The sequence below is a fragment of the Sceloporus occidentalis genome, unplaced genomic scaffold (genome assembly GCF_023333645.1).
Source record: "Sceloporus occidentalis isolate IW3139 unplaced genomic scaffold, rSceOcc1.0.p SCAF_274, whole genome shotgun sequence".
NCBI classification, from domain to species: domain Eukaryota; kingdom Metazoa; phylum Chordata; class Lepidosauria; order Squamata; family Phrynosomatidae; genus Sceloporus; species Sceloporus occidentalis.
The window spans coordinates 415,772-487,860 of record NW_028317254.1 but is presented as its reverse complement, the minus strand read 5'-3'; the positions used below and the strand labels follow the sequence as shown (position 1 = coordinate 487,860).

Below are 72,089 nucleotides of genomic sequence, written 5' to 3'. Positions count from 1 at the left end.
TCTCTCTCTCCTCTCTCTCCTCTCTCTCCTCTCTCTCTCTGCCTCTCTCTCTTTCTCCTCTCTCTTTCTCCCCTCTGGTGACTCCCAAATACATTTGTAGATCTTCTACGCAGAGGATCCCAAATACAGAAGGACCCCGTGGCTAATCCCAAGCGCTACACGGACACAAACAGCCCGACCAACGAAAAATAACAAGAAATATATTTAATCTTCTAGAAAAAAGAAGAAGGAAATAAACTTGTATCTAAAATACCCAAAGTCACTGTAATTACCAACTTAAATATTCTTATCAGCGAAGCACTCAGGAAACAGCTTTGGTGGCAACGCAACGAGACCACGATGTGACAGTGACGGCGACCACTAGGAAACCTGGGGAGAAATGATATTTTATCTCTTAGAAAATGCACCACAGGATATAGGGGACCTCAGGCCCTTCAGTTACCCAAAATGATACGTCCCATGCAGGGATAGTCTGATACGCTTGGATCTGGATATCAGGACTGGGTCATAATCCACAGGGATACATATCTTGGTGGCGGTTTAACGTGTACAATGACCAAACCTCCCAAAATAAAAGGCCTTATAAAAAAATGTCACAGCAGATCGGCCCCATTCGGCCCCGGGTAGTCTGCCTGTTTCTCCTTACGTTGGTCTCGAGTCTCGACTTGGTATGTCTAATCCCATGCATGTTTAATCCCCTCGCTGTATTACCTCTAAATCACAAACTATCAGCACATTTCCCCATGAGAAGGTATTATGACCTTTAGCCCATCTCTAGTATCTACTCCCAACCATCTTAAAATAAAGGTCCAGCTAATCTAGCAGGTGGTGTATACTTTCTCCTCAGGACATATGGAGCCCACTTCAGGTGAAGGTCCACAAGGCCATTGCTACATACAGAAAAAAAGGATAAATGGCAAGCAAAGTCAGTGGGTTACCCATAAAACGTGCGACTCGTCCATGAAGCCACACTCTTTACATCATGCTAACAGGGCTCCGACATTTCGCCCATTAAGACCACCCATGGTTGGATGGTAAAGAAGACCAGCCTGTGGGAAGCAGTTATATTAACATTAGCTTCTGTTGGCCGAGATGTCATCAAAGTCAACTAGGCTCTCATATAAAGACCAAGGTCATGGCTGTTATAAGTGGAAAATAAAAGTTGACATTTCATACAATACCTGGACCTTCTGCAGAAGAACATCTGAGTCTCACATTCTATACGATACCTGGACCTTCTGCAGAAGAACATCTGAGTCTCACATTCTATACGATACCTGGACCTTCTGCAGAAGAACATCTGAGTCTCACATTCTATACGATACCCTGATCTTCTGCAGAAGAACATCTGAGTCTCACATTCTATACGATACCTGGACCTTCTGCAGAAGAACATCTGAGTCTCACATTCTATACGATACCTGGACCTTCTGCAGAAGAACATCTGAGTCTGACATTCTATACGATACCCGGACCTTCTGCAGAAGAACATCTGAGTCTCACATTCTATACGATACCTGGACCTTCTGCAGAAGAACATCTGAGTCTCACATTCTATATGATACCCGGACCTTCTGCAGAAGAACATCTGAGTCTCACATTCTATACGATACCTGGACCTTCTGCAGAAGAACATCTTAGTCTGACATTCTATACGATACCCGGACCTTCTGCAGAAGAACATCTGAGTCTCACATTCTATACGACCTTATGCAGAAGACTCTGGCATTCTATGGAAACGCCGGGGTAGGATTGAGAGTCCGGCATTTCAGGGGTTTTCCATGGTGATTTCCATGGTGTCAATAATTTGTAAAATTCTATCTTCTAAAATGACCAGAAACATGATGTCAGGTGGAAGGCCAGAATTCCACACTTTTCCGGAGCTCTTGCGCGAGGGGTTAATAACTCAATCATACAGTTAGTCGGCGGAGCCCGTACCCAGGATGCCAATTACAGTATCAGGTAAATAAGTAATCGAGAAGTTTTAGGTAACAGGTAAACAGGTTATTGTGGGTTTACATCAGAGGTTAATTGCCCCTTCCAGACGTGATGTTTGAGGTGCAGGAGATTAGTCTCTTGTCTGGAGGAAATTATACATTATTCTGCTTTGTGCCTCTTTCCAGTGATTCACCCCCATGAGACATAACATGGGACATGTGACCTGATCCAGGGGTAGGATTTGGTGTCGGAGACTGTGAGAACATCACATCCCAGCTGGGAGAAGGAAGTGGCGCAAAACATAGAAACATAGAAACTGCTGGCAGATCGGCCCCATTCGGCCCCCGTGTAGTCTGCCTGTTTCTTCTGCTGTAAAGACTCAAACCTTAATCAGTAGCTGGTCTCGTTTTAAATTCAGTAGACATATCCCCATCCCATGCATGTTTAAATCCCCTCACTGTATTACCCTCTACCACTTCTGCTGGGAGTCTGTTCCACTTTTCTACCGCCCTCTCAGTAATTTATCTCTACACATAAATAAGCTTCCTTTTCATACCCTTTCTATAGGGGTTTGATCTGGCACTTTAAATGTGATTTTCCCAGGCATGACTACATTTCCTTAAACATAATGTGATTTTATTGGCACGCCCAACCCAGTTCTGCCTTCACCTCGACTTTTTTACTCCTTCCTCCAGAAGCTGACATTCCAATGAATAGTGCCTCAATTCCTGACAACAACAAGAAATAGCTGACCACTCAGAACATATTTCCTCTAGAAAAATCACTAACTGCTCAAGCAAATCGTAATAATCGCGATTTTTTATTTATATAAAGAAGCAGGCAGGTCGGCCCCCATTCGGCCCCCATCTAGTCACGCATTTTTCCTGCTGTAAAGACTCAAACCTTAATCAGTCGTTGGTCTTGTCTTAGATTCAGGAGCCATATGCCTATCCCACGCATGTTTAAATTCCCTCATTGTATTAGCCTCTACCACTCCTGCTGGGAGGCTGTTCCACTTATCTACCATGCTCTTAGTAAAGTAAAGCTCCCTAATATTATTTTCATGTTACGTTTACTGCTATTGTCTTTGTCGCCCCCCTCCCCATATTGTAATAGCGCTCTGCGGAATCTGCTGCTAGTTTAGAGATAAAATGTAACATTATAAACATAAATAGCAACAATAAATGACTCTCGCTGCAAAGCACGTGTGCCACCTAGTGGACATTCGAAGGTAGTGCTTAAAATCCTTAATTTCATGCAAAAACATCAAAAAGTGATGTATCTATATCAAACCTTGCTATAGATAAAAAATTATATTAATACACTCCCTGACTGCAGTAAAAATTCTGATTGCTAGGCACTGGAAAGATAATAAATTATTCCAATGGAATCAACTACTTTTTCAGTTAAAAATGGAAAAGGGACTAGGATGGGTAAGCCAGACACATAACAGGAGAATAGTAATTTATGAGGATCGATCTTAAAACTGACTAATTTTCAAGCATCCTAAAAGTTGTGAGGAAACACCCGGCCTTTTTTTATTATTATTATTATTTTTTTTACATTTTTTTTTCTCTCTTTCCTTTTTCTTCTATCTCTTTGCATTGATTGTATATTGGGATCATCATTGTATTGTAATATGTATGATGATATGGTGTTATGTACAATTATTGTTAATCTAACACATATTTTTTTCTTTATAAGAATTCAATAAAATAAATATGTAAACAAAAAAAAAGTGATTGTATGGAGTTTTACAAAAAAATTCCCTTAGATTGCATTAAAAATATTATTCTTTCTATTGGTAAATTTTTTACATTTGGTGCAAAACAAAGATATCAAAACCTCTTTGTTTAATTCAATTCATGTTATACCCCCTTCTGTCCGCCTTTCCTTCTGATCATCTAACCTACGGTTCCTTTTCTCCCTAAAGACCTCACTTTATGGCTTTGCTTTATCTGATGACACACGAAGACACATAGACACACGCATCTTACTTAATTGTGAGATATCGTTATCTTGCTTAATTAGAGAGTTAGCAAATGCCAGGTCTGGGTCGCCAAATGTCGGATTATTGATTTAAAAAGGTAAAAAAAAAATCTGAAATCTGCAGCCTTCTACGAGACGCCGTCAATTAGTTAAGGTTTTTTTTTCACTGATCAATTATAAAATCCTGATAAATAAAATTTATTTTTATATAATTGCAACCAAAAAGGTACTTTATTTTCTATGAGCCGCAGTCTACTTATAAGATAAGTTACATAAGATAAAGATCTGTTTATGTGTAATTATACGTGTGCATTTATAGCTCAGAACCTCCGCAATAGACACACAGTTCATCACACTAACCATGGTTATTCCTAATTTCAAATCACCGGTTTTTGTGCTTAGTTAGGAGCGCAAGCAGCTGGCAGAACCGTAAAGGGTTAAGAATACCAGTGAATAACCCCGTTATCTGATACTGGGAGATTCAGGACTTCCAGCTTGCTGGACTGTGAAGTGTGAAGAAATGGATTTTAAAAGGTGCCAGCTACACCCCCATGCCTGCCAGGCTAATGGTTTATCCCAGCTTCTTATAAGACCAGTCAACCGCACATCTTCACCGCAAGTCAGCAACTGATGGTCGTGGAGGAGGTATAGATAAGTAGCAGAAGACCAGTGGCATGAGGGTGTCCAAGAGTTAAGTAGGCATCAGAGATGATCCCATTCCTGCTCTAAAGTCAAGAAAAGCCTCTGCACCCCGTGTTCCTCATTACTTTATAGCTGCTAGGCATGGTATGTCTACCTAGGACATTGTCCTAACAAGGTCTTTAAACCCGTGCCTCTACTAGACCACCTGAGGCTCCGTCTTCTCCAGCCATGAATGGGACTCTCTTTAACCAGACCGTCGTAGACCAAGAAGCCTACGGCAATAGCTCTCAAGACTTCGGCTCCCTCTTGGGATGTTGCAACAGTACCAGGGCCGTCATAACCACCGATGGTAGCTCTCTGATCCTCAACTCTGATGAGAGGAGCATGTTCATCACCAGGGTGGTGCAGATAGCCGTACTGTGCGTCCTCTCTCTCACTGTCATCTTTGGGGTCTTCTTCCTGGGATGCAATTTGCTCATCAAATCTGAAAGCATGATCAACTTCTTGGTGAAGGACCGGAGACCTTCGAAAGACGTTGGGGCGGTGATCTTGGGTCTCTACTGAAGAAGCCGGCGCTCCGAATTCTAAAATGATCTACAATATGACATCTCTCTAGGGTTGTCCCTCTGAGACTTGGCCATGGAGAAGACCACGAACGTCCTACAAAGACAAAATTGTCACGGAGTTATGTTTTTTAAGGGTTTGCATGTAGGGTGCCAGATCTGAACTCCAGTATGAAGGAATTTAAATTTTTTTGCTGTCTTTTTAAAGACAAACTCGAGTAACCCATAAAATGCCAGAGCCTGCTGCTACAGAGGCTTTTGTTTTTACATGGGACTTCAATTTGGGGTAACTTGTCATAAAACAAGGGGTTTGCATGCTTTGAATCCAGAATGTCCTATTATATTCCAAATTTAAATTTTGTATATGGACTAAAGCATGTTTTCTAAGGAGGGGGTTCGGGTACGTTTTCAGAAAACGGATGTTTTTGCACTATATTTAATATCCCGAGCATGATTTGTACAAGATTTCGGAATGCAGTTTTTATTTTGTACGTAAAGTCTTGGTTTTATCACAAAATGTCTATGTTCTATTTCTTGCACCTTGATACGTTATGAATTTCAAATAAAACCACCTTTCCAACCCTCTTTCTTTTTTTTGTATGAATATTTTGATTATAAATGATTATGATTTTTAATGTTTTCTATAGAATGCTCATTTACAGTCCATATGCACGGCTGCAACAATTGCTTTAGGAGGCTCCGGTGAGTAAGTGGTTAAACCCCAAAATTCCTTTGCGAAAGTTGCGTTGGAAACAGGCGTTCTATTTTTCCACTTTTTAACACATGCAAATATAATAATTAATAAAGTGTTATTACGTTCTAAACAGTGACATAATTTATAGATGTCATCAACCCCCCCCCAAAAATGACACTGATTATTATTAATCATTAAGCGCCGACAGACTGATGATATCTCATCTGGCCGGCTACGTGTCCGCCTGTTTGTTTATTCGCATCTCGACACCAAAATTAATTTGAATTATTGCTATTTTGAAAGAAAATCCCCCCCAAAAAATCATGTCCAGTAAAGTGTGCTTTTTTGTTATTTTTTTTTTTAAAAGGAAAAACTCAACAGATGTTTTGGGGATTTAGGGCTGAAAAAAGCCTAACTAAGACCCCCTCCACACACACACACACGTCTTATTACAATCTGAATACTGAAATCTCAACCGAACAGACGTCGGGGGATCGAAAGGATTTGGCTGGAAGATAAAACCGTTTTGGGCGTCTGACATGCTAAGAATAAATCCCTTTAGAAAGAATTTTCTTGTCACTTGGTTGTTCTAAGAATCGTTCTACCTAATCCCGCCCGGTCACATCCGTAGCTCCTCGTTTGCTGGGTCCAAGAAAATCGAGCTGAATTCTATCCATCAAAATCAATGAAGTTAAAGTCCCGGCCCGTTCTGTTTTACGGAATGTTTTATTGTCACGGACAGGGTTCTAGATATTACGCTTGACTTCTCCTCGTTGTGTCTTCGTCGACGTTTGTGGAGAGGTGCAAGAACTTTGGTGTCCGCGCTGTTCGCTGTACATTTGTACAAGTGTAGCGGTTCTGGACTAGATGATACCCCAGCCAAAGGGAGGTTCTGGAGCAGATGACAGCCCGGGTAAAGGAGGTTCTAGATCAGGCGGCAGCCCAGGTGAGGGAGGTTCTAGACAAGATGAGATCCCAGGTAAGGGAGGTTCTAGACAAGATAAGATAACAGGTAAGGGAGGTTCTAAACCACATCACATCACAGGTAAGGGGGTTCTAGATCAGACGACATCCCAGGCAAGGTAAATTCTAGACAAGGTGAGATCCCAGATAAGGGAGGTTCTAGACAAGATGAGATCCCAGGTAAGGGAGGTTCTAGACCAGATCACATCCCAGGTCAGGAGACACAAGTTTAGTCTCAATCTCCACGTTATGCCACCCCACAGACACCTCGTCACACCTAGAAGAGACCACAGGCCATGGTAGGAGCTTCCTCAATACTCACGACGTCAAAGAATTTGAGATTATTTGGACCTGGGGTTTGAGAATCCGACACGATTCCTCAACTACCCCCAAAGACATTGTGAATGTGATCAAGTAAACCTTCCTATATTGGTTGCTTTTTTAGACATTTTAAGATGGGCTTCATATGGAGTTTTTTTAGCCTCTTTATTAGACAGGAGCCATTTAACCACCTGTTTGCCAGAAGAGTGTAGATCAACAATGACGATAGTTAATCTATACAATCCAGTCGCATTCCGTGGCGGAACATTTGCATGTCTAGTCCCATTTATTATGGGTTCCAGACTCACGGTTGCATCTAAAACCCATCTGAGGAATTAGCGACATAACATCCTAAAAAACACACACATGGATTCCAAGACATTTCTTACGGAGGTCCATTTTTTTAGTGTGAAAACAATATAAATCTATAAAGGATATAATAGTTATTTGTAATCCTTACGGTCTCTTTAATGTTATGGAGGTATAACTCCCAAGTGTCCTTCTTTAGGATGGAGAGTCCTAACCTTTTGAGGTTCAAATCCTTCTGCTTCTCTTTCCTCCCCTGATGCCCCTCTTTTCTAGGAGGTCAGAATGTTTGCTGGGTATGAGGGTATCGCAGGGCTCTACAGCCCTAAAAGCCCCGATAATGTGTATAGAAACAGCAGGGAATGGGTTAATAAATTAAACTGTGCAAATAAAAATTATATGATCTGAAGAGCTAGCACTCTAAATGGATATAGATTCTTTATTAACCCTTGGATCCCTGCAGTGGCAAAAGTAAATCTCTGATTGAAAAAGGTATCAACAGACATTGATCGGTTGTTGGAGGAGGGGATGGAACCAGATCTTGTTTATTGCGACCTGAAGTTTGGTGTCTTTTACAAATTGAACTTTTATGTGAAGTTTTGCAGTCCGGCCTCCGGCTGACGACGGGTTTTACGAGTTTGCCGATAAATCCCGCAGTTTGTGTTTCTCTGCGAAGAGCGGGTCCCACGGAGCAGAGGCTTGTTAGCGCTTCGTGAGAGTCCCTAATTAAGGAGTCCAGCTCAGTGAGGGCCCGGGCCGCCGGCGACCCGCTGAAATATATCGGGCCGCGGAGATCACAGGTTTCTGCTTCCAGGAGGACGCAGGCAACAAACCTTTCTGCTGTGAAAACAAAATAAATGAACGGCTTCAGGACACCTAAAGCGTTTTGCTTCATACATTCCTCCTGTTACTGCATCGTGCTTATTAGCTATACACGTGTAGGGGCTCCCAATCCACGCAAGGTTTCCGTACAACAATCCCCATGAAATGATATTTCTTAGGGAATAAATTATTATGTCTAAACTCTTCACCATATAACTCCTCCTATAACCCCTCCTATTACTCCATATAACTCCTCCTATTTCTCATATAACCCCTCTATAACTCCTCCTAGCACACCATTTAACTCCTCCTATTACTCCGTATAATACCTCCTATAACTCCTCCTATTACTCCATAAAATCCCTCCCTGTAACCCCCTCTTATTGCTCCATATAACCCCTCGTATAACTCAGCCTTTTACCTCATATAACCCCTCCTTTAACTCCTCCTATTGTGCATATAACACCTCCCATAACCCTTCCTATTACTCAGTATAACTCCCCTTACAACACCTATATGCAATATAATCCCTCCTATAACTCCTCCTATTACTTGTATAACCCCTCCTATTACTCCATATAACATTCCCTATAGCTCCTCCCATAACTCTATATAACTCTCTTGGTTACCCCTCCTATTCCTCCATATAACCCCTCGTATAATCTCCATTAACACGGAGCCTTAATCCAGTAAGTGTTCGGATTCCGGTAACTAACGCTCAATTATCATTAGCGACGGCTCTGGAGAATCGGATTTTACCTGCCCTATTAACCCTTACTAACTCAATGAATTCCTTCTTTAAACTATCAGAGTCTTCCCAGGGACTTTGTTCTCTCCATCTAACGGCCCCTCACTCCCACCAGTTGCCCCAGTACGCCCCCCACCAGACTGCACTCTCCTCCGACATCTCATTAATCCGTAGCCCGCTTTCTGATAATTGCTGCCTATTTCTATGACAATAACATGCTGGATATGTGGTTTCCGTGGGTTTCCGTGGCAACCAAGTTTTCTGTCGGAATGAGGTGCTGGGAAGAGGTGGATCACCTCGTCTACACTGAGCTTCGGCCTTTCAGAAGATCTGAGATTCCTGCTTCAGATAAGAAATAAAAACTTGTCATCAACCAAAGAGACAGCGGGTGTCGGAAATCCAAAGTTATTTTATTAGCAGAATATATAAAAATAACGGGGTGAAAAAACTGAGTTTGGTACAAATCAGTGGGACCCGCTTCATATTTTTGGATCAAACAATATATTAGCCATTAAAATTATTATAATAATTAAAAGTTAATCAGGGTTCCTGGAGTTGTGGACGGCATTGCGATTCTTTAAGGTGTCGTCCCACCGCTTCTTCCCAATTTCCAAGAGCAGTCAAAAAATTTATGTTTTCATTGATTTTGTTACTTTTCTTACAATCTTGTAGATATCAACTTATATTTTTATAGGACGGTTAATGGGACGGTTGGACTATTTATTTTGTAATTGTTGGTGTTAAATGTTTTCTTAATCGTCAAGCTGACGCACAAATATAGAAAACATGGAACCTTTGAGAATATGGAAACAAATATTTATTCACAGAACGGGGAACCAAATATGTACAGTTTAGGTGATTTTAAGGCTTGATCAAAGCCCTCCCTGCGTGGCCATTCTTACTCCTCATCATTGTCCTCAACCTCCTCCTCGCCTTGCTTGCCGTAAGCTTCCAGGATCTGGATCTATGTCTGGACAACGGGGAACAAACTATATACAGTTCAGGGGATTCGATCAAGTGCCATCTTGGGTGGCCATTCTTCATCCTCATCGTCGTCCCCTCTTCTTCCTCCTGGCCTTGCTTGCCATGAGCTTTCAGAACTTGGTTATGTACACAAGGGTCAAGTCCCATCTTTGGTGGTCATTCTTCATCCTCACAGTCTTCCTCTCTTCTTCCTCCTCACCTTGCTTGCCATGAGTTTTCACGACTTGGCTATTTATACAACAAGGATCAAGTCCCATCTTGGGTGGACATTCTTAGATCGTCTTCCTCCTCCTCTTCCTCCTCGTCATTGCTTGCTGTAAACTTTCAGGATCTTACCAAATGGGATTTTATCCGCCTGTTTCTTTAAAGCTCTCACGCAGCAACAGCTGGCAATGCATGCGACCACAACCAGTCCAATCGTGGCCAGTTTCTCGGCCAGTGACCTCGTCTCACGGACCAGTGGAGTGGTGATGGTTCCTCATCTATCTTCCCGATCTTTTTGGGAAGTGGCGCACCATTAAGCTCACCCACCAATAAGAAAATGGCAACAGTCTCCTAATCGTGCATGCTCAATTCCCAAACAGACACCGTGCATGTGCAAAGGGGGTTGTAGATGTCGCATTCTGTAGACCAGGGGTGTCCAACCTGCGGCCCTCCAGCTGCGGCAGGACTGCATCTCCCATAATGCTCTTTCAGCTAAGGGTCTGGCTGAGGAGTATGGGAGATGCAGTCCTGCAGCAGCTGGAGGGCCACAGGTTGGACGCCCCTGCTGTAGACAATGGACATGTACCTGGAATGGATTGAATATAAACGCAGGCTACGCCATATTGCTTCAATTTAAATACTTTATACCAACGCTCCAGAGAGAAAATCTGATTAACCCTTTCACATCTTGCTTGATAAGCAATGATTTGATCACCCCTTTGAAACTAAACAGGTTAAAATGTGTTTAAAAAAAAAAATAAAAAAAAATTATTATTGTTATTAAATAATAATTATTAGTATTATTATTATGTTAGAAGTATTAGAATATTAGAAAATATATCAGAATATTATTTCCCCAAAGCTACAAAAGAAATCTTCACTCTTGGTACCCAGTATCCCCCCAGTATAACCCGGGGGTTAACTAGCTCTCTGAACGCAGGCAGAAGGTGGGAGGAATTGCTGAAGCATAAAAATCCCATAGAGAAGCCGAGGCAGATGCTGCGATCTTTTATTACACGTGTCCTGCCCGTCCCACGCCATGGGTGTCGGGTGCCGGCAGCATATGCCAACGAGAACGTGGCTGTGAACTGATTGGCGACACCGTGCGCCATCCGGCGCCAGATATACAGCATGCATTATTCACAGACCTCGGGACTTGGTCGGCGGGCTACTGTAAAAAAAAAAAAAAAAAACCCAAAAAACCCAGAAATCCGGTTCCTTGGAAAAAATAATTGCCAATTACGAGGTCTGTTAGGACGCCATGCGTTCGGCAGATCAATTACGCCTTTCATTTAGGGAATAAAAAAAGAAACGTCAGCTTTGTGCCCGAGAAATTGTAATTGGAGCTTTATGAAAGTCTGTCGCTTAATAATTCTCCTTCCAGAGTTTAAAAAGTTTGCAATAAAAGTATATGTGCCCAGAAAATATCAGTAAGAAAAAATGTACAGAAAGGGGAGCGCACAGCCTAAAAAACCACAGCAAAAAATATACAGAAAGGGGAGCGCACAGCCTAAAAAACATAACAAAAAAATTACAGAAAGGGGAGCGCCCAACTTAAAAAACATAACAAAAAAAATACAGAAAGGGGAGCGCCCAACTTAAAAAACATAACAAAAAAAATACAGAAAGGGGAGCGCCCAACTTAAAAAACATAACAAAAAAAATACAGAAAGGGGAGCGCCCAACTTAAAAAACATAACAAAAAAAATACAGAAAGGGGAGCGCCCAACTTAAAAAACCATAGCAAAAAATATACAGAAAGGGGAGCGCACAGCCTAAAAAACATAACAAAAAATATACAGAAAGGGGAGCGCACAAACTAAAAAACATAACAAAAAAAATACAGAAAGGGGAGCGCACAGCCTAAAAAACATAACAAAAAAAATACAGAAAGGGGAGCGCACAGCCTAAAAAACATAACAAAAAAAATACAGAAAGGGGAGCGCACAGCCTAAAAAACATAACAAAAAAAATACAGAAAAGGGAGCGCCCAACTTAAAAAACATAACAAAAAATATACAGAAAGAGGAGCGCACATCCTAAAAAACATAACAAAAAATATACAGAAAGAGGAGCGCACAGCCTAAAAAACATAACCAAAAATATACAGAAAGGGGGGGCAGAGCCTAAAAAAGCATAAAAGACATAAGATTCAGATTCCGGGGTTGCTGCTAGAATAATAATAATGACCATGAGCACACAAAACGAAGCAATAATTCAGCGCATTCCCAGAAAAGAAACTGATCTGCGTTATAAATATTGGGGATTCCGTCACATATATCGCTTCCCCCGCCGATGCGTCAAAGAGAAGGGTTTAAATTGCTTGAGGGTTGATTCCGCTCCTTGGCAAGCAATATAAGGCTCGCTGAAATTGGGGTAGTTTGCCGTAGCTGCGGGCCGACCAATCTATGGCTGTATAGAGTGACGGAATCCCCAATATTTATGCCGCAGATGGGTGTTTTTCTGAACGGCATTTTCTGGGAATGCGCTGAGTTCTTGTTCTGTTTTATTAATGAGAATCAATCAGAACCTTTTATCCCAGAACATCTTTTACCCCAACTAAGTGTTGGGACATCCTAGAAACAACCGATTGTCCCAGAGCCGTCATTCCTCCGACCGGAAGGACTTAACGTTTGATGGGGTCAGTGCCAAGGACCTGATAATCGGAAGAAGGTTTTGACTTTGTTCCTTTCAGGAGTCATGTTCTGGTCATCGCAGGCCAGTAATCCCAGTCTGGACAGGCGAAAGCAAACCCCCATCTGCTACAAAAGGGCTTTAATTTGAGAAGCTTTGGGTTAACACTTTCCCAACCCAACTCTATTTCCATTCTTCTTTTCCTTTGGTTCTTCTTCTCTTTTAGACAACCAACATTATATGTTCTTTTGTTGTGTTTTAGAAGATATCACTAGGACAATGTGTTGATCATTTGCCCTCAAACTCTAAGCGGTCTCCCCATTTTGCCTTAAAGTCAATACTTTGGCTGAGAAAAATATAACTTTCGACCTCCATGTATTTTTGTATCAATCTCATTTCAGTCGCTTTTTTCTTGTGCTTTCCACCCAAAACCCATCATGACCATCTTTGCACCATAAGGACGTTAAAGTCTGATGGAACCTTCGGTTATTTTGGGCTTGAAGCGCGGATGAAGTCATGGCTGACACCATTACTAATTGGGCACAAAGCAGGCAGATGGCCACGGATTATACGAGGTCTCGAAGCCAGCAGCCGGCGTGTGAGCACAGACTTCTTCTATCCCCGACCAGACTGACGCCTGGAACAGGGAACGATCGTTCTGTGTTGGAAGGTAATAATATGGTGGTGGGGCCATTGGCAGGAGCCCATGGGAGGTTTCTACCCCGCATTACCCAGCTCAGATTTCCACTTACACCTACAGAAAGGTATAGGGTGTATACCGAGCCCGATAGTCCAGCTCTTTGGGTCAGAGGACATACGTGTACGTCGTGACCCAAATAACCCCTAATCATAGCTGGGTTTCAACCAACCTGGCCATTTTTTATGAGCGCAGCAGGTCTACCTCTAGTCTTGCCTGTTTTTTTCAAACGTCTCATCCATTTGGATCCATCTTTTGTCCGACCTGAGACCACAATGGCATCTATGTCATCTTTAAGCCAAAAAGATTCCAAAATCTAACTGAATAAATCAGCGTGGGAGATAAATGGAGCAGCCTCCCAGTAGAAGTGGTAGAGGTTAATACAGTGAGGGGATTTAAACATGCATGGGATAGGCGACTAGACGGGCCGAATGGGGCCGGTCAAGAAGAACAAAAGCTTTATTTAAGCCGTAAGCATATATTTCCTTATGAGCAATCGATACACCTGATAGATACCTCTTATTTTATAATTATGTCTATATTTACTTAACAATCACCTACGTATTTTACTTTTTTATTTATATGGCGCCATCATATTCTGCAGCACTGTACAAGGCGCTGGGTGCCCATTCTGCCCCCTCTGTATATACAAAGGACCCCTTTGCCTCTCTCAACCCCCCCCCCCCCACAGATAAGCCTCCCCGCTCTCAGCCCCCAGCACAGACCCCGTGTTCACCCTGGTGGGTTTTTTATAGTAAGATCCAGCAATTGGAGTTTGTGTTACTTCTCACCCGTTACCATGGCAACTCCTTGCACGGCCGCTTACTTCTAGGGTGCCTTTTGGGATATGCCTCCCCCTTCTTCTTCTTCTTTCCTTAGTTACCCTTAATTAGTCCAAATTAGCAGCGATGGAGGAAGCTCGGTAAAACTGATTAGGATCCTCTCACCCGCCACAAAGCAAGACCTGCTTTATCCGTTAGCTGGGGGTCCCTCTGAAAGCAGTTATGATAAATACAGTCATCAGCGGTTAATTAATGGTTACAATCATCCAATTAATAGCTTTAATACTAATATTATATACACTCATGTATAGCTTGTGTGATGGAATGTATGCGGACCCCCCTCCCAATGGAATTTTAATGACCTCTTTATGGAAATCAGGGGGCATTTTTTTTATTTAAAAAATTCTGGCTTTTTGGTAATTTTATACTAAACTTTACGATACGCTTACCAATTGTGCTCATGGTCTCAGCTTTATGGCTTTGCTTTACAAAGCTTTTACACAATGGTCATTCCTTTTTATTTATTATTAAATAATAATAAATCTATAATAATACAGATAATAATAATAAATTAATACATATTATTTAATATATTTATTATTTTATTCCAAATTGTATGCAGTACAACTGTATGCTAGAACATGAAATAATTAATAGCAGAAATAAATTAAATTAAAATAGTAATTCCCAAAATAAAAAATTATTTTACATAATTATCTAAAATTGAGACCGAACCACAGTAACAGCACTCAATTCTCCGTGCCCTTTCTGCTTAATTAACGACACTTACCGATTACAATCTATGAAGGTCCTCCTCGTTGGGCTAATTGCTTTCACCATGTAACGAATTAATGTATCTTTGCTCACCGATCCACCCACAGGCTGCCAACTTCTGGAAATCATTTTTATTTATTTGATACAAATTTAGTAACCACGAGTTCTTTTTTTCCTTTTACTGACGTTCAATGTTATACTTAGTATCAAGCTGGCTCAGACGGACAGAAGTCTAATGTAGAAGAAAGACCGGTCACGTTATTGAAGTTATGGTAGTATATGTTTCCACAACCCTAAAACTTATCGAAGCCAAAACATACTCTATTGTCTCGTGTCTTCCAACTTCCTTTTTCTCTTTATCTCTCTTTTTTCTTCCCGCTGAGACCTAAATTTTAACAACGCCAAAGAAACTCAAATTTGTCTAATTTGAAGGCTGCAGAATGACCTCAACGAAGACACGTCCTCATTACCGAAACCTACGTGGCTGTGGTCTCGTCACCCGGGTCCTGACCTTGGTTTGGAATCAGAGCGCTGAGAACTTATTATATTACCAAAGAAATGAGCCGGAATGGAATTTAAATGGTAGCTGTTCATATTTATACACTTACCATCCTAACCCTCGATCTGGATGCATAAATAAGCCAATTTCTCCTCCACCTTTTATAAATCACACATTACAGAACAAAAATAATAAGTTTGGTTCCTCCCTTAACCCGAATCCAAAGTTTTTAGGTTAAATATTGCGCAAATTTAGAATTTGTGCCGAACGAGCGGTGTCTGTGGGTGTACTTTTGCATTGAATTCGGTGTCGGCTAATTATAGGGACATTATGATATCACGGGCCTGGTACATGGCTGTCTGTAGGAGGCAGGGGATACAGTACGCACGAGAAAAAAGATGCGTTAATGAAAGCTTCAGAGAGATGGCTCATTCTGAACTTCACAGGCCCACTCAGCATGAGTGATTTACTTTACTTCTCTACAATCACAAGTTGTTCCTGATACCTTTAAATCACCAAATGTTTGTAGAGTAGGCTGAAGGGTCACAAAAGTTTCCGAGACCTCCGAGGTATTGTCTTGAGACAAGTTTATGTTCCTTTATGTCACGTCCTTCCCAGGCTGTGGAGCTGCATATCTCGCTCTTGCTTCAGTTTCCTTGTTTTGCTTCAATCCATTCCTGGATTTCCTTTTGCTCTGTTCTGATTTCCCATTCCTTGCTTCTGCTTCAGCTCTTTGCTTCAGCTCTGTTTCCTTTATAAGGTGCGCCCCTCCTGTGTGTTCTGTTTGTCTCAGTCTGCAGTCTAAGGTATGCCTCAGTGCTATGTGTTTGGTTTACATGTTTAGTTTGTTTCGTACCTCTGTCAGCAGGGATTAGCGTTAGGACCCCCCGTCATTGGAGTACTTTGGCGTAGTGGTGGGCTAAGCATACTATGGCCATAAGATGTGACGGAATCTCCAATAGTTATCATACAGTCCTAGGCTAGTTTCTGTATTTATGTGTGTCAGTCTGTCCTGTATGCCCGGCAGCGGGGTGTCCTGTCCTGTATCCACGGCAGTGGGGTGTCCTGTCTTGTTCCCTGTTGTGCCCTGTGTTATGTATATCTTGTCTGGTTATGTTTATTCCTTGTCTTGTTCACTGTTGTGCTCAGTAACATGTATATCTTGTCTGGTTATGTTTCGTGCTTGGTCTCCCTGTCCCTTGCTTGTTATGTGTCTGCTATATTTCTCTTCTTAGCTTCCATACTCCCAGCCGGCGGCATCCTGCATATGAGTCTTGTGTGATGTCTCATGCCTGTTCTAGGGTGCCTGCAGGATTTGACTTCGTTCTGGACTACATCCGCTGCTATATCAGGGCGCTGGTGTTTGGCTGCACATCCCTAGATACTCATCACCTGGGTGAGTGAGGTCGCCCTGCAACCAGGCCCTGTTCAGCTCCACTACTGCACCGTAACTCCTGCACACAATCTTTGGGCGCGCTGGGTCTTTTAGTCATCTGTTTGGACCTAGTCCGTTACACTTTATAGTTTTCCCGATGAATAAAAGTTATCGTAGGGTCCTGAGACTTTCTTCTGTGTGACCAATATGACAATATCCATTTTTGTGCATTCTTATATGTAGTACTTGTTGTATGTTCCCCGTTTTGTCACTCTTTTAGCATGATTGGGACAGGGACCTTCTTCTCCTGTACAAATGTTCTATAAATCTGCTTGGTGTTTTCCATGAGTGTTTTCCTTAAGAAAAGGTGGAGGCGCTAGAAGATCTTGAATATGAACTTTATTGCACAATTTAATTTGTACCCCAATCCCAGAAGGGCCAGACTGGGGCTATAAAGAAAACCCAGCATAGCTTCCATGGACAATAAATGAAATATCCACCACTTGGGCCGACCTCACAGACCGAAATGGCTCGCTTTTCGCTTACAGGTGTAGGGCACTTCATTACATGCACTACATTCAAGAACCTCTTATAGTTATTTGCTTATTTTTGAAGAAAAACAGTTGCCTGTATCCATTTGGTAGCCTCCATTTTTAATTTATACATGGACACATGTCACGCCCCCAACTGAGAGTACAACGGTAAAGTCATGCTTTATGGCAGAGATTAGAAAGGCCTTCTTCGTGGTGATCGTATTGTTTTCCTGAAAGGGTAAGCTTTTTAATAAATTAAAATGCATCGTCTCTCTATATTTTTCTCTGATTTAGTTTATCTGTTGATTAGAAGAAGTGGTGTTAATTCTAGGTCCATGGACAGCCCCGGCGCACACCACATTAGCTCCGAGGGGGTTAAAAGCTGGAGTATAAATTAGATGCAGCCTACCCAGAACATTGTAAATGATGTCCTTGGAAGAAGGTACTCTATATTCAAGGATGAAGCTTCCAGATTTAGAGAAATGACAATGAATGCATGGCAGGAGAACGCCTAATTCAAGCTGGCAAAACACTTTGTTAGCTGCCAGGAACCGTTCCAAACAAATAAATTGATTTAGTAACAGGGTCTTAAGGTGTTTTAAGATGTATGAGGTTCCTGCAAGACTCAGCGATGGTTACAGCTGGTGGCATTTAACCTGTCTTGGTGTGGAAAGAAGAGATAATGCTTTAGGAGCTGGCACTTACTATACGTCAATGGGGTAACCTACAAAGATCTAAAAAAAGGTTGATCTATTCATGTGCTCGTGGCTGGTCATGTTTTGGTCCAAGATGCCAATAGGTTGAGTATCAGGTAACAGCTGGACAGTTGCCATTCCTTTTGTTTAAATCTGTTTATTAGCATTGGTCACAATGCAGAAATAAATAACAGGAAACTCAGTAGTCGAACGATCCATAAACATAAACATCTTGCACCCGAGGTCAGAAATCATACATGTAATGCACTAGGAAAAGACAACGTGCCAATACAGAGAATGCACATAGCAGACAGCATTGATCATGGCATAACATGTCGGATACACAGAAATAGACCCAAAAGGACCAACCATAACAGTACACGAACGACCAGGTATACAATGTTGTGACACCAAAGCAATTTTCTATGTTTATACAGAAGTGTCGAGAGACCACCTCTGATTGAGGGAGAAGAGACCCAGAGGGGAGAGAGTAAGAAGGAAGGGAGTGAGAGAGAGAGGATAAGAGAGGATAAGAGAGAGAAAAAAAAAATAAAAAATAAATAAATAAATAAAAAAAATAAAAATAAAATAAACACACCTAGAGGCGTAGAACAGAATGGACTCCTACAGGGTCCATAAAGGTAGATATCCAAGGATCCCAAACCGCTTCGAATTTTGGCACTTCGTCTCGCAGGGTAGCCGTCATTTTTTCCATGGTAAAAATATGCCAGATGTTAGCGTTAATTTCACCCTGAGAGGGGGGAGAGCCCTTCCAGTGTCGGGCTATGGCTTGTTTCACCACCGCACATATACGGTGGATAAGGCGAGAAGCGGAGGGGGACAAAGAGTCCGTTGTGTCCATGAATAACAAGGCAAGCTCCGGGGACGGCGCGATGGTAACGCCAAGCGCTCTTGACAACATGTCGAAACAGGAGGACCAAATCGGGCGAAGGTAGTCACACGTCCACCAGGCATGGAGGTAAGTACCAGGTTCTCCACAATTCCGGAAACAGCTGCGGGTGCTCCCCTGGGCCATGCGCGAGAGTCGCACAGGCGACAGATACCAGTGGGCCACAACTTTATAAGACCTCTCACGGATGACCGTGTTAGCGGTGAGCTTGTGGACCTGTACCGCGGCCGCATCCCACGATTCATCGGGGAATTCCTCCTGGAGTTCCCTGTGCCACAGAGACCTGTAAGCCGGCGACCGGGGATAGAGCACGGACACAAAGTGAGCATAATGTAACGATATAGAACCTCGGAGGCGTTTGCGGAGCAGGAAGCGCTGTTCAAAGGTCGTGAGAGCCGAGAGATCCCCGGCACGAAGCAGTGACTGAGCAAAATGGCGCAACTGCAGGTAACGAAACAGTTCCGAGTTGGGGACACCCTTAGCCTCCTGGAGTTCCTGAAAGGAGAGCACCTGATTGCCTTTAGCCAACGCTCCGAGTCTGGTCAGATCCGCATCCCGCCACCACCTGAATTTGGCCGCCTGTACTCCGTCCTGGAAGAGGGGGTTGTGCAACAGGGGCGACAGCTGGGATACAGCACCCATGAGGGAAAGCTTACGTCTCCACTTGCGCCAGATGGTGAGAGTAGTGGTTATAGCCGGTAAAGTGGGAGCCGCCGGGGGTCCCAGAGGATCCAGCCAGGGGACCACATGAATGTCAGAGCAAGTTAGAAATCCCCTTTCTATGTCGATCCAGGGAAGAGTACCTGGAGGAAGGGACCACGCTTCTAGTTGGGATATCCTGGCTGCCAGGTAATACAGGTAGAGATTGGGAACCGCCAGACCTCCAGAGTGTTTCGGTTTATACATAGTGGATCTGTTGATCCTTGCTCGCCTGGAGCCCCATATATAGCGGAAAACAGAGGCTTGAAAAGAGTCAATCTCGTCCCGTTTGACCGGTGATGGTAGAGCCCGAAAAAGGTAGAGGAGTCGGGGCAAGAGAGTCATTTTCACAGCATAAATACGTCCCATCCACGAGATAGGGTATTGGGACCATCGTCTAAGCTCTTTCCGAAGGGCTGTGAGAAGCGGAGGAAAATTAGTCCTGTACAAGGAGTGAAAGTCATTGGTGAGGTAGATACCCAGATATTTCAACCTGGAGGATTGCCATGTAAAGTTAAAGGAAGACGCAATAGATGATCGGACCGGGTCCGTCCAGTTGACATTCAGCGCCTCACACTTGGTCTCGTTAATTTTATAGCCGGAGATCCGCGAAAACTCTCGAAGGGTGCTATAGAGATTAGGAAGGGACACCACAGGGTTGGTAAGTGTAAGCAGAACGTCATCCGCAAAGAGGCTTAACTTGTACTGAGTGTCCTGAACCACAATCCCCGTAATATCCGGGTGTTGTCGAATGGCCGCCGCCAGGGGTTCAATACAGAGTGCGAACAGGAGCGGGGATAAAGGGCACCCCTGACGGGTTCCATTCCTGATGTTGATAGTAGAAGATTCACAGCCCATCAGGGCAATCGTGGCGGACGGTTGGTCATAGAGCGCACGGATACTCCTCAGGAGGCGCTCATGAAAGCCGAACCTCCGCAAGACCTCCCACATATACCTCCAGTCGACCCTGTCGAAGGCTTTCTCGGCGTCCAAAGCCAACAACAGAGATTCTTGGTTGGTGAGTGTGGCGACTTCAATCAGGTCTACTGTCCGGCGAATGTTATCCGGGGCCTCTCTATTGGGGACAAATCCCACTTGATCCGGATGCACCAGGGAGGGCAGGACAGCTCCCAGGCGGGTCGCTAGCAGCTTTGCATACAGCTTGATATCCGCGTTGATGAGGGATATGGGGCGGTAGCTGCTACAGCTAGCGGGGTCCCTCCCTTCCTTGTGTATGACGATCATTTTGGCCATCTGCATTTCCCGAGTCGGAGGCACCCCTGTGAGGAATACATTGAACATGGAAAGGAGACGAGGCAGTAACTGACGTTGGAATTTCTTATAATAAGAGCCGGGGAGGCCATCAGGTCCAGGAGCTTTAGAAGCCTTGAGGGAGGCAATGGCGTCACGAAGTTCCTCCTCACTGAAGGGCTCGCCGAGACGCTCCATCTGGGGCAACGAGAGCCGGGGCAAGGAAACCGAGCCCAAAAAAGCATGGAGGCGGGTCGGGTCCTGAGCTGTCAGGGGGGCCTTCTGGCCATCGTAGAGACTTTGGTAAAAAGACGCAAATTGATCCGCTATATCGCGGGGGTGGAACCAGCTTTTATTGTTCGAGTCAATAATCTTCGAGATATTTTGAGCCTTTCTCTGGGAGCGCAATCTCCTAGCCAGCATCGTGTCGGGTTTATTGGCCTTGTCAAAGAATCTCTGTTTAGTGGCATTCAGCGAGTACACCACCTCCTTACCAAGGAGAAGGTTCAATTCCCCTTTCAGCTGGATCAGTTCGCGTAGTGCAGCTGCATCCAAGGAATGCTTGTGCGCCGCTTCCAAAGCGCTCACTTTGTTGGTGAGGGATGTGATGGCTTCTTGGCGCAACTTTTTGCGACGTGCCTTGATACGGATGAAGGAGCCTCTAATATAAGCCTTATGTGTCTGCCAAATCAAAAGTGGGTCCATGTCAGGGGCTTCATTAAACGAAAAAAAGTCATCTAGGTCACCCGAGACTTCCTCCAGTACCGATGGATCTGTAAGGAGAAACTCGTCCAGTCTCCATTGCTTGGGGCCCGGATGCCAGTCTGACATGCGATAGACGCACTCAACAGCTCCATGGTCAGACCAGATAATAGGGTGGATCTTCGAGGAACGGACAACATTAGCCTGATGCTGGGCCACGAACAGATAGTCAATTCTCGAGTAGGATTGGTGTGGATGGGAAAAAAAAGTAAAATCCAACGACCGCGGGTGAAGGAGACGCCACACGTCAACTAGAGCCGATGTTGTTGCGAAATCTTTGAGATGTTTAGAATTGAGTGGAGGATGGACCAGCAACGCAGGGCCACTTCTGTCCAAGTGTAGATCCCAAAGCGTGTTAAAGTCACCTCCAACAAATAATTGATGACCTCGCAGAGGCAACAGGGAGTCAGCGAGGGTGGAGTAAAAAGAGGCCGCCGAGGTGGAGGGGGCGTAGACGTTAAGAATCGCTGTTGGTTTATTGTGCAGGAGACCCGTGATAAGGAGAAAGCGGCCCCATTTATCTTTCGTGGTCGATTGGTGCTGAAAGCCAAGTGACGTTTTGATAAAAATGCTGACTCCGTTCTTCTTCTGTGAGGGGTGTGTGGCATGAAAGTGGGCACCAAAACACTTACCCCAATACTGTGGGAGGTAAGAGGAGCGTAGGTGAGTTTCCTGTAGGAGAACAATGTCAGCATGAAGTTTATGATAATAGGTCATCGCCAATCGCCTCTTCTGAGGAGTGTTGAGCCCCTTGACGTTATGGGATATAAGCTTCACATCACCAGACATTCAACCCGGTGGGAGAAAGCTGAAGAAGGCTGCCTGGAGACAAAAACAAAAAAAAAACAAAAAAAAAACAAAAAAAAACAAAAAAAAAAAGGAGAGGGGGGGGAAGAGGAAAGCAGAAGAAACAGAAAAAGAAAGAGACGGAAGAACAAAGGTCATACAGCACACAACATGATGCGTAACAACATATAATGGGCTAGGCTGTATGCGACGGATCAACCTGGCCATCAACCCCCCGCGCCGAAGTATCGGCGGTAGTAGAGGCATAGCGCCAGACTGAGTGAAGACCAGCATCGGTCTTAAAGGGGAATTAGCGGCACGCACTACCACAATGGCCTCCGCGGCCCTGTGTAACTTGACTCTACCTCTGGGCAATGATGCGTAAACGTGTGCCATAGGAAGACAAACGCGTGCACGGAAACGAATTCGGACGCCGAAAATAAATGCGGATAAATTAAAGTTATAATAATCGCAAAGAATAAAAACGTGATATCCCGATAAAGAAACAATAAACCATACGAAACAGTAGCAGACCCCAATATCGAAGCCACCCCGATAGGAACTGTGAAGCATAGCAACACTGTAGGGTCTGCCCGCTACATCGCAGTCCACAGCAGTCTATGACCCCCTCATACCGCAAAGGATACCGTAAGTGCGGAGAGTCCCAAAACGCGGCGGGGCTCCTCGGGGCGGATGAAGTGCTGGAGCGACGAGCTGGCAGGAGAGTGCGTCCATATCGAGGGCTGTCGAAGGGCTATGTGATGTCCTGAGTGTAGTGTACTGCAGCTAGACGATCAGGGTGGCCGAACCCGGGGTGAGCAGGTCTGCAAGAACGATCCGTAGCTGCCAAGTCGGAGATCCTAGCCTACGGGGCTGCGCGTGAGGAACTCGGGACATCCATCCACTCGGCAGTCGCGATGGGTCCACGGTCTTGACGGCTCCTTTTTCGGCCTGACGTTAAGGGGGGAAGACCCAAAGAGTGAAGGAACTCTACGGCCTCCGAGGGGGCCTTGAGGATGTAGCTAGTACCCTCCTTGATGACCTGGAGCGCGAAAGGGAACCTCCATCTATAGGGCACATTGTGAGAGCGCAGGTGAGCCGTTACAGGATGGAGGGCCTTGCGCCGTTGAAGTGTTCTGGGCGATAGGTCCGCATAAAGTTGAAGCTCACAATTACCTATGCGCAATTGCACAGACCTAGCCGCCTTCATGATGTCCTCCTTGAGTGCGTAGTCGCGTAGTTTGACAATAATGTCCCTAGGGTTGTCAGCCAGCTTGGGTTTAGGCCTCAAAGCCCTGTGGATTCTATCCACGGCAACGTCCGACAGCGGGACATCAGGTAGGAGCTGTTGCAGAATCTGGTGCAGTACCTCATCGGCGTCTTGGTACGTCTCAGGGACACCCCGAATACGAAAATTGGCCCTACGGGACCTATTCTCCAGGTCTTCCTGGGCATCCTGTAGCGTGTCGAGCTCGTGGCGTAGAGCAGCCACCTCAGTTTCCAGCAAGTGTTGGCCGCGCCGGAGGTCAGTATGGGTGCGCTCGAGTACGTCCGTGCGGGATCCAATGTCCGTGATATCGCGCGTCAGTTGGCGTAATTCCGTGTGGATGTGATCCATCAGGTCTTTCTTGACCGATAAGACCAAGTCCTTAAGTTCCTCCACGTCCCTCTTAGTGCAGGAAACCGAGGCTTCATCGTTGGTGGGGCCCGACGCCGCCATCATGGGAAGCGCGGGAACTTCGGCCGCAAGTATCTTCTTCTGGAAGATGGCTGGCACGGTCTTCCTCTTCGGCAGCTTGCGAGAGCCCCCAGTCATGCCGGGTGCCTCTGCGAACGGGTGCGGTATAAAAAAATCGAGGTAGGTAGCCGTTATTAGTGCTAATTATAGGGCGTCCTGGAGGAGCAGGTTCACTGCACGTCCATCTTGGAGCTCGGCCGGCCACGCCCCCCAGTTGCCATTCCTTTTGTTGGATTTATCATTAGTTTCTTGGAGTATAGACTGTAAGTGGGGTGATCTCGTTGAAATGGACAATTTACCTTCAAGAGCCTAAAGGTAATATTGGTTAGAGAGTTTGGAAACATTGGTATTATAATTAGAATCTTCCAAAAGGAGAAAATCAGGGCTGGTATTCCATCTCCCATTGGCTGCACACAGTTTGACCCAACGTCTGTCACTCGGTAACCCGAACCCTTTCATTGTTACACATTGATTATACAATTGGGCAAATGTAGTCATGAATTCTTTAATTTATATATTATTTTTTAAATTCACTTTTAAGGGCCCTAGCAGTAGATGTAAAGTGTTGAACCCTGCTGAATAACCCCTGAAATTACTTTGCTGCCTACATTGCGACAAATGTTACCGGATCCGAAAAAAATAATCCAGAAAATACGTTAAAGATGATATACCTTAAAATACATCCATTATAATACACAGCAGGGAGCCCAGGGTGATTGGGTACTCGGTGTCGTACAGTAGGGATCCCACCCCTCGTCTGTCCTAATGAAGTGTTAGTGTGTGTGATTGTGAGGATGTGAGGAGCGGTGGGATTGATCAGTGCAGACCTCTGGCTGTTTGCCTGCGGGAATCTGCTGGTGACAGCCGCCATTACTTCGCTTGTCTTTTTAATCTGAAATGGTTTTAGTGAATGTAAGTATCAAAGAGAAGCCAGTGTCAGCACATTTTTCTTTTTGTGTGTCTCCGCATAGCGCGTCCCTCTGAGAAGGCCTGAGGTGCGATATGCGGGTCGTTTTTTTGTTTCTCTGTGTTGTTAGTTGCCTTGTTGCTCTACAGATCCCTGTATCCACCAAACCCTATAATAATTGGGAACTTTTTTTTCCTAAGATGGTTAGATTGTCCTTTTCTGATTAATGGACCTTTTTCCACTTGCTTCTTAAGGTCACACTTGATCCTGTGAAGCTGAAAATACACTATTATGTCCCAACTAAGAAAACCGTTAATAAGAATATGATGTCATATGCGTACCTTGGAACTCTCATATATAATATATATATATATATATATGACTCACAGTTGGTGCATTTGCTCCCAGTATGTTATGGTTGATATCCCTGCTTGAATGCAGGTGACTCAGTTTAGGGTATCTTTAAATAATGACAAGTCGAGGTTTCCATGATGGCCGGTATTAGAGCCATTTGGGCAACACATCTGGCGAGTCACTGCATAGACTCTTCCTGATGGGCTTTATTATTCCAAGTCTCAGAGAGAGAGAGAGACTATGTGATGGGCCCCCCATATTTTCCAGTAAATTGCTGACGTCTGAGACAAACCCTACTGGTCTGATATCCCTTCAATGCTGTACACATCTGGTTTGATGAAGAGCTAGTGGTTACAAGGATCCGGTGGCCGTAACGAAGACGATGTGTAACACATCTCATTAGTTGGAAGCCGTCAAACCCGGTTAAAAAAAGGAACACGAAAGAGGGGGTGAGGTTTGTGTGAAGGACTTCAGACAAGAAACTGTAAGACTGGATACTGAGGAAAATGAAGAGCGCATTTGGGTAACTATAGAAACTGTGGATGGGGATGATTTTCGTGTAGGAGTAACGCGCAGACCTCCTGGACAAGATGAGGAATTAGACAGAGATCACCTTAGAGGTGAGCGGATTCTAAGTTCCTTGCAAGAAGAATTGCTCTTAAGGATTAAGTTATGGGGCAACTTGCGAGGAAGCAGCACTAGGGATGGTATACGCTGGGGTACCAGGTCACTGGATTTTGGGTTGTCCCTCTATGTTGCGCAGGCTCTGGATCCCAATAATGTCCCATGCGTACATAGCATGGTGAGGACAGAATGAGGGCTACTATATGAACAGACTAAGCAGCTGCTTGGGGTCATTGTTGGTCTATATGAAAGGTGATACACAAATTCCCAATCATGAGAATTCTGCCCTTTTCTATCGCTTATCATACATATTGTAGATGGTGCCTCCTATAGAACTTTGGGATCTCTATAAGAGTCCTTACAAACCCTATTAACCTAGAGACACCCTAGTTTGAGGAACACGCGTAAACCTCTGAGACCCACAGAGATGTTCTTCAAGTGGAGTCATCACTAGGTTGTTCTTAAAAGTATCTGGGGTTGTCCACCTGCTGAGACTGTCCTGAAAATCCGCTCCTGTACAATGTGTGGTGACGGCTGACATTTCATGAGATAGAATCTTGGAAAAGGACTTATTGGCTACAGGGGGTGCAAATAAATACCCATGACGTTGTTTGGAAAGCCTAGAAGCATCTGGGAAAGTTGGTAAAGACAGTGGGACCAAAGGAAGAAAGATTAACAGAAGAAAGATAACTGTCCCAAATCGGTCATAAAAGTCCCAAATTTGAATCTTCCTGGCTGGCTTTCCCAGCCAATCCCTCGGCAGCCAGCTCCTTTTGATTTGTGGCCACATTCTGTCCCGGCCAAGTGATACATAAAATACCTACATATGAAACAGGTAAAAATGCCACGTTACAGACCACGAAGATGCATCATTTTTCCATATTGTGTCCAAATCTGAAACCATAATTATCGAAGCAGAACTGGAGCAAATTTTATGCAGAGTTCTAAATTTAGACAAAAATCACCATAGATACCATCTTAGAATGTATCTTCTGTTTATACTTTGTATCGGTTTTATTTTGATAACTCATATCTCTCTGGTATATAATAACATCAGGTCGCCCTAAATATATGGATTGGATCCTTTACTGTGTTTGCAGTAAAAATGATCATTGCATGAGGACAGGGACCCCCCAAAAACTCATGGCCCCATAAACCACCAACCACCTCCACCCACCTTTCCTTTATTCAAAGGAATCGCAATCCTCATATCAAAGACCTAATATAGAATAGATTTACTTTCTATAATATCACGCCATTCTGTATTCCATTACAAACTAATACCTAGTGGACTCCATCCTCTGTAGGATCTGTCACGGGATCCACAACGAGTCAAAAAGTACCAAAAACTTCAGTAGTATTTTAACTCTGTACAGATGGAGGGATAGCGACCTCATGTGGGCGCGTGGAGAAGTACATCCCAAAATCTGCGTGGGCTAAGTTTGTCCAAACAATCAATTTTTATACCTTAACTAGTCCTTAAGAATAGCCTTATGCCTATCTCATGCGCTCCTTATTACCCTCTACCCTTTCTGCTGGAAGGCTGTTCAATGCATACAGCATGATCTCTATTATTAGACTTGCTCTCGAAGTCCAGTTCCTTTATTTCGATCCAGTAAACCATACATCTAAAAACCAACTTAATTGGATTTTCTAGATCATATATCCCTTTCTGGAGATGGAGGTCTTCAGTATTGTACGCAAAAGTCCACCCAATGATCTATGATCCTTCTCATATTTCCAACGTGAAGGGGTGATCTCCAGAACCTCCCGAGTCTCCGACAATCCTGGTTGGAACCCCAAGTAAAACTCCCAGGGGTTTGTACCCCAATTTAAGGTTTTTTTGGTGTAAATGGGCAGATTTCCAGGGTCACACAGTCTGTTAGTTTTCACTTCCCTTTTTGTAACGATGGAATCGTCTGGCACTCTATAAATAAAATATAATGTAACCGTTTATATAGCGCCATCATATTCCAAAGCACTGTACAATGGGTAATCAAGTAGAGCGTCGCAGAACAATCTGGTGAGGAGGGTCTTGCTCAAAGGAGCTTACAATCTAAAAAACATTACAAAGTTATACTTGTTGTTATGGCTCATGGAGCCCTGCGGTCATTTCATTCTTTCCCCTACACATTCCGCTCCATTCTTTCTCTATTCTCCATTCTTCCACTGCCCCCAATTTGTTTTGACTGGAGCAGAGAGGAGGAGGCCGAGACAGGTGTATCCTGTCTGCTTGTTGCCGGTGGTTCGGCTTGTCCTTGACTCTCGGCAGCCACTGAAAGACACGGAGAGATATTTTTGCTGTCTCTGGCCCAGAATCGGGAATGCCGGATCATTCCTGAGAACCTCGCGTGTCAACTGTGAGCCACCACCTCAACTCCTAGCTCGGGACAGCAAAAACACAGCGTCCCACCTCCCCATCAATCTCTCTTCTCCCCATCAGATGAGTGTGATCTCTGTATCTCCCTTCCGCATCGTCTCTCTGCTCATCTCACGCTTTTTCCATTCTTTTGGATCCGAGTGGAAATACAAGGACGTCTGCGTAAGCATAACAGACAGAGACCTATATACTTTCAGAGTCTTATATGTGAAGAGGTTAATACTGAATCTCATGCTGGCTTGTCCCCCAAATTGTGAAATTAACATAAATTATTATATTATATAGCTATGACTTTTCCATAACTCCTCTTTTTGTCCTATAGAATTTTTTGTTATTTTGTTATCACAATTACCGGTCATTTTTTACAATATTCTTTTTCTGTAGTTTCACATTTTATTAATTTGAACAATTGTGACTTTTTTTTCAGAATTTACAAAACCCGCATGAAAATGTTTAGAAGAAAAAAAAGTTCTTAAATGTCAAACAGGTCATCGGAAAACATTGCGACATCAAGTGGGTTAAAGCAACATTGTAACAAGTTCAACCTTATTTTCTTATAAAGTAACTATAGGAAAAGTACAATTGTGAACATTTTTATGGCGTTCAAGGGGCCATCTTGGAAATAAAGTAGTGGTTACAAAAGCTTTTTCTCTCCCTCCTTCATTTATCAGTCCAGAGTCAAGTTGTATAAACTCGCCAATATCTTGAGTCCAACAAGATAGAGCTCTTGAGCTGATATGTTTATTCCAGTGGGGTAAACCTTTGCCAGGAAAGCTTGGACCATTGTTTATCCCCAAAGGTGTCTTCATTGAAGATATCATCTAAGGTCATGAAGACCATGTAGGTCAGACGTCCCTTTGATAGCTAGAGTTAGAATTAGTAAGAACATGTTACTCCTGAAGATAGAACCTTCAAAGAGTCTCAAAGTCTACCTGATGCTACGTTCTAAGACTTTCTTGTCTACTTTGAGACCGATCTAAAATTTTCCATTTTTAATTTAAATAAACCAAAATAACAATATAGATCATTTCTTATTTGGCTCGGATTTGACATTGGCCATATAGCTATCATCACTAGAGGGCGCTATATGGCCAATGTCAAATCCGCAGTTTGGCATCCTCGCCGTCAAACCTGATATTAAGCCAGGTCCTGCGATGCGTTTGTATAAAGGGAGATAAGGATAATATATGCTGTAACTGATTTCAAATGATAAACAAGCAATAAAAAGCGTTTGATCTTATTTCAGAAAACGTTTTTAGATCAACAGAGCCTTTACACGGCGGGCAGAACATTCCTGGGAAGGGGGAGTTTAAAGGTAAAATATCATCAGACGTGTATAATTATATTTTTGGCTTAGCCAAGAGGGCGCAATAAGGGTTTGGTGTTGAGGTGGAAACTATGTTCTCCTCATCAACCCTCAATAAAGCCATTGTTATATCAAAGCCAAGTTGGTCTACTGCAGCTTAGGTCAATATGTAGAGCTACAACTACAATTCCTATTATCTGGGATTCCTATCATCCAGAATTGGAGAATTAACCAATTAATGCATTGCTTGCACAAATGGTGTAAATGTAAATATGACTGCTGTCTCATTTGTTTGTGGACTCGTCTCTTTACTTTCATGTTTCCAATGGAGGGATCACCTGGGGTGTTCAACATGGACTGGCTCGACCCTTCGAGTTATTTCGTAACACATCTCATAAATGTCATGCCCCCATCAGTGGTAACCAATTGTCCTAACAGAGGTCTGCATGAAACTACATACCAAACTATGTCTTGGGGCTTCCCCTACTTGAAGACAGGTGGTTGCAGACCCTTTTAAAAGAAGCGTAGGTCAGCTTTTGCCAAAAGCAGCCCAGCAGTGTGTAGAATGGATAGACCGGACTGAATTAAGACTGGGACGTTTACTTACCAAACTCTTCCCTGTACCATGTTTACTTTGTTGGGGTCCATTTTTAAATGGACTATATGGCAACTATAACAGGGCTCCCAACTTTTTGGGACAAAACGGTCAATTAATTCCTTATATCAAGTGTTACTGATTAGGTTACAAGCACACAGATAACACAGAGCAGAATAATCTGGGTTCCAGACTTTAAGGGTGTGAAGGTCACCAATCCGACCCATATTGGAGACAACTAGCAGCACCGTCATCATCAAGCATGGGCTTTTTAAAATGGCGAGGGGGGCAAAGAATTCTTCATTTGCAGAGTTCCAAGCGCATATTCTCCAGCAAGTACACATTTTATATGTAAATACCGACATTACATAAACTCCCAGGTGCTGTATTTAAATACCCGTAATCGCGGAGTATAAATATATGCAATGACTCACAGACGCCCCGGCAGGTTAATAACAGCTCTGTGTGCATATAAATAAGGGCTGCTGGGTAAGACCCTTATACTCTCTGCTTGGATGAGTCTCACTCAGTTTGTGACATTAATCACGGCGCAGAGAGGTCTCTTTCACTTAACACGTTGGCTGCCATGCAGGTGCTGGTACGAACCTTCAAAGCTTTCCAGGGTCCGCAGCACAAATTCTTCTGCTATAAGGGGGTCATACATATAGAACGGGGGAGCCAGCAGCTTGGTCTCCAGCTGTTATTGAAAGACAACCCCCATAATCCTCAACCAACATCTGCCTTCGTATATGATATTTAGGCCATCAAGAGCAGAATCATGTTTTAAGTGAATACACTGTGTATTTGTTCTTCACTGCATTAAGATGTGCTACATTTTTATTAACGCTTATATTTTTGTAACCGGTTAGCAAGCGTACCCCTCGAGCCTCTCACCGGGACTATTTATTCCGGCACAGTTAACCATAGTTGCTCAACGCTTTGATGGAAGGGAACATAGTTATTGTGCCAAGTTATTTTAAATTATATACACTCCGAATTGTCAGATTTTTAACCAAAGTGTATCCACTGGGAAATAAACACAAGGCTTTAAGAATAATCCCAAAAAACAAATGACCAAAAGGCTTATGTTTATTCCAAAAGTGGATGGAAATCTTCCTGTGAATTTAATTGTCTGATACTCCCCAAGGGCAAGAGGTCTATGGAGAATTCTGAAATAATTACATATATGTCATGGTGTCCGTGTCTCCAGTGGAAATTGAGATGGTCTCCTAGGGCATAATGTACGAGATCAAATATAGGGTGTGTGTATATATATATATATATATATATATATATATATATATATATATATATATATATATATATATATATATATATATAGAGGAGGTCAACATGGAACATATGCTGCGGCAAAATCACGGAAGTCCTAATCCATTAACTACAGCTCCTAATATCCTCTAACAGGCTCTGAGGCTGGCTGGTTTTGTATTTCAACAGCAGGTTGCAGCACTGTTAAGACAAAGGGATCCTGGTCTTCTTCAAGGCTGGTGTGGTAGACCTCCCAACCCAATGCCGTCTGCCATGTTTCAGACAGAAAGCAAGTTCTGAATCACAGAAATTAAACTTTTATGTTATTTTTTTGCTTTGCATCCTTTTCCCGATAGACGACTATAGTTAAATATGGAGATGGCCTCTTGCTCTGGTTCACGAAGACTTTGGGTCTGCAGCAGATGACATGGAAGCGGAAGCCACGACTCATTGGTCATTTTGTAACCGTTGCTTTTTTTCCCCGTCCCTCCTCCCCGACCCTTTGCTCATATCCGCCAGAAGCGGAATGCCCAAAACAGAGTTCGTCCAACCACCGACTTTACCTTCCTTTGTCAAATTGACCAGAGATTTTAATAGAGCGCACAGTAAGACAAGGGGGGCTGTTAATTAAATACACTTGGTATGGGGCAGGCTCACTCAAGCAGTTAATGTCCCTCTGATAAGTCTGCATTTTATCTGAACTCCCATCCACCTCTCTCTGTCCACAGTGGCAGTATTGAGTTTTCACAGCTGATGACTGAGATGAACAGAGAGAGGATGATGACGGGTAATCTGGGTAACGAACGTTGAGACTCCCGCCTTTCATGTCAGGTACTTGATCACCAGAATCATGACGACACAGGTTAGAAGCATCCCGCCAATCATAATGACTTTGTCCTGAAAAGCCCTCTTCTCGATTAGGCGCATGACCGTATTAGAAAGGCCCAACATGTTCGCCACGTCCAGCATCTTCTTCTGGGTTCCCTGTGGAAGGAACAGAGAGTCGGAGCAGAAAGTGAGTCACAAGACAGAAGCGACAAGAGGACGATAATACTATAAAGGAGTTACAACCGAGATAGAGAACATGAAAGTGAAAAGTATTGAAATAGATTATTTTCAGCATCAAGCCTAAATTAGAACAAGTAATCCTGAATGTTTCTTGAGCATCGGCCCCCACCGCTCTTAGAAGACTCAGGTGTTTGTATCCACCGTGTTTTCCGATGAGCAACAAAAATACCACGCAATTCTAGCCATAAGCAATGGTCTAACCACCCAAACCAAACAGCCTTCATTCCCGTGATATTATTTTCCTCCAGAGCCAGCGATTCTCAAGTCTGCGACCAGCGACCTTAACATTTCTTCATTAGACGACGAACACGATTGCTCCTCGGTGTCAAACACATGGGACGTCATCACGGCAGCAGAAGGGGAATATTATAAGTGCTCGAGATACGAACATTAAAGGTGACCGCCTAGTCTCGGGATAATGGAATCCCCAATAACTTTCAAAAATCACGATCAACGGTCAATAAAAACCTGGAAATTAACCCCTTCAGGGCCGGGACGTACCGGGGACTTCCTGGTCTTATGTCACCGCCAGACCGTGACGTACCAGGTACGTCATCGATGATGCGCGATCCAGCGTCGCTATGGACGCTGGGATCGCGAGGGGCGGCTGCTACTGACCGCTGGGTGTCCCCAGCGATCCGCAGCAGCCACTCCCCTTTAATTCCGTGCACGTGAGCGCTTTGAAGCGAATCACGACTACGGAATTAAAATATTTAAATAAAACTGCGGTCTTCAAGGAAAGATGCAGTACGAGGACGCCGGTCCTGAAGGGGTTAATAAAACCTAATCTGATACATACCATTAGCGAGAAAAAAAAAAAAATATATATCTTCTGTCCAACGAGAAGAGTGATTCTTCCAGCCGTACTTTTCCCATTTTGAGTGCCCGAAATTCCTCCCAAAGCCCATTCCATTTTACCCCCACTTGCTCCCCACCTTTAAGGTTTTCCTTTGGTCCCTCAGCCCTTCCAGTATACCGGTCCCACTCCCCAGGAGATCGTCTATCCCTTGGTGGGCGTTACGGACCGAGGAATTAAATTGGAGGGTTTCGTCCATGTGTATGGTGGTCTCTGAATCCTGCATGAGAAATGGGACCTTTGTTTATATCATCCTGGAATACTCAGAAACAGGCATACCGTGTGCTGCAATGCATTCAACGCCTGCAGAGAGATTTAATCATATCGAGAAACAAAAGGGCTCTTTTTAACCATTGCTTGTAAAGATTTTTATTTTTTTTTAATTTTTTCCTCCCCATGTTTTTGAGCGTGTGACAGCTGGAAGGAGGGACGTCCTTTGCAAATCCTTGCTTACAAAAAGCTAACACCAAACATTTGTAGAATTAAGCAGCTGGCCATAGACAATCTTTTTTTTTTTTTTAATTATTATTATTTTTGTTTTATATATTTTTTTTTAGCAGCCAGAGACGAGGCAAAATTATTATTTAAATTAAAAATAATGAGAAAAAAAAAATAAGCCAGGCTTCTGTCACCAACAAGGAGCACAACTGCATCTCAAGGAAATAAAAAGGATTCTTGCAAACCAGGTAAAGGTAATGGTATATTAAATGCGACATTAAGCGTTTATTTTGGTGTTTAAAAAAATATATATATAAAAATAATAATAATAAAATATATATATATAAATAAAATATACAAAACATGTTACTCAATATTGTTATTGGGTCCCTGCTTGAGAATATGTGCAAAGGTGACTTTCCAAACCACTGAATTAATAAGAATGGCTTCTCAGACACCCAGAATATCCGGTGTTATTATCTGAAATATCTACGTATCAGAGCGGCTGCTGTACCGTCTCGTTAAGGTGTCCTCCATTAGAAAATGTATTTTTGATCGCCGGTACACTTACGTTGGTGGTGTAACTTCTTGACAGCAGTTCCTCGCGTTCCCTCTCCTGCTGCTCGCGGGCGTAACGCCGGTGCTGAAAGTTTCCCAGCGCGGACTGCAGATGTTGTACATCGTATTTCAGCTGATCGACGCGCCTAGCGAGAGGTAACAGCGAAAGGAGGATTACACCAGTGAATAAGCAGGGGTCTAGCGTTATGGGGGAGAGCAGCGCTGGCCCTTGCGTTGTTACATCTCATTGAACATCCTCTAAGACCCTGCATACATAATAACAAAAAATACCTGGATTAGGGGTGCGTTATATACGTTTTTGCCACGTACTTAAATACCTGACGTACCAAGGCTCCATGGGTCAAAAGGAAGTCATACGGTATGTGGGTCATAACCACCTCTACTGGGAGATAATGTCATGCATTCATCACTCCTTTTTTTTTTTATTGCAAAGGGATTTTCTTGGAACAGATGAGGTCAGCAGACTGAGGTATGGCACTGAAAAGGTTAACATAGCATTTACCTGCTCAGTGTGGAAAGTCCACTGACAAAAGCCTTACACAGGAAACCTGTGCTGTGGCCTTTTGGTGACCTGCCTCAATTAAATGCTTCCCAAAACCGCCCTGGGGGGGGGACGGGGATGGATGGAATCTAAAAAGTATGTATGGGTGGGGGAGGAGATGCATGCCAGCCCCAGAACTATCCCAATTCCAGGCGGCCTTTTCCGTAAATGATTAGTCTGATCCACTCTTATAGCTATTTGAAGTTCACGTTATGTCTGTAGATAAGATCGGATCATTTTTTTTTTCCCCCATAAAAAATGGGGTTTTGAGGTGGTCGCTCGTGGAGTAATATTTTTGCTTCCGTTTTATAACGAACTACTAATTAACACCTTCTCTGCTGTGCACTTTAAAGCAAGGCCATCTATAATATATATATATATATATATATATATATAAAATGCTTGATCATGTTTAGAACGCAACTCGACAAATGTGCGTAGAACATAGAAGCCAGACGGACAAATTTTTGAGCCAACTTGATCCATAGAGATCACCCGGATGATCAGCTGCTTTTTAAGACTCTCAGCAAAGTCGGGGAGACCATGTTCTCAGTGCTGCCCCTCAGACTGTAAAGCTGTACGGACTCTCCAGACTCCACAAAGCTGGCGGCTGATGCATTCCAATCACCTGCTTCAAAGCCCCGAAGCAAAGACGTATAATGTGGTGAAAACCACTATCCCGAAGTCATACCTAAGCGCAGACCTCCGGGGGCTGTGATCATGCTAGTGCTTAAAGAATTCTGTGATTAATATACAATTAAGACTTTATCCTGAAAACTAGACGTGTCTGCGGCACAAAAAAATAAGGATTGGCTCCGGGGTCCCACGAGTCTCATCGTGGAAAAATGCATAGAAAAGTGCTCTTAATGTACTTAAATATGTATTCTTCATCTTAAAAGGAAAAAACCTTACCTTTGGAATGAGCTGCAGCTCCAGAAGCTGAGCAACAACTCCTTCACTGATTGGCTGCGTTCTGCACATACACATGGGGGGTGTCATTAGACACCCTCCGAACATATCTCTGGAAAGTCTAGTACTGGGGGTCGGGCGGGGCAAAATCAAAGAATGGGGATCCTACAGGACCCCCCCCCCATGAAGCAGTAATACGGACCACAAGAACATTTACAGAGACCCCAAATTATAGTTCACACGATGGCTGGAGTGTCCCTTGAAAATTTCAGGAGTTTTAGGAGCCACGGATACCCAAATCTTGAGATTACTCCAGCCCTACAACTATAGACGGGCCGGAACATAGTTTTTTTTTTTTTTTATCTAGCGGATCATTTTTCTATTTTTGCGACCCCGAATCCTGCAGACGTCTACCTCCACCCTGAAAAGCGGGAAGACATGCGTCATAAAACAACGTACAACTTTGATTTCTCCTGTGAAAAGTTATATTTTCCTTGTATTACCCTCAACAAGGAAGCTTTTTCTTACAAACCTGTAATAAATGCCTCATTTGGTGACAGGGCAGCTGGGTGAGGGCAACCGGACAACCTCATCTGCTGTCAAGATGCCCCAGAAACCGGGTATGAGACGGTACTCACAGTTTAGCATTCTGCCTTTTACTGGGCGGCTCTTTGCTACAAAGAATTTCCAGACGTTCCAAGTTGCTAAAGATCTGATCTATCCGCGCTTGAATTTCATTCTCTACAACTGGGGGGGGGGGGGGGGGGGAAGAAAAGAAAACCAAAGAGTTACCAGGAATCTAGCTCTCTATACACAGAGCCGTATAATTAGCACTCATATTAATATATAATTTAAAAAAAATAATAATTATGTGTAAACCTAAATGTCTACGTTTTTTAGCCTTAGAAATATTCATAAAGTTTTTCAAATGACTTACGATGTACTGACTGCTTGTCGCATGTCTCCAGCCGCGCCATATGAGACTGAACCTCGTGCACATGTCTGAGAAGAAAAAGAAAGGGAGTTAGGGCAAAAAAATGGAGCGGGGGCATTATATGGGCAACCCAACTATCCCCCAATGCCAAAGAAATTAACCCACTTCTATCTATAACAGTTGCTGCTTTTGCCGTATTTACAAAAATGTCAGATTTCGTAAAAAAAAACAAAAAAAAAAAATAAGACGCGTCTGATATCTCCCAATAGCATACGTTTTATCCATTAGTGTTGAGCCATACCACAATCCCATGACATTCATTCAAAAAAAAATAACAAATTTGACACATCATTGGGACATCATCACTTTGTCATTTTTATGCTTAGTTTATTCACAGCAACATAAAGCGCTACGGAGTACGACGGAGCTATAATATAACAATAAATTATAATAATGTAAAAAAAAAAACTGTGCTCAAAATATAACGACAAAAAAAAACAGATTTAATCAGCCAAATGATTCTCAATAATAATTGCAGGTTTATAATAATGATTAATGATGATTAATAATAAATAAATGATCATTAACCCCTTCAGCACTGTGACACAATGTAAAGGTATATCTGACAGCTAATACACTAGCAGACATGTCTCTGGCACACTGAGCTCTCCCGTTGGACTCACTTGTTACTCTGGTGGTACAGAGACTCCATTATTTACTATTATCGATCCCCAATATCGCGATTATCGATAATGTACCGAGCAGCACATTCAGCTGCCACCAATACACCGGGCTGTGCACTCTTTTCCCAGCACACGTCATCACTTCCGGGTTTCACCAGGACTCAAGCCCCTAAGGGGTGCCCTTCACGCTGCCTGTTTCCATAATTCCATTTAATTGGCTGTCTGCGCAGGGACCGGCGCTGCATCATTGTTAATGTATTATTTATTATCACATAAAAAGAGGTTTTATATAGTCTGCAGGGTATAAAATGTATGGTTTTTTTTTTCATTTTTCCTTCAGGCATTGTCTAGGACACATTTAAAAGGGCCTTATGCCTTGTTGTCATGGTGACTGTTGGTTAAATTAACCACTAGCTCCCTGCATTTGATTGGGACAAAGCTAGAAGAACTAAGAGCCAGTGGCAGGAGCAGGAGGTATCTATTCCAAATACCCGGAGAGGGGCAGTTTTGTTATGAGGGGGTGGGGTTAGAGGAGTGACTGGGGCTTTACAAGACATTATTAGGGCTGTAGAACTCTGTGATACCCTCATACCCGGCAAACATTCCAAGCTCCTAGAAAAGAGGGGCAACCGGAACAAATATATACCGGTATATGTATATATATATATATATATATATATATATATATATATATGTGTGTATATATATATATATATATATATATGTATAAGGCTGGTAAATAAATGAGGCTAATACAGCGACTGAATTTTAACGTGCCGTGTGGCTTCTCAAATAAATTGGCCGGTGGGGATTTCAAAACTGTTTATTATGGTAAAAAAACCTTAATGGCAAGGGAAGAAAAGTAAATTTTGGAATATGGTTTAACCTTTTGGATGTATAAGGGTTTCAGGGGACAATTCCATGATAAGTATGAATTGGGGACAGAGGTCTCAAGCAGGGGATGGCCCCCTAAAACATTATTATTATACGGTCTGAAAAGATACAAACCGACTCATTAGGTAAAGAGGGTCCGGCTCGCAGGAGCTTGCAATCTATTGTGTTTTTCCCACCTATAATGGGGATCTGGTACACCTAATCATTTATTCCCTCACTTCTAAGCAAAAGGTGAACTCAAAACACCCATCCCTCCCAAAGAGAGGAGAGTGTGTCTCTACCCCCCCACCACGTACTTAAAAGAGATCAATACCACCCCCCCCCCCCAAAAAAAAGAGATCAAGACTTGTCACTCTCTCGCCATTTCTCCCCATCAACCATTCCCACCCCATGCCAGAAGCCGGGGATTTTTGGACAGGTGTGTCACAGAGAATGGAACAGCAACATGTGACGGATTCAGCCGGGGGTATAAGTTTGGACACTGATGCTGAGAAGACGGGGGTGGGGAGGGAGATCCATGTAGTCACAACAGCCTTGGGGCGGACTTAATGTTTTAAGACGGACTCTGTATCGTAAATAGGATAAAAGAGTTACCTATCTTTGGGTTTCCAAACGCCTTGGGGTCATTTCTATTTCTAGACCCCCCTACGCGTCCACAGGAGAAAAAAAGAGAGACACTTATAGTGAAACTTAGATCTGTGGAATTTGCAGAGAAAAAAACTCAAAAATCTGGATTTTCTTTTGAAGAATGAGTAAAACAGCTTTGTAAGAATGTGGCTCCTTCGGGAATCGTGTTGCATGCCTTTCGCTTTAGGAGGTCTATTGCAGGGTATTTGTGTAACTTTTTTACCCCGTTTAATTTATAAAGCCATTCCCTGCTGTTTCTATACACATTATCGGGGCTGTTAGGGCCGTAGAACCCTGCGATACCCTCATACCCATACTGACCTCCTAGAAAAGGGGGGCATCAGGGGAGGAAAGAGAGGTACATGGTAGGAAAAAGGGGCACATGGTAGGAAAGAGGGGCATCAGGGGAGGAAAAAGGGGCATGGGGCTGAAAGAGGGTACATGGTAGGAAAGAGGGGCATCAGGGGAATAATCTCTATAACTAGCATTGATTAGAAAACACAAACAAATGTGTTTTCAATTTTTGAATAATGGTTTCTTTTGTAACGTTGTGTTTATTACCGACGTACGATTTTATGGCTTGCCATCTTGCACTCCTACAAATTAAAAATTTAATCTCTTGAAGGGAAGCTTGGGAAGTGAACGAACATGTCTTATAGCTGCATGGACAGCAGGAAGGACTCTTACAGCCATCGATTTGATTGGGAACCCAATGCAAATGTATATCTAACCATCTCAGTATAGAAGGGGAGTATATATATAAAACTTAAAGTATATATACAAAGCAGCCATCGCTCGCATGGAAGAGGGTAGGGGGTCCAGTCAACAGCCTGGATTGGATTCAATGCATGTATAGACAACCTTTTTAGGAGGATTCCATGGATATTCTATAGATATTTTTATTATATTATTATTATTACAGCTTCTACTTCTATTAAATATATGTAGCCAAACGAAAGGACATCTATATTATTTGTATCCCTATTTTGTTCCTTCTTTCCCTGGCTGACGGGAACCGAACTGGGTACCTCTTCATCCCATGGGTGATGGTCCAGCTGAAGTCCATTCTGTGCTTGTTAAGGCAAACGCTCCACTGAAAACCAAACAGTAAATTAAAAATGAGGACACTTTTTTTTTTTTATTTTTTTTTTTAAAAGAATAATTTCAAGGTCGGCTTTGAAGGCTTATTTAGCTTCTTTTTGTTCTGTCCTGTTGCATTCCTTGTATCTTTTAAGAAAGATCCCGTCAAAGCTCTTCTTTGGATATTCCAGACAGGGATCAGACCCACAGAGCTGGACTTATGTTCGTAATTAGCATCAAGATTCTGATCCTTTTACTTCTAGGTCATAGGATTAAGCCCGGCCGTGACCGAAGTGACTAACGCATGTGATGTGAATGAGAAGAGTCTACGTTGGACTAGACTCTTGGACTAGGAGAAGTCATCTGTGTTCCCATGATGGTGGATTATGAAACAGAGGTTGAGACCTCTACAAAAAAGGGACCATTATAACGTTTTGTCATTATATCAGTGGGGAGGTATTAAAGCCTTAATATTTTTTTTCCGGCTCTATCCTTTTCATTGAAGAATAATGTAACAATGTTACAAGTGTGATACTTCAATCAAAAGAACGAGTGGTGGACGCATTTGTCTGTAATCGAGCTTGACATCTGCATTCAAGAACACACTTTGAGAGGCGCCGTAGGTGTGCCAAGTAAAAGATGGTTCTAATACCCAATATTCCACCAACCCGTCGGCAGCCAACCTCCGCGCAATCTCAAGGAGCAAAGATGGCCAGAGACCAAGCTCTCTGTTTCTGGTTTTGAAAATGAGCCTAAAGAATATACCGACGGCACTCCGGCAACAAAAAAGCCAGGGTGGACATATGACGTTATATATTAGAGAGTGATCATAGAAGAATGGACAGGAGAACAGAGAAGATGGAGGCTCCTGCCCAGGAATGCTCACATCTATAGGGATTAGCCTCGTACGTGTTTACGAGAAGTACATTATGCTAATCACTATGTTTACTAAATGGTTTTTTTTGCCATGTTTACTAAACAGCGCTATTCACCCGGACAGATTATGGTTTTATCAATGGAGTTCCTCCATCCTGTGGTTCATGTATTCTAATAATCTCACGGGGGAACTTCATTTGTGTTACATTAGGAAATAGTGGTGCTTGATTGTAGACATTTGGGGTTACTTTTGGACCTTCCTTTACACGAAAATATGGGAAAATGCGTTTCCAGAGGTAGATCAGAGGAGAGTTATGATAAGAGGTCATAGTCTTAAATGTGAGGGTTGATGGTTTGGATGCGATGGAAAGGAGTGTTACTTAGTTTAGAGGGTGGTTGATAAAAGGAACAGCCTTCCTACATATGTCGTAGAGGCTAATATAGTGAGTTTAACACGCAGGGGATAGACATACGGTTCCTGAATCTAAGATGAGACCAACGACTGATTAAGGTTTGAGTCTTTACAGCAGGGACATGTCTGGTTTCTACGATTACACCATCGTCGTCTTGCCTGCAACGCAGATCCTTGGTTTCTCTCGGCAGTGGAAGGGTAAACCGTCCAAACTAGCGTCAGTCCCAACTGCGCCTCTTATAATCGTTCCCACCTGTGCCCGCGGTTTGGGTGCGGAAAGATCGACAGTCACGCCACTTTGCAGACAGAAAGCGGCACATTAGTATTAGCCCAGGGCATGCATGAGAGGGAGAGAGAGAGAATGAGACAGAGGGTAAGAGAGAGATTATCCTGAGTGACAGTACTCAGGTCACCCCCTGCAGGCGATGGTTCTGACATATCCATCTTACAAAGCGCAGACCTCACATGATGCCTCCTGCATACTCACCCTGGCTTGGGGGGCGGCTAGCCGCTAGGCGACTGAGAGGGACAGAGATTAACCCTAAAACTGCCCAAAGGATTTATTCACCTGATAGAAGAAGTTCCGCAGTGAGAATCATTTCCAAAAGCAACAGTTCTTGGATAATCGGAAAGGTTCCTTTTCTTGAGCAGATGACATAATCTTCCCCTCCCTGGTGCTTTCAAAACAGATCGTTAATAAAGAATCCTGAATTATTAATAATGTAATGATTCAAGTTCACGTTACAAATATTTTAATAAATAATAAATGTTTAATGCAGACAACCCCTTTCCGGATATCTCAAAACCTTTGATCAATGCCTCTCGGGTCTCGGTCAAAATGATTATTATTATTTTTATTATTGTTATTTCCACAGAAATGCAAGACATTCTTATTATTTCTACTCGCACGACCTAAAGCACAGGATGAATTTTTTTTTTTTAAATTGGCTATTGAGATATTTCATGCTGTTGTTTTGTGTAGCCGACCATATAATTACAGGGGAACATTAAAAGGGACAGGTTAAGTAAAACTGTTGCTAGATTAAAATAATATTTCGTTATTATGGGTCAAAATACACCCAAATACTAGGGTGTCCATATCTGTCCATCCATCCTTTTTTTAGTGGTTGGAGAAAGTTTAACTCAACTACATTAAACATTGGGAGAGAGTAGATAGACTGGAGGGGTATTTACCCTCCAAATGCTTCACATTGACCCCTGTGAGATACCTCTTCATTCTCTAACTGTCTTTGTGACAAATTGCCCCACAGCCCTTATTATTGACCTACTTGTCTTACATCTTTCTTATTTGTAGGATTAGTAGAGTCTCAACGTTCATGGGGTCTTCTGAGTTCCCCCAAACTGCTTAGGCTTTCAGAATGCAGTCCGTGGTCCTCAAGATGGCTTTATTCGTTTGTGCCCTAGTTATCGAGTGGCCAGATGATGATTTCATCGCTTGAGGTCCAACCCATGAAAAATTCTGTAAGGTTCTCCATTCATCTTGTTCAATAATTCTCTATACGGATCTACAAAAATGACCTTATTAAGGCATTCTGCACATTGACTTCATACATTGTTTGAAGGTCTCTTTCTAACTTCGGTTTTGTAACTTTTATGCTTAAATTTGTTTGGGGCAACTTATGATGTCGTTCTTTTTGATACCTTAGCTGTCAACTAAGTTGTTTTTTTTCTTGGTGACATAATAAGGAACACTTTGAAAAGTGTCAAATAAATCAAGGAAGAGATTTAGGTAGAACAGAACAATCTTGCGTAATGGCGGCTAATGATAAATTCATTGAAATCATGAGTAATGTCTGTCAGACACAAGGCAAGTAAATCTTGGATTAATGGGGAACCTTCACAGCCATTAAAAGGAATGTATCATCCTATTTAGTGTCTTATCTCCCATTAAGTGCAAAAAAATAATGTTAAATCCTTTGGAAATAGTTGAAACTCCCCATGTTCTCCTTAATTTGCTTCTTGAGGACAACAACGTCTATTGGACAACTTTTTAAGCTGAATTCCTTTATCATCGATGGTTGACCAGGGTAAATGCTGTGAATATCTGGTTCCATTACTTGGAATGTTGCCGATAATTATTAAATTATCTAAAAAAAAAAATCACGTAGGATTGGAAAAGTTCACCTGTCCAAGACAACTATCAGTAGAGTCTTCATCGGGCTCAGAAGATCTCAAGTGGTGAATGACCACATCAAGCACAACTGAAGATTTTTTTGGGGGGTTGGACCATGGACAGAATAAGCTTTTTTTTTACCTAATTAAAATCAAATGTAGCTGTTTAATGAATTGAGCACTGAAGAAGAAGGTCTGCTCTTTTGTGCTTCAATAAACTATTTTTCTTCATTTGTAAAATTCTTATCTGCGGAAAAATGTTCGCAGCAGGAAGATATGGAAACGTGAAAAAAGATTTATCGCCTATTTAATATTAAAGCAGTGTGGTTTCAAGATCATTTCATTGAAGGTTGTGTTTGAACTTGTACATCGTTTTTTTTTTTTAAAGGGAAATAAAGACCGATTTTACTCGCAGCCTCAAAAATTCTCAAAACAAACTTCTAGAATCCGAAGATAATATATATAGCCGATGAGTGAAGTTTCCTAATCATTTGGCAACGTGGGCATAGACTCAGTTTGGTCACATGGAGATTGTGAAGAATATAGCTACTGATAATACGAAAACCACAAAGGAACCTTTTTGGGGGAGAAATGTAAACATTACAGGTGCTACATTAAGAGTGTCAGAATTTTTTCCACCCTGAAAAGCTTGTTTTTGGGTCGGCAGATGAAGTAAATGCCGTTCTCTAACGCTATTATCGCTTGGCTTTGTCCTTACTTTTATCGGCAGCCTACTGATGACATATCAAGGTCAACGCTTCATCCTCCATTCCAACCCTTTCTAGTCTGACAAATGCTAGAAATTAACCAAGACAACGTCCAAGACTTTACTATTTTTATCATGTCGAGGATTCATTGAGGATCGAAGATCATCTAAATTAAGGTTTCAAGCCGGTTTCTCAAACCTCCAAAAACATTAGTAAGCCCACCATTGTCCTTCCGAGGGGATCAGACTTTTGTAAGATGTTTTAAGAACGTGAAAAATCAACATTCCATCATTGAGAATATCTTTAAAAAAATGTGGAATCTTAACAAAAAAAAAAAAATGTTAACGTACAACAATTTCACGGTCTATGTTTCTTTTAAGTGACGGCTCCACGTTCATTTTTCAGATGTCGATGAGTCTAATTGGTGCAACAATCAACATTTTTTTTCATTAAACACAACTAATGGGTTTTTCAAAGTATTTTGGCCTTAAATACTCCCATTGAAAAATCAATCTTAAGAATTCCATGAGCTGGAGCAGTTGTGTTTACGGCAATCGTACAGAATACCTTACACTGTTTGTTGTTAAAAGTTAACCAAAAACACAAACTTCCTACCCAAAACAAAACTCTAGCCTACGGGGGTATAGACTTCATGGGGCTCCAGAGCTTAGGAGCAGGAGAGCCAGCTGGATGTGGTGTAAATACTGAATTTCTATATAGTTATTCGTTTCACTAAATTCTTCATGGTAAAGACGCGTCAAAATGAATAAGGATGAGATCACTTAAGATGGGTAGAAGTCAGCCGACCAGAAAATCAGTCAACAGAACTCGATGTAAAAGAGAAAAAAAACGCATTTTACAATTTGGAATGTTTTTATATTCATATTTTTAGAGCAGCAACAGCAGTATTTAGCGATTTTTCTACCGGCGGTACTGTATAGGACAGGGTTAGTCAGAGGTAGGTATGCAGACATTAGGGAAGTAAGCATAATAGCTTTAAACATTTGGAGGACTCAGTACCCCAGAACGTTAGATGTAATGTACGGAAGTTCACTGAACGTCAGGAGGTTAGTGGAACAGCCTCCCAGCAGAAGTGGTATAGGTGTAATACAGTGAGGGGATTTAAACATGCATGGGATAGACATACAGCTCCTGAATCTAAGATGAGAGCAACAAATGATATATCATAAAAAATCGGAAGACTAGATGGGCCAAACGGTTCGTAGCATCCCAAATAGCCGTGGTTATGTGATGATTAATATTTATTTATAACTGCATCCGATGAGCCCGTGGTGGGTATAATCTATGCTCAGGGGGTGTAGCGCTCTTGTGTGTGCCATCATATTCCGCAGCGCTGCACAAAGGGCATGGGATACACAAGTCATTGTGTTAAAGCTTAGTACAGATTTGCTGCCCATATCTTGTATGTTTCCAACAAAAATCTTCTTCTCTTAATCTCAACCTTTCCTTTGTCAAATAATCCAAGTAACAAACAATTTCATTTTCATTACTTTGTAAACTTGTTTTACCAAGACAGCTAGTTTTAATTCGGATTTCTTTTTTGGGGGTTAGTGCCATATAGTTAGTGCCATATTTTTCTAAATGCAGTAAATATATATATATATATATATATATATATATATATATATATATTTATATATTATATTATAGTATTATTATTTATTAATATGTATTATTATTATTATGTGTTTATATCTATAATACATATTATTTATTAATATGTATTATTATTATTATTTATTTATATCTATTATAGTATTATTTATTAATATATATGTAGTATTACTATTTATTTTATATAAAGAAAAGATAATATATATATGTATTATTTATTAATATATTATTATGTATTTATATATATGTATAATAATTATTTATATATATATGTACAGTAATATATATATATATATATATATATATATATATATATATATAAAGCAATATTGATCCATTTGTCACCCAGTCTCACCTCCCCCCAAATGATTCCCATCTCCGGCTACTCTTCTGCATCATGAGAAGGCAGTTTAATCCTCCCTGCCCTTCAAAATGGGGCATTACGAGATTTGTTTAAAAGTCCCTTAATGGGTTTTTACAAGGAAGATGAGACGCAGCTCCATTCTACAAGCTGTCACATTATCCCGAGAGGAGATACCAGAACGTCAGGAGATGCTGCCGTTCCATAAATTACGCTCTCTCGCCTTTTTTTGTGTTCACTTCTTTTTTTTTTTTTGGGCTTATTGCATCAAACCTGTGGCAGGAGAGAGTGACAGGTAAACATTTTAGAGGACAGCGAGGCAGACAGAGGGTGACAAGTTGTTAAATCCTCCCACCTTGAAATTCCATATGAATGGCGTTTACTCTTACATTTTAAAGGAACCCTACAAAAGTGTATTTGTTTCAATGAACTAAGAAACAATGTACCTTGGGCAGGTTTTTTAATGCAGCTGCCCTAAACCCAATGCTAAAACTGCCCCATCTTCTTAATCCTCTACATTGTCTCTCTCCTGTATCCTGCGCAGGTGACCTTCCACCCCCTCGATCAATATACATCTCAATCAGGACTGGACTGGCGATGTGGAGGCGGTCCTGGCACGTTAAGACCAGTGGCCGTCTGATGATGTAGATTTGATATGTGAGGCCGTACCCTATGGAAAGGCTATGATTATTAGATTTAAGATAATGTCCAACCTCTTACCTCATGGATGGAGGATAGCTGCAGGGATGAGGTCATATGGATGGGGACCCTTGGTTTTCAGGGTCAGAGGCTTAGCTGTAACTTAAGGAAGTTTGTAAAACTTCTAAGATGAGACCAACGACCAATGATTAAGGTTTGAGTCTTTACAGCAGGAGAAACGGGCAACTAGACGGGCCGAATAGGGCTGATCTGCCAGCAAAATCAATGTTTCTAACAGAATTCAGAAACATGAATTTGGTTCCCAGGATATAGCACTTAAAACATGGAATTCTACACAGAAGATAAATTCCTTGAGGCTCTGTATATCGGTAAATAGGATTATAACATTTGTCTAATTATAGACTCTATAATGGACACCCTAGAAGGACCTGAGCTTGGACCTACAACGTTTAATGACCAAAGAAAATCATTCTAAAATAAGGTCCACTAAATGGTTACGCTTCAGCTGAAGATCAACGTTGATGCCACCCCAGTGCTACGGTGTGGAGTAGATTGTGAAACGCTAACGCTCTACGTCCCTATCCATCTCATAGAATGTTGTGTAAATAAATCGGAAGATCATCATCATGATTATTTTGACCAAATGTTCTAAGTGTCCCAGATGACACCATCAACATCTGATAAGATCACCTGCCCAGATATATAACTCCATTAATTTTATTATTATTATAATTATTATTATTGTTATTATTATCTGAGCCTTAAAGTGATATATGATATAACTGGATTTTCCCCCATAGATGGACGTAGAATAGATACATTTATTTCTACGTCACAGAGAAGAAGTGGCCATCAAGTTTAAACTCATCTTTCTTCCGATCCATAAACTCCTTTTTGTGCTCCACACACCTTCCCCAAAAAACTTTGTTTGGGTGCGAGGCTCAAAGTAATGGCAGGGGTGTTCCTGCCCTGGAGATACCTTAGTGGGTCGAAGCTTTTGCGGTTTGGTTTCCAACCCATTAAATGTTACGCAGTGCGGATAATTACGTGAAATAAGGAGATTAAGTGATTACTGGGTGGGAGAACCTTATAAATCAGAAGTTTGAAGAAGTGTCAGTTCTTCTGTCGGGGGAACCGTGAGAATGACATATTTTAATTTGTAAAATAGAGTCGAAAGGCAGGTAGGGAGACCCCCTTTAGGAGGTGGTCTGGAAGAAGGAGGAAGGTCTACAGTTTTTTTTCCTTTTGTGTTAAAGATAAATTATTATATTTTTGCCCAAGTACAGGTATATTTTGTTGCACATTATGCAATGCATTTTTTAAAAAAGTCCTTATTTAACTCTACAGAAGGTCATCGGTTAAACCTTGGGATTATGGGACTTTGGGACGATTTCCATATAATGCAAGAGTTTTGACGTAAGAAAACACTAAGGTTGCCAGGAAACATTAAACTGGGCAACTGGCGGACTGCTGTCTCAGGGGTACTGCGTGGGAAATACTAAAGTCTATGGTAGTCCAGCAGCTATAGTACTGGAATAGCAGAGACTGCACAGGTATAGCAGAGACTGCACAGGTATAGCAGAGACTGTACAGGAATATTAGAGAATGCCCAGGTCTAGCAGAGGCTATCTTGGAATAGCACAGCCTGTAGTGGAATAACAGAGACTGCATAGGTGTAGCAAAGAATTTGGGTTAGAAAGGCACGTTTACGTATCAGTGATCTCCAGGTCACTCTAAATGGCAGCAGGTTACCCTCAGTCCAGCCCAGACCAGATCTATAATTGGCATTCCATCCAAAATCTAGGGCAGTGATACCCCCAGCTGAGCTTTTGGACGTTGCCCATTATTTTACAGCATGTTGCATACCTCTGTTACCCTAAAGGGTTAAGTCAACCCACAGCATCTTTTGGACACAAGATCATCAGTCGGTTTTTGATGGAAAGACCCTCACTTTCTTACGGTAATTGGCGTGGATAACATGAAGGCGACATCCTGATCGGGTCTCCTCCCTGCGCCGGGACATTAATAATCTGGGAGGAATTTTGATGAGGCTCTTGGAATTTTCCGCAGTGCATTCCTTTCCCAGAGAAAGGAATGACTCGTCCAGCACGTGAATCCAAACGGATGGACACTGATTTGCCCCTCATCTCTGACGGTGGGAACACCACCAGGCATGTGAAAGGGTTAATGGGTCAGACCACAGTAGGAATTCTGCCTTGTGCCCTAAAAAAGCAGAGGAAATGAACAGGACATAATGTTTGATCTTTGTCCCCCAACCTTCACCCTCTGCCCATTTCTTCTCTTCCGCCAAACCACCTGCCTTTCTCAATAGTCCAATGTTTCTTCCGCTATGCCTTTTGTTGTTGACCCTCTGTAGGGTAGGACCTGTGCAAACACTCTTGGCTATCCAACCATTTATGAAAGACAATTCCTATGATCTTCCACTTTCTATAATTTAACAGCTATTCATATGTTCCTCCACTAACCAGCGAAACCATTGGGTTGACGTGACATCATTCGATGATGGAAGCCCAGCCAAAAGACCCGGTCCAATACAGAGCCTTATCCATGAATCTAACAAAGATAAATTACAGCTTCTATGATTTCTGACCATCCGTTGCTAAACAACTCTATGCTTGTTCTGGATGATGAGACTTGTATTTCATTAGCAGATGGCGAGCCATGGATAGCAAGTGCCCCGGGGTCATGTTCACTAAACTCATTAAAATGGAGAAAACCATTATCCTTGTTTCCCAACCTCTATTTCTTCGTACTCTCTCTTTTCTCTCCACCCATCTTCTTTTTTGTCTATATTTCTACCTCCTTTCTCATTCACTCACTTGCCTACGTTTCATGCCCCAGGATAGACACGTGTACAGGTTCACGTACACACACATGTAGACGCATGTCGTATCTACCAACGTTTCAAAGATTTATTTTAGGGAACGTGAAGGCATGCTCAGCCAAGGGGTTCATCAACACTTTTAGGTAGCAATTCAGAGCTCCTAGAAAAGAGGGCATCAGGGATTTGGGACCCAAATAGGGACTGCCTCTCCTAACCAGGGACACTCGGGGTGTATGGTATGTTCAAACGCACTCCTATTCCCATGGATAAAATCATACTAACTAATAAGTACATACACTGTAGCTGAAAACCATGCGTGACGCTGATACACATGCAAGTAATTATTTGACCCTTAACGACTGCCCCTCAGCTCTTTCTAGTCCCCGGCAGCAGGTGCGTTGGGTTTGTCCAGACAGGAAATTGAATTTTTAAATTGCGATAACGAAGGGGAGATAGCATGGGACAAAGCACGATAAAAGGCTTTCACTTGTCCTGTATGGGCTACTTATTAAACCACATAACCTACGGAACGCTTCCAGTGCTTTCCATTCCAGAACAACGGAAGGGAAATAGCTCAGGTATCCACAACCAGCGTGCCGTCGGCTTCGTGGTTAAAATTTTCAACTTGTGAACGTTTCTTATTTCTACCTATTGAATGTGTTAACACCTAGAGGACCATATATATATATATATATATTAATATATATATCAGAGTAAATCACAATCTTTGTCAGGGTACGTATGGACGGCTCCTAAATTAGCATATTGCTACATTTCATCCACAATTATAGCTGTTGTTTGCCCACAAAAAAAAAAGACACCAAGGAACATGAAAAGCTCTGCGACAGGCAACAAAACTAAAGTAATGGAAAATCTCGGCTGTGAAGACAGACTTTACCGGTTGGGTTTGTTGAATTTTAAGAAAAGATACCTAAGTAGGGATATGGTTACTCCATCCAAGTATATTCAAGGAAAATACAAAGATCTGTTGGGTAGATCAAGAGATGCGCTTACTTGGGTTGAACTTGATGGACCTAACATGATCTAAATAAAATTGAAACCTAAACTTGGCCATTTATATAGGAGACAAACTTTAAAAGGTGAAATAAAACATTGACTGATCCTAGATTCATCTGAGCAAAAAGGCTACCGGGTCAATTCAGTTTGGGTCATTTCTCATTGTTATGGCCTCAGCTTTTTCATTGATGTCCCAAGAGCACCTTGGTCCGATGCATGTTGAGGACATCCTGTGAGTCTGTAGCCAGCTGCGACCTTTGCCAGGTTGTCCCTAACGGGAAATGGATTTGTCCTCCTGGTGTTATTCTGCTAAAACCCCCACTGATCCGAATCATTCAGGTGTCAATATATTTGGAAACCGAGGTTAGAGCCATGAAGCCATCACAAAAGCACGTAGCGATGGATTCATGTAACGACTTCCGCATCGTAACAATAAAAGGATCTCATTTTTTTAGAACGTTTTAGGGTTCCAAAGATCTTCTAACGTAAAACCCCGTAAACACCCGGCAGACAGCGAGTTAACGCAGCTGTTATCGCAGACAATGTTAGGGAAGGAAAGTATGGACGATATTTTGGCTGGTTCTCAAACGAGTTCTTTTGAATCAAATAATTCATTGTTGAGACATAAAATGTTTCAGGAAATAGACCAGAGAGAGACGGTGAATAATATATTATTGAGCCGCAGCTGCCTAAAGAGAGAGTGAGATCTCATGCCCGACGTAGTAAACAGAGGACTAACCCTCCTCGTGTCTGATACGGTATGTGTTCCGATCAGCTGTCTCCATGATTAAAGAGGGACAGTCGCCATCTTTGAATGCATTTATAAAACAATCTGTAGATTTTGGCAGTGCTGGATATTGGGGTGTAAATTGGCCCTGGCTCTTTAAGACCAGGGGATGATTAAAAGAAACATAGAATTTGCCAGCAGATTGGCCCCATCTAGTTGCCCGTGTCTCCTGCTGTAAAGACTCAAGCTTTAATCAGTCGTTGGTCTTGTCTTAGATTCAGGAGCCGTATGTCTATGCCATGCATGTTTAACTCCCCTCACTGTATTACCCTCTACCACTTCTGCTGAGAGGCTGTTCCATTTTTCTACCACCCTCTCAGTAAAGTAATGATGTACGTGTGGACTATTTTACTCAAGGAACCTGAGATCAGTGGCAAACTGTTTGTTGCCAGTTTCCAACACATACGCTCTCTAAGACCCTGCTGATGGCCGAGGACACTATACGATTTATCTCTACATCTACTAAGTAAATATGCAAGGTCACCATCAGCACCTTTGTTTACATTTAAACTTTCAGAAACGGACGTTGAAAGCCAGGCATCCCTGATCTATGAAGGTCTACTTCATAGTGCTTGGCCTTCAACAGCCGCAATTTGTCGTCAACCTCCTCCTACTTCTGTTAATTTAACAGATCTGAGGAAATAAAGAACAATCAGCAGAACATACAGTCAATGTACGGTTTCATTCCATTGTTTTTACACGTGGGTGCATCACGGGAACGGGTGAAGGAGGCACATTAGAGAGGCAACCAAGGACCGAGAGGCTGAGGAGAGTCAGAGATTGGAGTCTTATCCTTTCACTGGCCCTACCTTATTAGTATTGCGACTTTGGGTCACCCATTGTGCATACAACTTGTTGGAAGTTATGTTGTAAATGTAACAAAATATTCCTTTTCAGGAAATTTCCGCATTGGGGAAAAGATCAGTTTAGGGGAGGACCAAGCCCAGTGATCCGCTAAAATAGGAGCTATTTATAAAGCAAAGTAGTTGCACCCAGAGAGTATGGTGTAGAAGTCCTGAAGGTTGATCGCCTAAGAGGTCCACTTGGCCAAGAACGTATGATCTACCTTTGCCTCCCTTATGTCCTGTGATGTCTGCATTAACACTTTGGTGATATTGTGATGTTGGTTGATATGTTTGGAACCTTTTAGATCAGCTAAACCCGAGTCTCTTCAAACATTAACCCAATAGACCATGACGTGGATTTTATTGTACTGACTCTCGAATGGTGGCAACCAAATGGTACTTGTGACGGAACCCTCCATCCCCATGGTGCACTACTATGTTGTCCCCCCCCCCTTCCCCCCAGTTCCACCACTACAGATATTTACCCCAGCCAAACCTTGGAACTGATTCGGGTCCGGAAATAGATAGTTGAGGTTGGGACCCCATTTTATTGTTAATCCCGTTACTGCCCCTGTTTGTCTCTGGGAGGCAGATTAAGGGGGAGGTTTGTACCCCAATATCTTGTTTTATGTTAGTGTGTGTTTCGCTGGACATATCCAGCCCTGTGTGTGAGAAATACATCAGTCTGCATTTTGGTTTATACCCTACACTGAGTCTTGGCTAGTGACTGGGGAACCGGGGAAAGAGCGTGTGTCCCAGGCTAAGGGAGCGCAAGTCAGCAGAGGTAGTCAGTCGGACTATTCAGCTCCGTGACAGTACTAATAACAGTCCTTATGGAAACCATAACTTATACTAGGAATTAAGTCACCTGTATTCAAGCAGGGATTCCAGCTGTGATATAGCGGGGAGAAAAGCACCAATCAGGATATCATTAAATCTGTACATTGTAAAGCGTCACCGTAACCTCATTTCCTTCCATAATGGAACTTTGCCCTTCGTCCATTACATTATAGACAACCTGGACGTATATCGATATATGGGGGGGAAAAAACCTCCGCAAAATATATATTTTAAAAAATGTATTTTTTATTGCTGAGCCATTTATAAACAGGTTATAAGTGCAGTAATTCCTATATACAGAGTGGCAACAATTATAAATATATCCTGTGGAACAGATTGTTATATACAGCTCTCTAAAGCACATAGCAGGCAACGAGCGTCTTGATACAGCATCTATCCCACTGCGACTTTAAATAACTTAAATATCCTTAACGTTAATCTTTCTTAAATGCTGTACACGTGAGGTAGAAAATATAAGGGAAAAAAAGGTTAAAAAAAAACCCAATTACACCATTTTTTGTTCAATCCTCTGAGCAACTCGTGGACTCGAGAGACGTTAAGTCATAATAAATTGTTTCATTAATAATTCATTGTTCGATGTGGTGAATTAGAATTCGCATTTTTGTTTTGTTGTTTCTCTGTTGTAACGGATATCCGGAGCTCGGTTATTTACAAACGACGGGATTTTATCCTCGTTCAAAGTGTATTATATATAAAAAAAAAATGTTTAAATAAATTCAACAGAACATAAAGCATTTTCTTTGTTATCTATTTTCAAGAGGGGGTTTAATGTATTTTATTTATAGATGTAACCCTTCGTTTTAATTATGTTTTGGGCACATGAAGGTTCCCTCCCCACATCCTCTTTTCCGAATGAGATACAAAGATGGAATATGAGCAGCCGGTTGGACTTTTTTCGCCCCAATGAATGAAAATTAGATGTGTATTTGTACTGGGACGGACAAAAAAAAATGGTCGCTCTCACAGCTCTAGAGAAAGCTGAGTACCGGTAAGACATACTAAAGTACCGAGACAAAGTTAGCCGTACCCAGAACATGAGTTTTTTAAGGGAATTCCTCTATTTCACCAAAAGCAACCAACCCATAATATTAGATGGTGGTGGTAAACGACCCGTTGGTGGTCTTTCCATGAACGATATTCCTTTGACACCCGGTCTACAACAAGACTTTTCGCTCGGGTTATTGTCCCTTCCAGAATAACTCATGCCGGTAACTGGTAAGCGTGTGATATGCAGGGTGGACTTTTAGCCGTATTGTCTGCCTAGCGCTAGCCGACATCTAGCTAAGTAAATATGAAGCTTCTATATAAATGTTAGAGTTAGTGGTGAGGTCATGCAGAGGACTCTCGGCGGTGGTGATAAAGCGAAGAACATGAATACGCCTGGCATAAATATTAGGAATTATCTATTAAACATTTAAATAAAGAGTGTTTGTGGATCTGTGGGTGGTGTCGGTAACTTGGGGACGGATCGACCAACGATCTTATGGAGTTCGTTCTTTACGCCGTTTTTCCTGTGGATTTTTCCCCAAGGACGAGAAGAAAACAGCCAACAGACGCGTTTTGGTGAACTATAACAAAATGCCCTGTTAGGGATTTTTTGTTGTAAAGTATTGTTCTTATTGTATTGGGGGCTTTGGACTAAGACCTCTTGCACCAGTTTTGGATGGTTGCCCGACTTATAGCTTGTGAAGCAGAGGCTGTGATAGTTTATAAGCGTTTGCTCATCTAAGAATACGGTGAGACGGCGGCTTCCGCGGACGGAGCCATGTGTTTTATTTGTGGTCTTGAGCCAAGTCCTTTCTTGGTTTGGATGGATGAGGCTGCTCCACAGAATAGCAAAGCAGGGAGAGATATTTTTTTGTCTCGAGGGGAATCAAAACGTGGTTTTATGGTAGATCAGGCAGTCAAAGCTCAGAAGGGTAAGTGCCTTAATATCCTGGTACATGACATGTTTCTTTTAGAACAGTCAACTTGTATGTACCACTAACTGGTAGAGTCCCTCATACAGTCCCCCTCACCCACCCATTGCAGAGACGTTAGTCCTCCATGCGCCTCGGTTCCTCTGCTTTGATTCACTGCTTGCAGGTGTACGTGTCTTGTTGCTGGACGCACTTTTGGCACTCCACGTGGCAGCACCAATGCACCTGACAATGGCAGGAAAAGGTGACCATCCGGGTTTGCGTGTTGTACCCTCGCCCACAGCACACGCTGTCACACGTGGTCTCCCGTGAGCACACCCTCCCGGCCGTGCCAGGAGAAAAGCGACTGGGCCGACAGAAGCTCGGAGATTCCTCCAGGTAAACCAAATCACTGGAACGGGGCGAGCGGCCAGCAAACGAGTGTCCCAAAGACTCGTGGCCCCCCACTGCCTCGTTGGTGGCTCCTAGAACCTTGACCGCAGTCTCATACTTGGCCTTGAGCAGCGCTCCTGTGTCGTGGAAGGGGGAGAGCTGTTTCCAACAAGTACGGACAGCACAAGAGCCAGACACTCCGTGACATTTACAGGTTGTCTTTAATCCACTCTTTACCGCCTGGTCATAAAATAATAAACACATTGATGTTACTACAGCTGAATGGATTTTTTTTTTTCAAAAAAAACATTTTGTCTAACTTTCAATGTTCTGAAGCAGAGAACCTCGCACCCAATGAGAAACTCATTAACCTTTTGGACCACATACTCAGCGCCATGTAACAGAAACATTATAAAGGTTAAGGGTAATATTATAATTTATCGATATTACTGATAATAATAGGTTAAGGTGAATCATAGCAGAGACTCAAAATATGTAATTGTTACATATAATATCTAAAGAAGAGATCCTAAACTATGAAAGAAGAAATATATCCTTTAATTTTTATCCCCCCCCCCCCTCAAAAAAAGGAAACAACAATGAAAATGAAATTCTAAATAAGTTGTTTTTGGTAAAACATTTTAGTGTAACGTCTTTTTTCTTTTTAAAAAGCGACGAAATATTTTTTTACCCATATGTCATATTTTTTTTTTAAATTATTTTAAAAAATTATATTAAATTAATTAAACGCGTTTTTGAAGGCTTCACATGACAAGGAATGAGGGGAATGTTTTCTAGACCCTACCAAGGTTGAGTCGCTTCACATATCCACCCTCTTCAAACCCAATTAAACCCAACCTATCCAAGGACACCACCTCAAATCCACATCATCATTCAATCGTCATTCACGAAACAATCTCCACGCGGCACACAGCCTCCTTTGTCATTTGCAGGTGCCTCTTACCTTGATGCCAGCGTTGGTGTTATGCAGATCCACCTTGGCTCTGGTGTCTCTGCCTCCTTTCCTCTGGCCCAGGAAGTTCTGGAGGAACCGAGTACTGTGTCTTAGGTTGTCTCCGCAAACCCCCCACTGCCAGGCCCTCTGGCTCTCCAGGCCGGGAGAATCATCACAAGTGCAACGCTCCATGCGTCCAGCACTGCAAGCCTTGGCCAAAGAATGCGTCAACGCGGCCGCCGACATTGCGTATAGAAACGAGGTCTCTTTAAAGCCTGCGGGAGGAACAGACGTAGATGTATATTGAGGATAATGGAGTCTATGACTGCTATCATGTACATGCAATGCTCGTCTAGAGTCGACATGTTTAAAAACTCACTCTCACCAGTTGTAGAGCCTCCTAAAAAATCTTCGACAAAATGTAAACATTGTTACCATATTCAGCATCATTCCATTTAGAAGCCTAATGTGTGATAATGCGATTCACATGTTTATGAAGAGCTTGATATATTTTAAGGATGGATTTAGTTATATGGACGGAAATGTAACAATGTTTGGTTCTAAAGCCTGTTATCAAAATGGACAATTGTAATTTTAACGTTAAGATGACCAATGGGTCCTCACAGCCGTAAACTGTTTAATTGTCCTGCTGTTTGGAGATCTCACCTTTTTTCAGAAGGCTCCCCCGTCCTTGTAGACTGCAGTTCCAACGTTCGCTCCGCAACTGGTATTGGCACTCCACAATCCCCAAACGAACGGCCTCCTTAAGAGATTCGGCCAGCCCGGGCTCCTTGCGGCAAAGCCTCCTCTGCCGTCGGGTGAGAGGCAGCAGGTCACACTGTTTGAGATGGGGTCGTATGTGACCACCGGCAATCACAGGCGATGGGGACGTATAATGGGAGAGAGACTCCTTGCTGGTCAGACTGTGGAAATACAGAGAGGGCATAGAGTAATATGGTTAGATCCCTTATAAAAACTGGTCACAAAGTCTCCAGAGGTTTCATATGATAACTAACAGGAATAAAGAAACCACCAAAATTCCAGGAAGGAGAAAATTTGCTCTATTGTTTCACAATACATTCCGTGCTAGGTGGTGGTGATCGGCTACCGGTGTTCTCTATACTAATCTAGGATAGGGGAATAGACCTCAATCAACATTCTGTGTTATGACATCATTACGATTTTTTTTTAAAAGTACAAATTAATTAAAATTATTAGCAGTGTTCTAAGAGTTACAAGGAGTCCGTGTGTAATGTCTATCGATATTTCGACCAAAATAAAATATTTATTTCTGTGCATAAACGTAAACCTTCTTTAACTATTAAAACACGTGGGTTAGAGACATGTAGGTGACAGCTGAGACATGAATTACATGTAAAAAAAAAAAAAAAACCCTAAAAATCTGAAAGAATTTTAGATTTTCCAAAAACCCAGTATTACCAATATACTCAGACTTATTATTTTCTATTGATATTTGAAATTGATATATACAAGAGGGCTTGAGACCATGGCCCACAACACAAACAAAAAAAATTGTAAATATAAAAACTAAAAGCACATTAAATTAACAAAATTAAAAAAAAATATATTACATTTTCCTTTTTTTATTATAAATAAATCATATAAAGTTTTATTATTGAGCAGCAAATAAATGTAGATTTTATATGTGATATTTTATAATCAACCTTCCTCGCCTTTAAAAATTCGAAAAAAAGTGACTGATCTTACCTAAAAAAAAAAAAAAATATGAGAAGGGCAGTAGGTTTGTAAGAGGGGTGAGTTAACTAAAAAGCAAAATTTTAGGGCAGAAATTCAAGAGGAAAAAAATGTTTTTTGAAAAGGAAGCTTTAGGAATTTTAACTGCCAACCTTTCACCTCTTAGCAAATCGCTCTAAATGACACTAAATGTACGATGTGGTTTACAGTAAACCCCCATAAATGAATTAAGCAATAAATATACATTAACAGTACATCTGGAAAGTATAGAGTCCAAGTCGGGACTCGAGGGAGATAGAACCCGTGAAATCACAAGAAAGAACAAACAATATTTGAACGTGACAGCTTACACATGTAAATTCAGGTTTATAGATGCTGCACAAATATAAAAATACCCCATAAAGAATAAGGCATTTTGATCAAAGCTAAAAAAAAAAAAAATTAAAAACATCATATTTTTAGATAAATCACAAAAAAGCGTAAGGGGATTTTTTTTTCTCAATTTTAAAAATCTGTAAGGCTTGAATGTTTCCTTAATTGTTTATCATGTGTATTCATATTTAATCAAAAAATTACAGAGAACATATATATATTAAAAAAAGTGCACGTTTAAAAACTAAAAAAACATTTAGCTTTTTTAAAAAAAAAATATTGAATAAGAGGAGGACTTTCTTTTTGGAAACCTGATTTTTTTAAGCTATTTTTTAATCCCACCAACATTACAATCATTATATAACCACTAACACATATACGTGCTGGACATTAAGAATGATTTATAATAATAATAATAATATTAATTATTATTATTATTATTATATATAAATCTGATTTTGGGATTTTACAACTGGTAATTCAAAAGTATGATCAACTTTAACCAAGGGACTACTAGTACCTAAATGGGGAGGAATAAATATTTTTTTCAGATAATAACCTTCTATATACAGGTTTTATCTCAATTTTGCAGGTTTAATACAGCTCCAGATTTTAACCATAGAAACATACAATTTTACGTCTAGTCTGCCCTTTTTTCCTGCTGTTTAAAACCTTAATCAGTCGTTGGTCTCGTCTTAGATTCAGGAGCCGTATGTCTATCCCATGCATGTTTAAATCCCCTCACTGTATTACCCTCTACCACTTCTGCTGGGATGCTGTTCCACTTATCTACCACTTCTGCTGGGATGCTGTTCCACTTATCTACCACCTCCTGCTGATCCTCTAGTTTTAGATTATGGCCTCTTGTTCCAACATTTCTCCTCTTTTGAAATAAAATTCCCTCCTGTCCTTTGTTAAATCCCTTTATATATTTAAATGTTTTTATCCCGTCTCTTCTCTCCCCCAAGCCGGACATATCAAAAACCATAGTCTGCAAAATAACAATTCTTAGAAAGGGCGAAGATAGACAGACAGGACGCAGGAAAAGAGAGAAAATACTAGAAATGGAGGGGGTGTATTAACCCTTAAAGGCCCAAAAGGCTGAACGCTCTACTGCGCATTGGAAAGCAATAAGCTTCTGACCTCCAACGAGTTGAAAGAAATGGGAAAAAGGTAGAGATCAGTAAACGTGAAAACAGGAAGAGGAAATTAGTGTGAAAAAAAGTATTCATAAAAAAATAACATTGTCTTTTCTAGATGGATAAACCACTTTAATTACGTTACCAGGGCCATCAATTTTATTTTTTAATTAAAAATATTGTAAAGGAAAACATTTTTCATCACATTCAGTTTACCAAGCAACCCCCAAAATATTATTTTTATTATTAGTAGTAGTATTTTGCATATATTTTGAAAATATATTATTATTATTATTAGTAGTAGTAGTAGTAGTAGTATTTTGTATATATTATAAAAATATATTATTATTATTAGTAGTATTTTGTATATATTATAAAAATATATTATTATTATTATTACTAGTATTATTATTCTCCCCAAAAACTATCTTTACAAATATCTGCAACATTATCTGCTTGGATTACCATTTATAAGAGAAAATTCCCAGTTTGTCTTTAAGAATATGTAATTTATCCCGGTGATACAGAGCTAACCGGATTAAACTGGATTATGTGCCTTTCACTGCAAAGTTTTTAACTATTTTACGCTCCTTACAAGAGATATATTTTACCCCATTAAAAAAAGCCACACAATGCATTAAAACCAAAGTAATCTATATAGGTTTACAGTATCTATATACGTTAATTCCCTGGGAATTATTGAAATCACCTTTATTATCAGCTAGGTATTAACTTCAGAGTGCTGATTTTATATATATATATATATATATATATATATATATATATATATATACTAATAATTTTAACAAGTGATGTACATTTTATTCTAAGACTGCATTTGTGTCAACAACACATTTTATATAAAGGACAATATTAACAACTTCAAAAAACTAATAAAGGTGCTAATTGCAATATTTTGATTATATTAAAAAAATAATGATGTATTTTTAAGGATTAATAAGAGAAAATATGTAAAAAAAATTATAAATGCAACACATAGATTATAATACAATATTAAAAATATATATTTTAAGTGTCATTGAGAGGCAATATATATAAAAATAATGTATTAACATGCTTAATGCCGTACATAGACTATAAAAAAATATTAACATTTATTAAAAATATTGATGAAAGCCAAAAATACATTACTGTGTCTGCAAATAATATCCACATGCTGTATTATATATATATATATATATATATATATTTAATATAATATTTTTTATATATTTACCTATTTGTTATTAAACTAAATGCTTTATTTATATGTATGAGTTTATTATTTTAATGAATTTATAGAAATTTAAAATGTTCTGCAATTGATGAATTTTTGACCCATATAACATTATGTCCATGCTATAATGCCATAGTGCCATCTGTTTTTTTGAGGAGGAATAACTATTTCTCTATGTTGTATAATTCTGATTATTAATCCTGGTGTGTGCCATGTGATACAGATGAAAGGATGGGGTGCCTAATCTCACAGAGATAATCTCTTAATTGAATATCTTTTGATCACAATCTGAAAATGTATTTATCATGACAGGCTATGGAGTATGAAGTACAGGAATGAGAGGATGGTGTGAAAGGAAAAAGATGAGTTTGGAAGACAAGGGAACAGGGAAGAGAGACAAAATTTTTGAAGATACTGAAATAATAAAAACCTGAAATAAATGTTTTTTTAAAGAAAAGAAATAATAATTCTACCCCAAATTATGGAAAAATAGATAAAAACTAGTAGAAAGGGGAAAAAAACATGTTGAAGTTAATTAAATCTACTCTATCGTGAATGTAGGGGGTGGGAAGGAGCGAAAGGAGAGAAAATTGATGAGAATGTGTGATCAAAGCAGACAGATCATCTGATTACTGAGATTTAACAACAAGGTATGCAAAGAATAAAGGAACAAAGAGACAGGTAAAGGGCAGAAAAAATGGTGAAATCGACAGAAAATGGAGATAACATGTGGCTGAGACAGGGTTAAGGCATAGGATAAGAAAAAGAGAAACATTAGGGAAAATATAAATTAGGAGAAAAATAATAATGTATATATATGGGGTAAAGAGCGCAGAAGCTGGTGTGAAGAGTGAGGTGGAGAGGTGATATAGGGTAAAAAAATTTAATATCTGACCCAAAGTAGGAGTCCGCAGGCTGTGGCAGGAGGTAGAGGCACAGGGCTGCCAGGGGTAGGTAGAGGCCGGCTGGCATTGTGCACACCCGGCTCTGCTCCTCATGTCTCTCCCTGCAGCTGATCACTGCCCTTCCACTCCCGCTCCCAGGGTTTAAAGGGACTGGACACGCCTCGCTGCTGATTGGCTGGCTGCTGACACACCTTTGCAATCATTGGTCACCTTAAAAAGGTGTACCCAGGGAAAGGGGGGCTGCTTGGACTTCACCTGGAGCAGCCTCAGGGATGGAAGTTGATTGATGGGAGGGCAGCAATTAACCCATTCACTGACTTGGTAATGTTACACACATGTCACAACATGCCAGTGCAATGTAACATGTCATCTGACACACTGTGACCGGCTTGGTCACAAGGGGATTCATGCATTGCATACAAACACATTACAAAGAGGTGCCCCAGACCTGTGGAAAGGGTAAAATGGTCAATAATTGTTTGTAAATGTTCTGATGATTCTATATATATTGATCAATCCAGTTATTGGTCATTGGTGCTGAAATCACTCGCTTGCAGTCATCAAGAGATAAAAAGGGCATAGGACCCATCAACACAGTATATTAAAATATAGTTAGAATACAAAATAAAGACGTCAAAAGGTGGCTACATAAAAAAAGATTCCAATGATTGAGACTTGGAATAGATCCAGATATGCTGTCAATGCTGCATAAAACCATTGGTTAAATGTACACGTTTGTGTTGAACTGCAAGCCAAATAAACAAAAAGGGCCTCTGGTAGTGGCCCAGAATGTTCAATTAGGGCAGCCCATTGGGGCAATCCCTCCCTGCTGCCATTGCCATCCTTCCCTGGCTATGGTGCCATTAAGTTCGTACGCAACATCAAAAGACAACTACAACAGTTACAGAGACTGATGCTGCCGCCGGCAACAGTACTCAAAGATAGCCACTAGAGGGAGACATAGCTCAGTTGTGCTTTGTATAATAGTTACAGAGACTGATGCTGCAGCCGGGAACAGTGCCCAAAGATAGCCACTAGAGGGAGACATAGCTCAGTTGTGCTTTGTATAGTTGGATCTCTGCAGCTTCAGGTGGGATTTAATGTGTCCAAGTGGTTGTTGTGATGGATGTGCATTAAAATATCTGCAAAACACATATAATAATCAATATTAGAATGTATGTGTGCTTATTCCTGTATTTGGCAGTAAGTCACTACTATTGCCCTTTTACCTGCTTCCATATTACCTTTGTCTTATTCCGCTAAGGTTCTATAACATATATGTTTCTGACAAGGTGGCATTCTGCAAAAAATATTATAGAACATTCAGATTTCTTGTCTTAAACAGCCTATACAATACACATAGAAATATTACTTTAATCATCAGCTATATTTCCCCTTTGCACGAGGTGGATGGGAATGAGCTATTAGTGTTAAGGATATTTTCAGTAACACACATTTTAGATCTAGCGATGTCACTTATTAATTTATATATACATGGGTGGTAAGAAGCGCCATGTAAATTGTTGGCAAATGTATTTGTTATACAAATAAAGGATAATAATAATAATAATAAAATAATAAAAGTTTGTACAGTTGCCACAAGAGGGCAGTGTATACAATGAAATCTCAATGTCTCATCTACACCCCAAAAGGCAACATTGGGATGCCTGGGGCATGGAGACCATGTCTCCTGCATTAGAGATGCAACTGCAGATCATTTCACTATCATTTACTATCCATAAAAGAGATCAGCGGAATATCACTCCATTTAATGTCCGTATCAGAGGTCTGCAGGCCAGAGTGCTATTTAATGTCTGTATCAGAGGTCTGCAAGTCAGTGCTCCATTAAAAGTCTGTGTCACAGGTCTGCAGGGCATTGTTTTTTTTATTGTCTGTATCAGAGGTCTGCAGGTCAGTGCCCCATTTGATGTTTATCTCATATTTTCCCTTTAGTAATCCCGTGACCAATAATTTTCTGTATCATCCAGGCTTGGGTGGGTTTGTAATGAGTTTAGGGGGCTAATCATGCTCCCCCCCCCTGTTTCTGGTGGCTGTGCGTAGCCCCTGGCTGGTTGTCCTGCACTTTGGGGTCTCCCAGGAGACGCTCCCTGCGGGGGGCTTTTCAGAGGGACTTAAGGGAGCTCTTTATTTTCACCATCCTCCCAAAGCAATCTGCTTTCGCAGAAATCGGGAGAGGCAGCAGAGCATCACCGAGCTGCAGAAGTATGTGTGACCCTGGCATGGCTGGGGGGCAATGTATAGCCGCCACCAGCTACAAAGTACTCTCAATGGGGTAATTAATAAAACCCAGACGATAAACACTCACTGCTATAAACTGCAGGCAAACCCGCCACGCGAGTAAAAGAAATATAAAAAACTTAGACCCCAAAATGTTATTTTTTAATATATATATAAAATATATTTTTAATCTATACATGTAATACTACTCTAGATTTCTTTTTTTATTGTATTTATAATTTTTTTTTTTGGTTAATTGAAAGCATATGGAAGCTAGAGAAATAGTTTCTACAAGTTTTATAACATAATTGTTAAGCAGACGGTGATATATCTTAAAGGATTCGCCGCTATCTATGACCTCAATCGATACACGTGGAATATTTTAGGGTATCCTTTAGTTATGCCAATAATGTAAAAAAATGGTAAATGAAATAACTGGATCGCCTGTGATAGGTGGTGAATTGCAGGGGCTTAACAGAAGCCACTCCCATCTATGCCCCACCCCTTTTAATAATATACCTTCTATTTTTTTTCTCCCCAGCATATATGGAAACATGCGCAGTTTCGTCGTAAAGTCAAATAATCTGAACCCAAAAACCCAGACCCGGCCTCCAAACGTTCCATACAGAGATATGCAAAATACACAGCATACCTCCCAAGTGTCTCTGCTTAGTTCAGTCAGTCCTCCAAATTCATGTGTACCCCCTAGATGCCCCTCTTTCCTCCCCTGATGCCCCTCTGTTCTAGGAGGTCAGAATGTTTGCTGGGTATGAGGGGATCGCAGGGTTCTACAGCCCTGAAAGCCCCGATAATGTGTATAGAAACAGCAGGAAACGGCTTTATACATTAAACAGGGTAAATAAAACCCCATTATTCTTCTGAATGCCCCACTCAGTTACACAAATATCTAAAAATAGGGCACTTTGTTTGCCCCTATGATTCATGCACTTGGAAAACGAGTGAGTAGATCTGTGATGTCATAACCCAATATTCTAAATATGGGGATAAGTGATGGCGACAAGTGGGGTATGTACGGGGAGCGAGTGAGAAACATATACAGATACCAGGTTCACTCATCTCACCTGCCTTTCACTCATTGGCTCTTTTACACAAGTAACCCCTCGCATTCCAGCACAGAGACACCTGAGAAGCGCAGAAAAGAGTTAACGCGCAGACAGGCGAGTTTCTTCATATAAAGGTCACGCTCTGTCACCGCTCCGGGCTGTTTAATGTCTTTTTATCCTCATAACGGGGTTCTAACTTTGCTGCTTTTCAGGTGGGGTTTTCATGAATGTCGTGGAAGGTCGATGGTCAGAGATATTACCGTCCAGAAAGGCTTCAGGCGGGGAGCGAAAATATCCAGAAGAAAGACAGAGGAAAGGGGGCCACGAGCGTGATGTATACTTATAATAAAGGTACGTGTATCTGTCTTCGAGTCTGATCAATCTTTTTACATAAGAAAACGCATGCGCTGTCCTTAAAGCATCCATACGTTAACACAGAACCTGCCGGCAGATCGGCCCCATTCGGCCCCCGTCTAGTCGCCGTTTTTCCTTCTGTTGTAAAGACTCAAACCTTAATCAGTCGTTGGTCTCGTCTTAGATTCAGGAGCCGTATGTCTATCCCACGCATGTTTAAATTACCTTACTGTATTATCCTATACCACTTCCGCTGGGAAGCTGTTCCACTTATCTGCCACCCTCTCAGTAAAGTAAAACTCCCTAACATTACACGTAAATGACACGTTTATTGAGATGAAGTCAGAGACCAGGACGAGAAGGATGGAGATGGGTTTCATGGATGAGAGAGGGGGCTGCGTGATTGACAGCTCCAAGCAGGGAGGCTCCTTTTACCTTGTCCCTTTGCTCCGGGATTGGTCGCCTGATGACATTCAGTTCTTCTCCCCTTTCCATGATCTGAACGCAGGGTATATAATGCCTCAAATAAACCCTCCCCACAAGAAAACAGCCACCGAGCAAGAGGACAGACCCAGTTTCTCATGGGACGCTCCTCACCTCCCCGCCAAGTTCTCCGAACTCCCCCAACACCTGCCTCGCTCCTATCGGACCTTCTACACCCTCATGGACACGTTCGGTCTCCTACGGCTCCTGTGGTTCTTCTACGCCACCCCAGTCCTGGCCGGTTACCCCATATGGTGGTAAGAAATTGGCTTCTGTCATCTTGTTTCTTCTCAGTAGCCCTACGGTAGAGGGAGAACTAAAGTGTTACCCCTTTCCAGTTGCCTTTTACGTAGACCATACTCATCGCCCCAGATCCTGTAACTTTTTTTTACCGTTATATCTTTTTATCCTTAGAAACTGAGCCCTTTTTAGACCCCCTGGTCTACCACCTCCAATGGGCGTCATTTCAATGGATCCACTACTTTGTATATAAAAAAGTCATCTTTGTACAAATACTCTAGTCAAGATTCATTTAAAGGCTATAGGACTCTTTTAGTCTTTCTCATAAGATTTCCTCCTCTGTTATATGTCTTAATGAATGCATATTATTGGTAAAATAGCATTAAAAACTAACTCTCTGTATAAGTAGTAATTCTATGCAGAGAGGCAGTTAAATCAGTAGAAATATTTAATTGGTTGCTATGGTGATGCATCACTTAGTCGTCTTTCCAGAAATGCTTGTAATGCAATTTTTGGACCACCAAAAGTAAAATCCCTGAAATCCATGAATCATCCCAATTATCACTTGATGAAAAAAAAAAATGACAAAATAAATTAAAAAATAATAATAATAATAATTTATAATTGAATGAAAAATGTAATTGCTAACCTTTACAGTCTGCTATAACCCAAACAGATGCAACCCCAAAAATATTTTTTTTTTGTATATTATGTATTAATTAGGGTAATTTTAAATCCATAATTATAATCTATATAAACTTTAAAAAAAAAATGCATTTGTTGCTGTAAAAAGCATTCTAAATTCCAATCAATAAATTATACATATTTTTTTTTTTTTTTTTTTTTTTTTTTTTAACTTGGGGGAAATATTTTTTGTTATATCACAGCAGATACACAAGAAATTGATGCCATATTTACAAAATACCCAATTAGCCAAAAAAAAATAATGTATTATTGATTACTTATACTGCTGGTTATATAACATAAGATTTTATCAGCTGTAAAACAAAGATTTTTACTTTTAAATAAAATAGTCGGTGACTAAATGTTTTTTTACATTGGTCCAAGGATTTTATGAAAATGTCTCACCAACCAACTAAATTTTATATAATAAAACATTTTTTTAAAAATATTTTTTTAAAATCTGGACAGTTTTATATATTTTTTTTAAGGAGCAGTATATCTGTTTTAAATCAGTAAGAAAAAAATGGTAAAAATAATGGACTTTAATCTAGTTTCATACAATAACATTTATTAGGAGTGGAGTGATGTCTCTTTGATCCTGTTTGGAAGCTGTGAAGCCCCTCTTAAACAGACCCCTAAAGGAAGAGATTATCAGAAGAAATAAGCTAAAATAAATTCCAAATATATGTGATACATGTGAAAATTCATTAGACCATGCGCGGTGCCCACAGGGCGTCCAAGATATGTTCCACTTACTTAAAATACAGCATGCAACACATTAAAAAATGATCGGTCCCGCCTGGTATTTGCCATGGTATCCATGACCTGGCATGGGTGACCACTAGGTAATATCCGGCAGCTTAATCCCCTTTATTGTGCGAGGATTAAGCTATTGGATGAGAGGTATTGTCTGGCCATGCAATATCTGGGTGGGATGCGATGAGGATCTGGGGGTCTTAATCTCTTTGTAATGAGCTTCTGCCCTAGGAACAGGGGAATAGGCTCACCCATGCGTGGAGCGTGTCCGGTTTAGGGGTAGAGGTATGTGACCGTTACTCCTTCCAGCAATGGAAATCCATAATCTAGTACATTTTGGTCGTAGTCTACCCTATAAACGTTCAAGGGGCAGCTTTCGACCCAATGTGTGTATCTTGAACCTGTTTGCACTGGGTATAACGGGACAGATCATTGTTCTTGCTGGGAATAATAGAACATCAGAAGTCCATAAAGTTCCACTTATTGACGTCTGATGGGTGTTATCGGTGCAAGGTGGAAACGGCTTAACGCAGAGTAGAGGAGCTTGGAGTGGGGAGTACTTTGTGTTATGCAGACATAAAGCAGATACTACCTGGGTAAGGGAGATGCGTCGGAACATATGGGGAGACAGAAGGGGGGGATCGCGGCTGAAATGTAACAGAGCAGATGCTGAGATGAGTATCAGACCTACAGCACTTTCACAGTAGATTAAAAACTATTAGCGATGAACAATTCAAATTATCTCTAGGGGGTAACCGGAGTGATTTGTACAACTTCGGTTAACTTACCTATTAAGGATCAAGAGAATTGTAGTTAAAAAAAAAAAACACGTCCAGACCTGAGGCATATGTGATACTGACATGTGAAACCCTAGAAGTTATCTAGACGTATCAGGAGTGGTTAAAGCTTGAGGTCCACAATGAAACTGAGTTTATCTGGAGGGGATGGTGGGGTTAAAAAATACCACCTTTGGCACCCCTTAAGATGTTCTTGTGTTGACTAGATGGCAGAGTTCCTCTGTACCTTGTGAAGTCTACTTGTTGGCCGTGGCCAACGTGGTCAACCGTGGAGATACCTTATGGCACCTTGTTTTAGTTAACCTGGTCATTCTCTGTGCTCTTCCCCCACAGGTCTCTGGCTCTAGGGCAACAATACAGCTCCCTCGCCTCACAGCCCATCCTCTGCGGATCCATCCCGGGACTGGTACCAAAACAAATGCGATTCTGTAGAAACTACATCGAGATAATGCCCAGCGTGGCAGAGGGAGTCAAGCTAGGAATTCAGGAGTGTCAGCATCAATTTCGGGGAAGAAGATGGAACTGCACCACCATCCACGACAGCCTGGCCATCTTTGGACCAGTTCTGGACAAAGGTAACGTCTGAGACAAGTATTTATATAAGAACATATATATATATATATATATATGACGGAACTTCTCTTTCATTGACACAAGAACCATCTTCTTCTCTTCCAATGGTCAGAGCAACCACACAGACAGCTTCCTATTGGCCCACATTGCCGTCATGTGATCATGTCCAAGGTCCCGTGGTTATGCCAGAGTTCTGGGGTCATGGAGAAAGAACATAGAATTAGGAGATGGGGACATTAGAACCTTGGCCTAATCTGGAACATCCTATCCTAATTCTGTACCTAGTGTGATAGTAAGCTTTTGAGACAAGCCAGGGACTGGGAGACGGAGAAGAGGGGATTAAGACCCCTGACAAAATCACAATAAGAATAACCCAACTGCAGTGGCATTCATCTATCTCCCTACACCCTAAATATTCCTATCATGGATCCAGGATAAATATTTCCAGTTTCTGAAAAAAGAGCTTAAATTCTTAATTTTATGTGTATGTGAATATAGATATATGAGGAAAGCATGATTTGGATGTCCCGGGGGGGGGTGGGGGGTGGGGGGTTGTAGAGCTGGTATTATACAGAGAGGGGTAAGGGAGATGAGTGGGTTCCCAGAGAGGAGGGTACGTGTCCTCCGCTCACACACACGGTAAATGACTGAAATGAGCTTAGTGCTGAATGAATGGGGGTTAAGCCTCCTCCCCACTGCGAAGCTGAGAGGGTTTTTGGGACCCAGCGGGGCTCCTGGCGCATTCACACGCCCTTTCGCTGCTGTCCCCCCCCAGACAGAAAAGGGGGTCTCGTCACATAGGGGCGAATGCGCAGCCTGCATAGAGTTGGTTGTGGCTACGAATGGAGAGGGAACTGGCAGTCTGGTCACACACGGGTCCGTCATTATGCCACTAATACACTGTGACACCAGCGCACAAAGGGGGATTGAGCGTCCCAGCAGGTAACTGGCCTGTCTGGGAAAGCATGGGAGGGGGCTGTTTTATTAGGGGTCTTAATCCCTTCTACTCTCTGTCCTGTATAGATGTGCAGTGATATCGTGCCCCTTGTGTCTTCGTACAGACAGTCCCTGGCTTATCCCAAAAGCTTACGATCAAACCAAGCGAAGAAATAGGATAGAATGTTGGGTTTCCTTGAGTTCACTTTCTCACGTACAACGTTTTTGGTCTTTGGTCCACAAATGTCCATCGAAGACACAACAGGGGTAGGCCTACGAAGAGCAACTTTTGGTGCGAACCCAATCCCGTTCTATATCTGCTGCTTTTGTCTCCATAACAGCCACGCGAGAATCCGCTTTCGTCCACGCCATCGCGGCCGCCGGAGTGGCCTTTGCGGTGACCCGTTCCTGCGCCGAAGGCAGCTCCACCATCTGCGGCTGTGATTCCCATCACAAAGGGTCCCCGGGGGACGGGTGGAAGTGGGGAGGCTGCAGCGAAGATGCTGACTTTGGGGTCCTGGTATCACGTGAATTCGCAGACGCCAGAGAGAATCGACCGGACGCCAGATCGGCTATGAACAGGCACAACAACGAGGCGGGCAGAGCGGTAAGAAGATACATACATGCCAAGCTAGTAAAAGATATTACTCCGGGACACGAGATCAGATCGGACAGGTAGACGGGAAATGTCCCGGTTTGTGTTGCGTTGGTTTTTATCCTCCGTGTACAGACGGTAATAGGTTTCTGCCTTTCCTTAGACCATCTTGGACCACATGCATCTGAAGTGTAAGTGCCACGGTCTTTCCGGGAGCTGCGAAGTGAAGACCTGCTGGTGGTCGCAGCCCGACTTCCGAGCCATCGGAGACCACTTGAAGGATAAGTACGACAGCGCATCTGAGATGTCGGTGGAGAAGCACAGGGAATCGCGAGGCTGGGTAGAAACCCTCAGAGCCAAGTACTCCTTATTCAAACCTCCCACCGAGAGGGATCTGGTCTACTACGAGAAGTCGCCCAACTTCTGCGAACCCAACCCGGAGACCGGTTCCTTCGGAACTCGCGGGCGGTCGTGCAACGTGACCTCTCACGGGATCGACGGCTGTGACCTTCTGTGTTGCGGAAGAGGCCACAACACTCGGACGGAGAAACGCAAGGAGAAGTGCCACTGTATTTTCCATTGGTGTTGCTACGTGAGCTGCCAGGAATGTGTGCGTATTTACGACGTCCACACCTGCAAATAATGGCCGAGTACCAAAGCTAAGATAACCTAACGCATGTAGGTAGTGGGGGTCCCCCCCGGTCACTAGACACCCATCACGATATACTTATCATATATCTCGCTTCTACAGACATCTAAACTATCATCGTTCTCATTGGTGTCAGATATCTTCTATTATCCATCCAAAGCTTTCCCAACCGGTCAGAATTTTATATTTTATAGATTTTTTTTATAATTGTTATTTATTATTCAATGTATATATATATATCGTGTATACTTTACTAAGATTATAATATAAATATATTATAAATATATATTTGGGGGGAAAAAAAAAGCAAATTTTGGTCTCCTCACATAATTTTTTTGGCTTTTTACATATTGTGTGGGATTTCGGGTCGAATAGAAACATAGGATTTGACGGCAGATAAGAACCATTCGGCCCGTCGACTCGGCCCCTTTTTTTCTGATCTAAGGTATTCAAACCCCCATCAGTCCTTGGGTTGATCCTATAGTCAGGATAAGTCTATCCCATGCATGTTTAAATCCCCTTGCTGTATTAGCCTCCACCACTTCTGCTGAGAGACTGTTCCATTTTACTACTACCATCTAAAGGTAGAATTTCCTTATGTTACATGGAAGAT

General features: G+C 41.8%; 4 protein-coding genes across 5 annotated transcripts; 2 read left to right on the top strand and 2 right to left on the bottom strand.

Annotated features, from left to right (window-relative positions):
• Positions 1-4,797: 4,797 nt before the first annotated feature.
• LOC149275630 (reprimo-like protein) lies at positions 4,798-5,133 on the top strand. The gene has a single exon (XM_089504525.1). The coding sequence runs from the start codon at positions 4,798-4,800 to the stop codon at positions 5,131-5,133; it is 336 nt and encodes a 111-aa protein (XP_089360651.1).
• Positions 5,134-32,566: 27,433 nt separating this feature from the next.
• LOC149275629 (Golgi SNAP receptor complex member 2-like) lies at positions 32,567-37,781 on the bottom strand. 2 transcript variants are annotated; one of them, XM_089504512.1, is made up of 6 exons: positions 37,753-37,781; positions 37,073-37,137; positions 36,774-36,882; positions 34,678-34,810; positions 33,748-33,888; positions 32,567-32,728 (listed from the first exon to the last, which is right to left on the bottom strand). In XM_089504512.1, exons 1-6 carry the CDS (start codon positions 37,779-37,781, stop codon positions 32,567-32,569), a joined length of 639 nt encoding a protein of 212 aa, XP_089360638.1. The 2 variants fall into 2 exon arrangements, with proteins under 2 accessions (XP_089360638.1, XP_089360639.1); XM_089504513.1 differs by lacking the exon at positions 33,748-33,888.
• Positions 37,782-55,564: 17,783 nt separating this feature from the next.
• LOC149275628 (protein Wnt-9b-like) lies at positions 55,565-62,174 on the bottom strand. Its single transcript, XM_089504515.1, has 4 exons — positions 62,098-62,174; positions 57,405-57,661; positions 56,748-57,013; positions 55,565-56,023 (listed from the first exon to the last, which is right to left on the bottom strand). The coding sequence occupies exons 1-4, from the start codon at positions 62,172-62,174 to the stop codon at positions 55,565-55,567; spliced, it is 1,059 nt and encodes a 352-aa protein (XP_089360641.1).
• Positions 62,175-66,426: 4,252 nt separating this feature from the next.
• LOC149275627 (proto-oncogene Wnt-3-like) lies at positions 66,427-71,470 on the top strand. Its single transcript, XM_089504485.1, has 4 exons — positions 66,427-66,503; positions 69,057-69,298; positions 70,574-70,839; positions 70,991-71,470. Exons 1-4 carry the CDS (start codon positions 66,427-66,429, stop codon positions 71,468-71,470), a joined length of 1,065 nt encoding a protein of 354 aa, XP_089360611.1.
• Positions 71,471-72,089: the final 619 nt, after the last annotated feature.

Coding starts and splice junctions, on each gene's coding strand:
- LOC149275630 (XM_089504525.1), top strand. CDS start 4,798: ATGAATGGGACTCTCTTTAACCAGACCGTCGTAGACCAAGAAGCCTAC.
- LOC149275629 (XM_089504512.1), bottom strand. CDS start 37,781: ATGGAGTCTCTGTACCACCAGAGTAACAA. Junction 36,883..37,072: donor CGACAAGCAGTCAGTACATC/GTAAGTCATTTG, acceptor CCCCCCCCCCAG/TTGTAGAGAATGAAATTCAA. Junction 34,811..36,773: donor AAAAGGCAGAATGCTAAACT/GTGAGTACCGTC, acceptor ACCTCTCGCTAG/GCGCGTCGATCAGCTGAAAT.
- LOC149275628 (XM_089504515.1), bottom strand. CDS start 62,174: ATGCCAGCCGGCCTCTACCTACCCCTGGCAGCCCTGTGCCTCTACCTC. Junction 57,662..62,097: donor CCTGCGGACTCCTACTTTGG/GTCAGATATTAA, acceptor GTATTTCCACAG/TCTGACCAGCAAGGAGTCTC. Junction 56,024..56,747: donor ACACCAACGCTGGCATCAAG/GTAAGAGGCACC, acceptor TTTTATGACCAG/GCGGTAAAGAGTGGATTAAA.
- LOC149275627 (XM_089504485.1), top strand. CDS start 66,427: ATGGACACGTTCGGTCTCCTACGGCTCCTGTGGTTCTTCTACGCCACC. Junction 66,504..69,056: donor GCCGGTTACCCCATATGGTG/GTAAGAAATTGG, acceptor CTTCCCCCACAG/GTCTCTGGCTCTAGGGCAAC. Junction 70,840..70,990: donor ACAACGAGGCGGGCAGAGCG/GTAAGAAGATAC, acceptor GCCTTTCCTTAG/ACCATCTTGGACCACATGCA.